Source organism: Malus domestica, chromosome 01, assembly GCF_042453785.1.
Source record: "Malus domestica chromosome 01, GDT2T_hap1".
In the NCBI taxonomy this organism is placed as follows: domain Eukaryota; kingdom Viridiplantae; phylum Streptophyta; class Magnoliopsida; order Rosales; family Rosaceae; genus Malus; species Malus domestica.
In genome coordinates, this window is record NC_091661.1 from 20756349 (window position 1) to 20826807 (window position 70459).

Here is a 70459-nt window from a genome sequence, read left to right on the forward strand (position 1 = left end):
ATTTCATACATTTAGATACGATTTCCGATTCGAATGATTTTTTGTAGAGTTGATTTTCAAATGAAAATTAGAAAATTGAACCGTTTCAATTATGAAAGTTATATGGTGAATATACATTATAAGTAAGTGGGTGAATGAGCTTATCCCCCTTAACAGAGGGAATACAAGCATTATCCTTAAATTATAAATGATCTATTAATCTTTTGTTTTAGGATCAAAATAAATGATCTATTAATCTAATAATTAAAAATAGGCTTTTTAGCCAAAATAGTCCCTGAAATTTGCATAACACATCACTTTGGTTCCTGAGATTTGAAATCAATAGAAGTGGTCCCTGAGATTGTCCACTACCAATCATTTTGGTCTTTCTGTGCAAAATTTTGTTAAATAAGGATTAAAATGACAAATATTGCCTTAATTTAATAAACAATAGGCCAAAATGATTTGACAAAAATTAAAGGTATTTTGGTCATTCTATTCTTATTTAATGGAGATTTTTCAAGGAAGCACCAAAATGAGTTGTAAACACGAAAATTCTGTATCAAATGAAACGAGAACATGTGTAGAAAGTAGATTTGTATTGATTTGAATTTGTAGGTTACAATCTCTATTTACAATTTCCTCTTATTTAGTCTTCAAATTTGATGTAGATGCGTGATTGTTGATTCAAGGATCGCGATGACTTGATCTCGGACGAACTGTTGAACGATTGCTTCAAGTTTTGAGCTTGAAAACAACGCGTGGATGATCTTCACCTCAAGGGTGCGGCAAGGGGTAGTGTTTGATGCGGATTTCGTTGCTTCAAGGGTCTTGGCGACTTGATCTTGAAACAAACGTTGCTACAAGTTTATAAGCTTGCAACAAAGTCTTGAAGGAATCGGTACGAGCGCTTGTTGATTCTTCAAAGAAGTGCTTCGGCTTTGGTTGAGAGAAAGCTTTGACTTTGGTTGAATGTTCTTCGAAGAGAGTTTTGCCAGAGGTTCTTATGTGTAGAGATTTTTCGACCCTATGCTTGTATGAGGACCTTGTATTTATAGGCTTTTCAAAGCTTGCCTTTGGATGGATTTGGCTTTGATTTATGTCCTAATTTATCCACGGGAGAATTTAGGCATGTTTTGTGTCTTAATTCCCTTGCTTGGCCGAATTTAAGAGCCCTTGTTGCCTATTTTGTGAGCAATCTTCAATTCTTACTAGTTTTATGAAGATGCTTTGACTTTCTTTCCGGTTTTAGGATCAATTTGGACCTTTTTGCAGAATTTAAGAGAGATTTCTCCCCTTTGCCCCATTTTGGGGAAGTTTTCTACTTCGTTTGCTTGACTTGTGCCACATGTCATTGATGACTTGTCCATTTGTGATGAGTTATGCAAATTTCAAAGACCATTTTGGCTAAAAAGCCTTAAAAATAGTATACTAGCTAGTTAGGCATTGCTTAAGGTCAAAACTTGTGCATAATTTGGAAGATATATCACAAATTCAACAGGCTTCACTAGTGCACTTTTATTTTCAAAAATGGAAATTCCAGACATGTGCACTATTTGGTTCACATATTAGTATGCAATATAATATAGTGAAAGTCCAATAAAACCAAGAATTTTAGGCCCATATTTCACACGGCACATTCTGAGTCGATTCCTGGCCCTGGTGAATCACATGATAAGGGCTAGGGGAGGCTGAAATGCCTTTGTGAGTTTTTCTGGCCACTGGAAGAATGGACTACCATGGCAAAGCTTCCAGCTAGTCCCATTCTTAAAGAGAAAAATAAATAAAACCAAGATTATCATATTAAGAATGTCCTCCATTCAAATTAACAACAAAATTGCTTGCAAAGAGAACCCATGTTTAACGTAATAAACTTCGTCAGGTAATATGGATGAATTTAAATAGCGTTTAAAATAAAATTATTTGTACAATATTTACTCATCACTTTATTTAATCATTACAGTCGACGGAGAGGGTCGGAATTGTGCGAGCAAGATGTGAACGACTCATGAAGCATTGGTCTAAGATTAAGGGGACTCCATCCGACCATGGTGAGAAGTTTGGTGTGTGGTGTGCCTGATCATCCCCTGGGCGCTTGGCTTGGCCATAGCTTTTGCCACTGGCTGGCAGGACCAGCAGCAAGCACTACACGTACAATCGATGACACCAAAAGTCAAAAACTCCAAACCTAACTATCTATCTGGCAATACAATACAAACGTGTCCTCTCTACGAAGACAAGTGGCCTCCAATTAACAATAATAGTTAAGTATTCTTTACTGGCAAATTCATCACACAGTAAATTGAGCTAGATCTTTCTCTCTGGTTCTGGTTCTTAATTACTTAGCACACGCAGAAATATACGCACATATACATCTATATACATATAGAGGGAGACAGAGAGAGAGAGAGAGATTGCACCCAAAAAATTATTGAAGAAAAGGACAACCTCACATGACCTAAACCCTCATCTTTCATGGGCCCCTACGTATAAAAATTTCTTCTCCTCCTTCTTCCGATCCCTCTCTCTCTCTCTCTCTCCCCGCTCAGACACAGTTTTTTTCTTCTAAACAAGAAAATTGGAAGACGGAATTTGATGTTTTGCTTCTCATTGTAAAGCTTCACAAAAGGTAATTAGCTACTCAATTAACCTGTAAATTTAAACATATATATGTGTATGTATGTATGTGTGTATCCATCTCTCTCTTTCTGTCTCTCTCTACCCCTCTAGTTTAGTAGCATAGTTTGGTCAACACTGATATGCCAAGAAGCTAGTTTACGACTTCCTGACCTTATGGTTGAGCTGTCCATGGCTAATTTTGTCACGTTTTATTAGGGTTTGCGTTTTTCGGCTTTGGTCAAGGAAGGCACCGACCCTCTTTTGTGGATGATGAGACTCTCAGACTTTGGGGCCTCAGAGATCTGATCAGAAGCACAAAAAGATAACAATTTTCATAAAGGTATAATTTGAGGTGAGCGTTCTTACATGCAAGCCAGTTTTTAATACATAAAATTTCTTATTATTATTATTTTATTCAATTATTCATTTCCTACACTAATCAGGTGATAGGGTTTTGGATAATATTGCAAATTATTGTGATAGAATATAACAAGATCATGGACTTTATGCAAAGAGATCAAAAGGGGTATTCTGACAAAGAAGATCAAGATCAAGAACAAGAAGATCAAGAGGAAGAGGAGGATATAATCACCACAAGTAACAGCAATTATGGGTCCTCACCAAAATACAAAGGCATCCTTCTTCCTCCTCCTCCTCCGCACTACCACCAGCAGTACGGCCGGCAAAAGCCGTGGCTTGATGTTCAGAATCACGGCTCTCCGGAAGCCATCAACTTCACGGACTTATCACTAAACAAAGATCAGGTTTCTGATGGTGGTACGGACCAGAATTACTGGCCTCCTAATTCTGAAAGAGAGCACATGTTTGACAAGGTTGTGACGCCAAGCGATGTTGGGAAGCTCAACCGCCTGGTCATTCCGAAGCAGCATGCGGAGCGGTACTTCCCACTTGACTCCTCATCGAACGACAAGGGCTTGCTTTTGAATTTCCAAGACCGGACGGGAAAGCCGTGGCGGTTTAGGTACTCTTATTGGAATAGCAGCCAGAGCTATGTCATGACAAAAGGGTGGAGCCGTTTTGTGAAGGAGAAGAAGCTGGATGCCGGTGACATTGTATCATTTGAGCGAGGGGTTGGGGAATCGGGGAAGGACAGATTGTACATTGACTGGAGGCGCCGTCCTCCCCCTCCTCTTCCGCCTCAACTACATCCTCATAACCATTATGGCGGAGGCAGGGTTTACTCGCTGCTGCAGCGGCCGCTGCCTTCGTCTGTGATGTCGTCTATGCCTCTTAGACACCACGAACATTTTCTTCACTCGAACAACAATGTTCATCATCCGTACCACCACCAGCATCACAACTATCAGCTCATGAATCAACAATATTTACCGCATCAGCTTCATCAATTGCAAGGTGGGGGGGATCAACATGTGATTCATCATCAATATCCAATGGTGATAGATTCGGTGCCTTTTTATCAACATGGTAATTATAAGAACAGTGCTACTAGTACCAGTAATAGTGCTAGTGCTAGTGTTGCTTCATCAGCTGGTAAGAAGCTTAGGCTTTTTGGTGTGAACATGGAATGCTCAAGTAGTCCAATTGAAGAGGATGATCATCACGAATGTCAGATATTGTCTTCAACAGCAATACCCTATCAACCTCATCTTCCATCGTCGACATCTTCACTGGCTTTTCCTCCGCTCGAATTCATTAGGCTGCCCAATACAAGTAGTAGTAGTACTCCACCAGATCATCTTTTCCTCTCCAACAAAGGGAAATCTACAACTTCGTTTTATTTGGATCCCTAGAGAGTTTGATCGTTTGCTGTGTCAATAACGACTTTTCGATCTTCACTAGTTCAATTTCCTCTTGAATTAAAGGTACCCCAATGGACAATGGTCCCCCCATCGACACAGGTCTAGCTGTAGATCAGCTGCCTTCCAAATAAAGGAACAATCTACTTCACTTGTCGATTTATTTGGACATATATGATGATCCCAAGCTCGCTAGAAAAGAGTTCATTTGCCGTGAATTAGCAGGAAAATAAATATATAAACAAAAGTGAACAAGCATTTTTCTTTACATCAATTTACACTAGTAGTCGAATTTACTTTTTCAAATTGATCAGAGTACTACTACTACCGCTGCTGCTGCATTTCTTTTTTCCTTATATATATATAACTGGTTCGTGCTTGAGCTCTCCAGTATACATATATATTTATATATAAGTATATATATGTATGTATTGTTAAAGCCCCACATCGGTGGTGGGAAAGAAAACCAAGGTGTTTAAATATGATTACCCCACTATAACTAATATCGAGGTTTTTTGGGGTAAAAACCTCACACCTGATGGATTGGACAGGTGGTCAAGGTGGGGACAGTATCGGTGTCGTTAGAGTGGGGTAGACCCCACGATCCAAAAAATCCAACATGATATCAGAGCCAAGGTTCGGGCCCGTGCAAGCTAACGAGTTTGTCGCCAAAGAAGGAAATAAGTCAGGACTCTTAACATAGAGTTGGCCGCTGAGTTCCATTGAAAACAAATCCGAACTCTTAACATAGAGCCGACCCCTGAGTTTCAAGGTTACACATGAGGGAGGGGGAGTGTTAAAGTCCCACATCGGTGGTGGGAAAGAAAACCAAGGGGTTTAAAGATGATTACTACTGCTGCACAATGCAACCTAATTTTCAATATTACACCACAATTTAAGGAAGAAAAGGCTGATCAACTTTGATGATACAGCTTGCCGGTTAAAGAATGTACTTTTTTTTTTGGTCTGAACAACAATTATTCTCTAGTAATTCGTAAGTACATTGATAATTAGAAGTTCAAACTTTCTTCTACTTACTAGTTTGAATTAATGACTGTTATATATATATATATATATATATAGCAATAGCCGCAACATCCTTGATATATATGAACAAAGGTCGTACCCAGTGCACAAGGCTCTCGCTTTACGCAAGGTTTGGGAGAGGTGAATGTCGGCTAGCCTTACCCCCATTTATGGAGAGGCTGCTCCCAAGTCTCGAATCCGAGACTTACCGCTCATGGGCGAAGGCACTTGCCATCGCACCAAGTGCGACCTCTTCCTTGATATATATGAACAATTAATTAAAATTAGTTTCTTTATTTTGTATTACTATTTGCTGCTGCAGCTGCAGCTAATCAGATTAGGCACCCTTTACAGGTAAGGCTAGGTGCAGAAAGCTCATTGATGTTAAAAAGGTACATGTATCATCTATGTTCTTAACTAGTCCAAATTAATTAACTTTATTCAAAGTTCTTCTGGTGTTATATATGGCCAAGGACATATTGTTGTTGCCCTACTTTTTATCACCTTAATTGGTAATTCATATGTTTAATTTCTCTTAATATGCATCCAGCCTGTTTGACTTTGTCTTGATACTGTAAAAACCTGCAGGTAGATAGAGTTTAATTAGGTGTAAATTAATATAACATACAGTCTGCCTCTATATATATATATATATATATATGAGTAATTCCTTTTGTAAGAAATTCTACTAGTCTAAATAATTTCTTCTGTAAATTAAACAGTGTATTTGTAATAACCTATGCTAAAAAGAATCAATTATATTTTGTGCAATTGTATATATATGAGAATGTATACATATAATATAATTATATAACTCTAACTTCCTAATTAGTAATTTGTAACTACTAATTAATCCCATCTCCTTTCGTTAATCACTTCATGCTCTAGCTATATATCTAATGCTAGTTTCCAAATTAATATAAACACTGCACTCTAACAGGTTTCCTTGGTCTCTTCACTGGTATGCGAACGTTTGCAGCTGGTAATGGCATGCCAAAATTGGATTATAAACTGGTATACGTACGTTTGTAGCTGAGACACAAACTCCTCATTTGTTTCCTTACTTTTATACCCAAAGGCCATTTTTCTTGTAGTGTTCATTTAACAGAATTTATTCTATATGTAAAGTAAATTAAATTGTTTGATGTCAGGACTGATTAATAGAAATGCTGTTTCTGAGTTATCAGTAACACTACTAACACTCTTTAACAGTTCTTCCCCTGGAAATGAGTTATTAGTTAACTGTTTGACACTCAAATTTTGTTCAAATAAATGGGGTTTTCAAACTTCGTAACTACTAATCAATAAGAAAATTAGAAAATAATACAACATATATATTTTCCAAAGGAATGGTACAAAGTGGCGGATTCAGGATTCAAATCTTAGGCAGTCCCAATGTTAGAGATCCAAGTTTTTTAGATAAAAATAGAGCACGAAGCACGCAAATTTTTTGTTCAGGTTTATCGAACACTTGATGAATGATATCAACAGAATTTGTGGAGTGTTGTCTATGCAACCTGTCAAGATATGCTTAGCAGGTATTACATCAAACGTTTGGTAGGTACGAAAGGACCCGTACAAAACATTCTAAGGGATCTCAGAAGACCATCACATGTATATTTTCTAAACTCCGAGTGGTCCTAGGACCTAGGTCCAAGTGTGCATCCGTCTTTGTGTACAAACTAGAACTGCATAAAGTAATAGTTTTTCTATTTATTTCGATTTATTTGCAGATTTCCATTGTTATAATATCAATCCCTCTCGTGTAACTAAACAAGATTGTGGTGCCGGCCACGAAAAATCTGGATTATGGTTGATTGTTTTCACAGCTGCAGTTACCCTCATTTGTTCGCAGCTGCTGTTAAGCTTCCTGATCAACTTCAACTTGGACAAGGGTCACTGGGCTGCTTATGAAAGCAAAAACCCTAAATTGTTGGTAATGTATTCAACTGGCAACCAACCCTAGCAATGTTGCTGGTTAATTTAACGATCATATACCATGCCAACTAGTAATCAAGTCTAGCAATGGTAGCAGACAAACCCTAATATAATGCACGCAAGCGCACAATTTTTCATACTTATTTCTCAACAGTCGATTGCTGTATATAGACAAATGTCACTGTGCACCGCTCAATTATGTTATGCAAGCATAGTAACTCTTTTTAACCAGGCACAAACTTGCATGGACCACATTAGGGTTCTAGCCTACTTTCTCCTTTAAGATTGTTATCAAAAGTGCAAGGATAGGAAGAGAGAGATGCATGTGGGACAATATCCTAGTGGATAGGGTGTTGGATTTCTACCCATGCATTCGGAGTTCAAACTTTCCTCCCCCTAAATTACTTAATAGTTTCCTACCCTCCTCCTTCCCCTCTTAATATACATTAATAATTTTCTTTTTTGAGAGAGAGAGGGAGACTATTAATGGCAAGGTCCTAAAAGACGTTAGAGACTAGTCGGGTGGTGGCTAAAGCCTACCACCTAGCTAGACGGTTGGTAGGCCTAGGCAGATTGAAGTAAATTTATTATATATCGTATAAATTGTGTCTATTTATACTTAAAAAATATAATTATATTAAGATATATCAATTGCCAAAAAAAAAAAAAACATAAAAATTATAAAGTATAGGAAATATTGAAAACATGGGGGACAAGCATATAATGAGAGTTCAACCAAGTATTCAACAAGTCTTTTACATTTTATTAAAAATATGTAAAATGCAAAATGAAGTTATCGATTTTTTGTATAAGTGAAAGTCGCGGATTAGACAGATGCCTAGACGGGCTAAGCGGGCGCCTATGCGGAGGTCTATGAGGGCTTTCTTAATTTTCAAACACCTAGGGATTAATCAGGGTGATGGTCAGCTGCCTAGCGCCTAGGTAGACCTAGATGGTTCTAGGTGGGAATTTCTAGAACAACGATTGGGGGTTATGGTAAGAATTGTATGGTAACTTAGTAAGGGCCAGTTTCGGATTGCTGTGCTTTTTTAATAAATTGCTTATGTTGTGATTTAAGAGTAATCATCTACAAAGTAAAGCAGTTGAGCGTTTGATACATTGTATTTTTAAAAGTGTTGTGAATATGAAAAGCAATTTAAAAACTGTTTCTAGAAGGATAAATAATGCCATTGTTTAAAATTAATGAGCTTATTACAGTTTGTTCAACAAAAAAAGAGCTTATTACAAGAATTAAAAATATTCTAAAGGCTTAAGTCTGCTTTTTATTAAAGTAACCTACATACTACTTTTAAAAGCAACCTACAAACTACTTTTAAAAGTTGCTGTTTGGAGGTCATTACTTTTAAAATAAGCCTTATATTTTATTTTTACCAAACATTTTTTTACTGCTTTACTTTAAAGTAAAACAATTTTTAATGAAAAAAAAAATACCAAACTGGGCCTACGTCTTAAAATGTTTATGGTAATTAATAAAAAAATAAAGGTGTTTATAGTGAATTCGATGATACATCATTAGATTTGTTAAAATCTTAAAAAGAGGATTTGCATTTCCTTTCTATAAATATCCTTAACCATATGCATGATTAAACTCACAAATCCAATCGAACAAAAATAAAACCTCAAAAATCCAACAAGAAACAAAAAACAGAAATGCTCAAACTAAACGCGACACCGTTTACGAGCAAAGTAAATATACGAAACGGGTTTAGGCCCATAACTGAATTCAACCCGAACACAACAGTCGTCAGCGAAGGCCCAAATTTTATTTCTTTTATCGAAGCCAAAGCCCAAACCCGGAAACAGGAAGAACCAGTGTTTCCAGAGTGCCCAGAGAGAGAGAGAGGAGCACAGAGCGCCATGGAGTACAGATGTGTAGAGTGCGGCGGTCGCATGACGACTCTGTTCGTCCAATACTCTCCCGGCAACATTCGTCTCATGAAATGCGTAAATCCCTTTTCCTTTCTTTTCTTTTCCTATTTTATTTAATTTTTTCTGTATTTTTTTTTGAGTTTTTCTGCTGCTAAATTGGTTAGGTTTTTCTGTGAATAGGGTAATTGCAAGGCAGTTGCAGACGAGTACATTGAATGCGAACCCATAGTAAAGCTCCTATCTTCTTTTTCTTTTCCCTTCAATTTTCTCCTTCGAAATTCAACAAATTTGATACGTTTTGATTTGTTTGCACTGCCAGATTATTCTAATTGATTTGATTCTGCACAAGACCAAAGCTTATACACATTTACTCTATAATGTCATCGACCCACAAGCTCCTTCTTTCCAGGTATTGAAAATTATGCTGCTTTTTGCTTCTGGGATTTTACAGTTTTATTGTTCCTTTGAAAACTTGGGTCACCAGAGTTGCTAATTTGATTTTCTGGATACCCTTTTCAGGGTTTATTGTGGAAGTCGACTTTCGGGTTTCTTCTGCTGGATGCTTGTATCCTTACCGTGCTTATCAGGATTGTGTTTTTGGAAATTTAAATTTTGATTCTTTTTACATAATATGTGTTTATATATGTATTGGGTGCCTTAGCAATGTGTGTAGATAGGAGTCTCTTTTTGGAAAGAAGCAAGGAAGAATGGGGCTTGTCCATGAGCTTCGCCTCTTTACTTTGGAGATTTCAAAAGGTTGGTGGGTACATTATCGAATTTCATGGGGTTTATACGCATGTAGGATGATTTATATTAAATTTTAGCAGATGGGTTGAGAATTTTGGCATTTCAGTTTCCTATTAATAAGAAAAAGATGTTCCGATTTCAGATGCTGATGGATATCGTCTTTGGAAATATCATGTTTCTTTCTACATTTTTACTTGCTATGAGGATTCTTTTCAGCACATTCCCTAGACCACTCAGGTAACATTTCCCGTGTGTACTCTCCAGGATGGCAGTGATTTCTATGAATATTTTAACCGAGGCATAGTTTTATTACCCATCTATATGTAAACATGTTCAGGAAGCATGCCTGGTTTGGTCAGTCGATAAAATGGTATAAACTGAACTAGAGAGTTCTATCTAGCATCTTTGATTTGCGACCCGCTCAGAAAGTTAAGATGGATAATGGTTACTCAAAATTATGTTGAGCTATGAACTAGTAGGAATTTGGTCAGGCTAAAGTTGGTACGGTTAGCACTGTTTAAAAGTTTAGGGAAAAAGATATAGAATACATAAGCAGAAGAACAAATTATGAACACCCGTGAGTCATGGCCTGAAAGATTCATAACTGGAGCAACCCGTAGTAGTGAGATAAGTTGTCTCGTGAGATAAGTTGTTGTCTCGTCTCAGTAGATACATATATATATATATATATATACACACACACACACAAACATGAACATATGAGTGTGTGATATTGTATATTCTGGTACAGGTATAAAGAGCTTCTGCTTGCAATATTTATTTCAAGTTACTTCAAGATGTTTCTTATTGCAATGATGGTATGGTTTGCAAATTAAATAAATCCGTTTTTTCTTTCCTCATATTTGAACTTTCCTCAAGAATACTTGGTTAGACTCAACGCATATCTAATTTGAGCATGTGTTCTACAGGTCTGGGAATGTCCTTCTGTGATTTTGATCGTTGATTTATTTGTTTTATCATCCAACACTGTGGCACTCAAAGGTCAGATGATAATGTATTTACGGTCCTTGTCATGTTTCTAAAGTTAGCATTTTCAATGCATATTTCATTAACTAAGCTTTATCAGCGAAGTATCATCTTGAATTTGTTACAGAAAATGCTACTGCTAGATGCTCATATATCTGATCACTTTAGTTTTAAGGACTACACAATGTTTTACGATATAAAATAGATGTTCTGCCTTGATTTGATATGGAGGTGTGCATTAGCTAACATTAGATCTGCTTAGTATTTCTCAAATTCTATGGTGTGGAGACTCTTACTCTGAGAACGACCGATTGCAGCTGAACATCCTTCTTCCTTTCTCCTTTTTTTGAAACAGTAATAACTCGGTCAGCTATGAGTAGATGTATAGCGGCGTGCTTCAGTGCTCATGTGGTAAAGTTTTTGGTCACACAAAGGTGCTGGAGTTGGGAACTTTTTAGATCTTAAATCATTGGTTGCCTTTCTTTCTCTGTATTGAAACGCATAATTTTTGTTTAGACTTTTGTATTCTCATTTATTATTCTTTTGAACAAATAGATCAATATTTTATGCGAAGACAGTGGTGGTGTTAGACTGGCTGCTGTAAGATGTGGTGTAAATATGTAAGATGTGTCACAGTTATGAAATAGAGGGCAGTTTTTTAGCATTCTACTATAAACTTTCAGCTTTCAGATTTTATTGTGGTTTAAGTTTTTACCTTTGATTGGAATTTGGAAATCGAAAGGAACTTACCTTTGATCGAAACGAAACTTACCTATAGCTAGAGTGCCATTGTGACGGTTATTCAAACCAATCAATCACTGCTAGAAAGTTAAACACATGGCAATGCTTGATTAGCTTGAGATAAAACGTCCAATTGTAGATGAGTTTCGGCCTTTGGGGAGGGTGGAAAAGAGCCTCGACATATCCAAATGCCCTAAGTCAGTGCTCTAGTGAATTTTCCTCCTGTTGCTCCCTAACTTAAGGAAAGCGGAGAAACAATTTTTCTTCTTGTGTGATTTCAAATACTAGTTAGATACCAATTTATTCCTCAAACCCTTATTAAAAAAATATAACGTTGCATAAAAAATAAAAAAAAGAGAATAGACTGCACAAAATTCCATTGAAATTGAAAGGTTCTAAATAAACAACGTTAACTGCAATACAACATGAAAGGAGTACAGGAAAAGCAGAAATGCTGCACAGGAACGCAGCAGCTGATACAGGGAAACTAATCAAAGCAATATTTACATAAGATGGGTGTTTAATTCTGAAGGTTATCAAAGGATTAAACCAATCATAATCATCCGATTTTGATAATGATCGTAATTACCACTCCATTACGGATGGAACCTCAAATTTCAATACCAACAACCAGTACATCAACATTAGTGTCTGGTTATTGTAACATACTTGAGACTCCAGAAGCCATGTCGCAGCAGATCCTGTATAACGCCATTTCCAGAATAAACGACTGTGGAAGGAAAGCCCGAGTACGAGGCTAGAACTAGAGCTTGGTGCGAAGTATTATACCATTCCCTGTCGGGGGACTTGATAAGTGGTGTTGAGGAGATGCTTCAATGAAAGAAACCTACAGTTGCCTGCTTCAAAGACTCGGTTTTTGCTTTCTTCTGGGGCAGATGAAGAGCAATGCGCTAGTAGAATTGACAGAAATCGAACTGAGTTGAGTGAAACCAGATAATAGCCTTCCCAAAGCATCAATACAAGAACTTTTATTAACTATTTCAGCTTTGATTGCTCACCTTGTCTTGTGATGCAGCTTTGCAGTCGGATTCTTCTCGAAGCAACTCCAAGTGGATAGACGCGAATGGACGATGGTTGAAGACAGTCTTGCTGAGGTACGTATGGCTTTTGATGAAGAGTACAGATAATTTGAAAACAATTTTGCTGAGGTTCGTCTGACTTTTGATGAAGAGAGTACACTATTGAAAGACAATTTTGCTGAGGAATATTTGTAGTTTGGTTGACAGGTGACACGCGGTCTACAAACAACCGCTGCTTCTGAGAAAAGACATCTTTGCTTAATCTGGACTTGTTGAAGGAGAGTAGACTTCCTGATGACATCTCAAACACTGGCTTCTACGGCTGTTCTTTGAACTAACATGTTCACCTAACAAGCTTTGAAGTTTCTAAAACTAAGGAATGCTTAAAAACGGCCAAAGAGAAGAGGAACAGGCTTAGCGAACCTACGTCGGTTGTCACGGACATGATCGTCCAAAACTGGCAGATGAAGTTTCTACTGCCTACAGTTCCTGAAAGGTAGACTAGGGTGATGCTTTACTCTTGCTAGAGCTCTTGGGGTTTACAAGTCCCCTATTTCTGTTTTCCAATAACTAAGATCTTGCTGTTCTTCGATAATTAAATCTTCTTGTTCACTGGCTATTCTTGAGTAACTAAGACCGACTAAACCTATGTTGCTGTTGATATCTTAAGACTCGTGCTTGTGACTCTGGTAGATTAGAGTCACTAAAAGTAGGGTACGTTGTTTCTTCCCAGGATACTAAATTACTAATCCTGGTCAACAATGATAAATCAAGAACTTTATGGGAAAAGAGTTTAAATCTCCATATCATCTGGAGATCGCAACTCATCATTGCATCCAATATAGTTATTGGGATGCACACCATCTCCCAGTTCCGTGTTCATTGGTGACAGCAGCAAGTAATCTTGTAACGGATCAAACGGTGGACCCATACATTCATTGGGATCACAGGTTGAAATATTATTCTTAAATTCAAGATAAGAAATATTATCTGGAATTAAAGATTGCCGCCTTGTGCAATCACCATGGACATGGGAAACACTTCCCGGCAAAGTGTGTAATGGTGACTGCAGTGTGGGTGGGCAGTAATCCTGTGGTTGATGTGGCTGTGAAGGCTGATGTGGATGCGGTGGCTGATGTGGCTGTGGTGTCTGCTGCAGCGGTTGAGAGGGTGAATTCAGAATTTCTCCCATCTCAGCACACAACTGGTGGATTACGAATCACAAACAAGCAGGTGTTAAATTTTGGCAGGTTTTGCAAGTTCAAAGAAAAGAACGCAGAAAAAGCATATGCTTATCTCACCTCTAGAAATATAGCTGGATCATCGAAATCCGAGAATTTCCAGAAACCAGTGTCATCATCACCATCATCAAGGCTCAAGCTAACTTGGCTAATCCCTAGCTCTTTTTCTCCCAGATGTTCCACTGGCTCTGCTATCACATCACTTACAACAGCTTGATCGTCTTCAGAATTCGCTCCCGAATCAGCTAATTCGCCCCGGATTGGATCACCCTTCGGCTTCTTATAACTAGCTGAATTGTTCTTCAGGCGGCAGAGGACAAAGTCCATCTGCTTGGTGGGTTTAGAACCCACCTGGGTTTCTGTGAGATAATACTCATGGACTATCCAATCGGTCTTCTTTGCTTTCGGCGCACGACCTTCGTAAAAGGTCAGAATCCTCTTCTTCCCAATCACAGCTTTGGATTCTTCAGCCCTGATCTCACGCTCCTTCCCTGTGATCTTGTAAAAGCCTTGCTCCGTGGCCCGGTTGCAGCGAGTGCTGTTGATGTACTTGTAGTCGGGCCGGCTGAAGAAGTACCACTCCTTCTCTTGATCTTCTGGGAAGAATGCTGAAATCCAACAACAAAACAAAATGTTCAAAATTTGATACCAGTCCACTCCAATTCTTGAGCGACGAGCGATATTACTACTCTTAAGTTCTACTAAGGGGAGGGGGGAGGGTTTGCCCGGGGCGCAATGGTTGGAACCCGGGCAATCCACCCTTGCACTCCAATTCTTAAGGTACAAAAACACAAAAACTGAAAAGATCATAAATATATGCATACAACAGCTTCATACAAAAGAAATAGAGCACTGGAATCACAACACAAAACAAAAAATGGAAACCCAATTCAATTCCGGATGAAAAAAAAAACAAAAAAAATCGAACAAGATAGTAAATTTACATAAACAACATCCGAATCCATCAGAAATAATAAAAGGGTAGTGAATAAAAAGTGAGACAGATTAGTGGGGTTACCAGGAAGATCGCAGGGCTCGTACTTGCAGACATCGATTTCAGGGATGAGGTGACGGAAATGGGAGTCTGTGCCCTGTACCTTGTTCTTCAAGTAGTAGCTGACCAGCAGCTCATCAGTTGGGTAGAATCTGAACCCAGGTAGTAGGATCAGATTCACATGCACTGCATCTCCTTCTTCAGTTGTCATGCTGCTGCTGATGCTGCTACTGCTCATCTCTCTCTCTCTTCCTCTCTCTCTCTCTCAACTTTGAACTGTGATTATTAATCGGTGTTTTTGGTTCTGTGAGGAAGCAGCATTTGAGCGGAGTCGTATTTATATACGCTCATCAAAGACCCCACTTATCCCTCAAGCACTGGACTTTTGAAAGTTGACTAGTATTTTTTCCGAGTCTTTGAGCTTATGGTGTAAGTTCATCTTTTGCTCCCTATACGTTTGGGGTTTCTTTCATTTTGGTCTTCCGATTATTTCTTATCACAATTTCTTTAATTCCAGTAATATTGTAATCTAAATTAAATTATGTTGTCATAAATTTTAACTTAGGTGAGAAGAGGTGAGCGAATTCCTTTCGCTAACTTGGCTAATCCCAAATTTATACAATTATGATCATAAACGATATTACTATCTTAACTCTAACTAAACTTACAAATGATAGTGCTAATCCAAATTCTGGCTAAACTAAACAACATGATTTTACAATAGAAGTGGTCGTTTTGTTAATTAGTTTGTGTTGTGGTTGTCTGAAAAGTTTTCTCGTTGGCATAAGCAACTCTAGATTTGTTACAACAAAAAACTATTTGAATCCTATCAAATTTTGTAAGAGTTGAAGTGTTGTCCTTATCTTACCATACAATATTAGAAGTTTAGGGGGGCAATTTGAAACAAAAAACGTTTAAAGATCCAAATAGAACAACTACCAAAATTGAAGGTGCAAATATATAATCAAGTCTTGAGCTTCCAATGCAAGTTTGAACTTAGTGTTGGACATGGCTGCGTCATATCAACGTACTCTAGAATTTACGAACTTTCTAGAATCTCATACGTGGAAAATAATTGTTTTTTGAAGGCAAAGCATTACGTCAGTACGTCTACTGTGCATGTCCATGTGGAGTGACAACAATGTTGCTACAGATTTCGAGTTTACATTCAGCTTAGCTGTAATAATACTACACAATGTTGTTGAAAAAAAAGAAAGAGTTTTGCATGTTTTTATAAGGAGCTGCAACAAGATCGGTCTTGAGATTTTGAGGGTCCTCGATTAGGGATGTCAATGGATTGGTCTGGGGATGGAACTGCTATATCCATCTTTATAATCACGAAAATTAATCATATCCATAACTGCAAATTAACCATCGGGTATTATCCATAACCATACCCACCGGATAACGGATTCCCTTAACGGTTATATCTATCTTCGTCAATACGAAAAATATATTTGCCCAATTGACACATGATAATTTAGTAAATATTAATTTCGTCATTAAATATTGGATCTATAAAATGATTTAATTAATGGATCTTGTGGAGCATAAAAATTAAAGTTAAACATTGATAATGTTGGTTGATCTTTGATATCTCCCATAAGTACCATTGAATTCTCATAGATTTTGATTCATATCAAAACTTTTGAACTTTGCCACAAAATGCAACTCAGACAATGCAATTTTTGTATTCTCAAGGTACGATTCGGTGAATAATGAATATACATACATACATATATATATACACACACACACACATATATTATATAATACTTTAATATTATATATAATTATATTACATATTATTGGTTCGGATTCGGGTACGGATATGGATTGGGGACCCTTATAACCATATCCAAAACCATAACCGAATAATATTTACGGGTTTCCCCCATACCCAAAATATACCCAAATTTTCATATTCAAACCCAATCAAATCGGACGGTTATCCATGGTTATCGGGTTTAACGATTAGAATTGTCATCCCTACCCTAGGGTAGCCTTCAAAGTGAGGCTCTAGAGTTTTTTAACTTCTCACACATTGTACATGATATGTATAAAAAAGAATTCGTTAAATACATAAAATTGATCAAATTTGCAAAATTCGGGAGAGATTTTGGTACGAAACGGTAGTACGAGCAGCCGGATCCACGTATTCGTGCATGGAGTCGTCGGTGCGGGTCAAATGGTGAGGTTCTGCAGCATAACCAAATGCCCTAAACCGGTACTCGGAATTTTCCTCCTGTTGCACCCTAACTAAAGGAAAGAGAGAAACATTTTTCTTATTTATGGATTCAAATACTAGTTCGACCAATTTATTCCTTATTTCCCTCGTATAAAAATATAAGGACGTATAAAAAACCACCAGGAGAATATAATACACGAAATTCCAAGAAAATGAAAGGTTCTAGATAAACAGTATTAACAACAATACAACATGAAAGGAGTACAGGAAAGGCAGAAATGCTGCACAGAAACGCAGCAGCTGATACAACAATAACAACAACAACAAAGTCTTTTCCCACTAAGTGGGGTCGGCTAAAACGCAGCAGCTGATACAGAGAAATTAATTAAAGCACTATTTACATAAGAAAGGGTGTTTAATTCTGAAGGTTATCAAAGGATTAAACCAATCATAATCATCCGATTTTGATAATGATTGTAATTGCTACTCCATTAGGGACGGAACCTCAAATTTCAATACCAACAACCGGTACATCACCATTGGTGTCTGGTTATTGTAATATATTTGAGACTCCAGCAGCCATGTCGCAGCAGATCCTGCATAACGCCATTTCCAGAATAGTCGAACGAAGCCTGAGTAGGAGGCCAGAACTAGAACTTGGTATCAAAGTATTATACCATTCCCCATCGGGGACCTGATTGATGGTTTTGAGGAGATGCTCCAGTGAAAGAACCCTACAGTTGCCTGCTTCAAAACCGTATGCTTCAAAGACTTGGTTTTTGTTTACTTCCCGGGCAGATGAAGAGCAATGCAATACTCTGCAGCTTCCCTGACCTGCAAATGGAGTTAACAGAAATCAAATTAGGTTGAGTGAAAACAGAAAATAGCCTTCCCAAAGCTTCAATACAAGAGCTTTTATTAACTATTTCAGCTTTGATTGCTCACCTTGTCTTGTGATACAGCCTTGCAGTCGGATTCTTCTCGGAGCAACTCCCAGTGGATAGACGCGAATGGATGATGGTTGAAGATAGTTTTGCTGAGGTACGTATTACTTTGAAGAAGAGGGTACATTAAATGACACATTTTTGCTGAGGTTCGTATGACTTTTTGATGAAGAAAGTACACAATCTGAACAACTTTGCTAAGGAATACTCGTAGTCTGGTTGGCATGAGATATGCGGTCTCCAAACAACTGCTGATTCTGAGAAAAGACATCTTTACTTCATCTGGACTCATCAGAGGAGAGTAGATTTCCTCATGACATCTCAAACACTGGCTTCTACTGGTGTTCTTTGAACTAACATGTTCACCTAACAAGCTTTCAAGTTTCTAAAACTAGGGAATTCTTAAAACGGCCAAAAGGAACAAGAATGGGCTTAGGTAACCTACATCGGTTATCATGGACATAATCCTACAGTTCCTGAATTGTAGATAAGGGTGATGCTTTACTCTTGCTAGAGCTCTTGGGGTTTACAAGTCCCCCAATTGCTCTTTTCTGATAACTAAGATCTTGCTGTTCTTCGATAGCTAAGATCCTGCTGTTCATTAGCTATGTTGATGTGTTTCTTGAATAGCTAATGCCGACTAAACCTATTTTTCTGTGTTTCTTACTCCACTGTTCCTGTCTTAGACTCATGCTTGTGACTCTGTTGGATTGGAGTCACTAAAAGTAGGGTCTATTGTTTCTTCCCAGGATACTAAGTTACCAATCCTGGTCAACAATGATAAATCAAGAACTATATGGGAGAAGAGTTGAAATCTCCATATAATCTAGAGATCCGCAACTCATCATTGCATCCAATATAGTTATAGTTATTGGTATGCACAACATCTCCCAGTTCCGTGTTCATTGGTGACAGCAACAAGTAATCTTGTAACGAAGATGGATCAAACAGAGGACCCATATATTCTTCTGGGCTAAAAGAAGCCTGGATTAAGAATCATAACGACAAAGGGTTATGTTTCGATGTAATTTTTGTGCTGCATATTAGAAGTTTATATAAAATGAAAGAAACAACTTCTCACCACTGAAATTCTTTCATCTGTAGCTTGAATTGGAACACCATTAGCCAGTTTGTTAACTTGCTCATTGGGATCATTGGTTGAAATATTATTCTTATATTCAGGATAAGAAATATTATCCGGGAATAAAGATTGCTGCAGTGTGGAGGGGCTGTATTCCTGCGGTTGATGTGGTTGCAGTGGCTGATGTGGCTGCAGCGGTTGAGAAGATGAATTCAGAATTTCTCCCATCTCAAGAAACAACTGGTGGATTAAGAATCACAAACAAGCAGGTGTTAAATTTAGGCAGGCTTTGCAAGTTCATACAAAAAAATGTAGAAAAAGCATACGATTATATCACCTCTTGAAACCTATCAGATGCAGCTTGATCATCGAAATCAGAGAATTTCCAGCCACCAGTTTCATCATTACCATCACCAAAGGTCAAAATGCCACTACCACGTTCACCAACATCGTGATTACCACCGGCAAACACATCACGTTCTAGCTGTTTGTATGCCAGTATTTCTTCTGTGTCGGAAATCATATGATTCATTGTTGCAGCTTGGTTATCAGTATTATAGGTAATGCAGCCACTAGTACCAGGATCAACTAATTCGCCACTACAGACATCAGGAGCATTTCCAAGCTGTGGTGGCTGATGAGGCTGAGGTGGCTCAGGAAGAGGAAAGAGTGAATTCAGATCTTCACCTGCTGGGGAACATAACTGCCACTGCACAATTAAGAATCACAAAACACGCAAGTATTAAGTTTCGATATACTTTTGTGCTCCATATTATCAGGTTTACATGAGAAAATATTCAAAAAGCTTGTATATTTTTCTTCTTAATGAAACAGAGGACTAGGCGAGATTAGCTCATGTCCGTTATGGGTGCGTTTGGTACGCGAACGGGACGGGACGGGACGGGACGGGACGGGACGGGACGGGACGGAACGGGACGGAACGGGACGGAACGGGACGGAACGGGACGGAACGGGACGAAGGTGTAATTTTTGAAAAATACATGGGGTATATTTGTCTTAAAATGGTAAAACAGTGTGTTCCACAGACGTGGAACAAACCCGTTCCAGGGGGAGGTGGAACGCAAAAACACCCAAAATCTGTCCCGTGGAACAGCCCGTTCCACCCATTTTTGGCGTACCAAACAAACGCGATACGGAACGCCTCGTCCCATTCCGTCCCGTCCCACGTACCAAACGCACCCTATGGGCACAAAGAGCTACTCTCAGTAATGACGGAGAGAGGACCAGCACATTTAGAAACCTCCCTCCAATCCCCTGTGTTTATTAAAACAATAAATAAATAAATACAGAATAATACATACCCAAACCTCTTGAATCATGTCGCGTAGAGATTGATTAATATCAGATGAGCTGCCACCAGCAGGTTCACCATCATCTTGATTTCCACTACCAAGCAGATCATGTTCTAGCTGTTTGTACGCCAGAACTTCTTCAGTGTCTGGAGACATATGATTCGTTGCAGCAGCAGTAGCAGCTTCATCAACTGGCTTATACTTGAGGACGCAGAGAACAAAGCCCCTTTGCTGATCCCTCGCCTGATGGGGACTAGAACCCCGTTCAGGTTTAATGCGAATGTACTCGTGCATTTTCCAGCTCGTCGTAACGGATTTAGACCTACGACCTTCCTGGAAGGTCTTTTTTTTGAAGGTTAATGTCCTCTTTTTGCAAGTGAAATATTTCGGGCCGACATCCCGTTGGCCGCCGTTCATCTTCCAGAAGCCTTTCTTTGTTTTCCTTTTGAAGCGAGGACTGTTGTTGGATTTGTAATCACACCAGCTGAAGGAGTACCACGCCTTAGCTTGATACGGAGATTCAGCGAACATGCGCCCTGCAACACAAAGTGAGATACTGAAAATTTAAAACCAACTCACTTCAAGGACTTGTTTGGTGACTAAAATTCAACTGTATTGGATAATTCATTAGAATCAGGGCTCGTTCGGTGCCTAAGATTGGATCGAATTGGATAATCACAACATTTAAGCTATGTTGACGGAAGATATGAAGAAATTTTGTCCAATTTGAAGGTAGAAGATGGATTACTCATAACGAAACTTCATGCTTCAAATCCCCACAAAGTGGGTACTTGGTAGGATTCGAAGGGATAAGTTTTCTTCATGTCTAATCCATCAAATCCCCTAAAAAGAAAATCCAACACTATCCCATCCTTGGAACCGAACGAGAAAAAGTGAGATAGAATAATGGGTTACCAGGCAATTCCCAAGGCTCGAACTTGCGGACATCGATGACAGGGAGGAAGAGGCAGGCTTGAGAATTGTGATTTTTCATCTTCTTCCTCAAGAAGTCGGCCTTTTCATCTTCAGTGGGATGGAATCTGATCGCAGCCACCATGTCCGGCACCGATTGGGCGGTGGTTGTGGTGATCATGGAAGTGCTGCTGCTGCTGCTGCTGAAGTTTTTCATCCCTCCTCCTCCTTCAGATGCTTTGGAAATTTGGAAACCAGATTATCAGATGTTTTTTGCTTTCAGAGAACAAAGCAGAAAAGCAGAGGAGGCGAAGTGAAGTTTGTACTTAAAAACAAAGTCACCCAATTAAGTCAGTGCAACTGTGCTCTTTTGACTTCCATAGACTCCCAGGTCTTCAGATGATCATGATGGTGCCAAACTACTGTCGTGTTTACACGTTGGGTAAGAATGTGCCAAATTAAATTTTCTTTATGGCGTTGAAATAGTAATGTTAGAGAGACTAAATTTATAGATAAAAAATTTAAATTAAATGATATGTTGCAGATAGAAAATGAGAACGTTTATCAACGCTTAAGCAGTAGCCCAATTGTCAATTTTCATATCATTTAATCTATAAAATTTTATTTATAAATTTAGTCTTTCTAATGTTATTCATGTGAAAATGACTTTAAGTGTGGATTTCACCCTTTTTCTATCATGTCTTTTACTTTGTAGTTTGTTTTTGTTCATTCGAAGAATTTCACCCAATTCTCAGTAGCCATCACTCATGATGCGTTTACTAATCCGTAATCAAATGGAGAGAAATTGAATTGAAGATGAATTAGATTGAGGATGAATTGAAACGAGACGGAATCAGAATCAGATTTCTGTTGAAATTGTTTACTAAAACTATCTGGAATCAGAATAGAATTCTATAAAGCTGTTTACTAATTCAGCAGAATTAAAATATAAACCAGTATGATTACTAAAATACTCTTGTCCCAAATCAAACATTTTATATACTTTTTTTTAATAAAATTTGATATAGTATATAATAGTAAGACAAATTAAATTGCTTTTTTATTTCATAGACACACTAAAATGATTTTGTTAATTTTTTTTATAAATTTAAGTATTTACTTTAATATCTAAATTTAATATAATTACTAAAACTGTCACATCCCGGCCCGGGGCAGACCACTTCCCAGGCCCGCTCCACTACCGTAGCACGATATTGTCCGCTTTAGACTTACCATTCCCTCACGGTTTTGTTTTTGAGAACTCATGAGCAACTTCCCAGTGGGTCACCCATCATGGGAGTGCGTTTTTGAGAATTCACGAGCAACTTCCCAGTGGGTCACCCATCCTGCGAGTGCTCTGGCCTCGGAACTCCGAAGCCAGTGAGCTCCCAAAAGGCCTCGTGCTAGGTAGGGATGGGAATATACATTTAAGGATCACTCCCCTGGGCGATGTGGGATGTTACAATCCACCCCCATTAGGGGTCTGACGTCCTCGTCGGCACACTTCAAGCCAGGGATTGGCTCTGATACCAATTGTCACATCCCGGCCCGGGACGGACCACTTCCCGGGCCGCTCCACTACCGTAGCACGATATTGTTTGCTTTAGGCTTACCATTCCCTCACGGTTTTGTTTTTGAGAACTCACGAGCAACTTCCCAGTGGGGGCCTCATTCTCGCTTAACTTCGGAGTTCCTACGGAACCCGAAGCCAGTGAGCTCCCAAAAGGCCTCGTGCTAGGTAGGGATGAAAATATACATTTAAGGATCACTCCCCTGGGCGATGTGAGATGTTACAATAACACACTTTTTCATAAAAAATTATTTATGGTCTATTTTTTTTCATTATTTTGTTACTACTTAAATTATTCGTAATATAATTAAACTTTAATTAGTATAATTCATTTTTACCTATGTATTTCGCATAAATTATTTATAATCTCTTTTTTATTAGTAAATAATTATTTTATAGTCTAATCAAGAGAAAACATTAATTAATTTTTATTAAGAGAAAAAAAAAATTAGCCAAACATATCTGTTACTGGACTTTGAAAGCGACTAGTGTTGTTTTTTCCAAGTCTTTGAGCTTATGGTGTAAGTTCATCTTTTGAAAGTGACTAGTTTTTTTTTTTTTTTCCAAGTCTTTGAGCTTACGGTGTAAGTTCATCCATCTTTTGAAAGTGACTAGTGTTTTTTCCAAGTCTTTGAGCTTATGGTGTAAGTTCATCTTTTGCGAACTTGCTAATCACAATTATAATCACAAACGATATTAATATTTTAAACCTTGACTAAACTAATGTGATTACAAATGATATTATTATTTAGGTTTACAAACATTGTATTTTGTTCTTTACAAGAATATTCCTCTAATTTGATCTCAAGTGTTGAGTTTTGATCCAAGGGTGGCAAGCACTTTGATCTTAAAGTGATGGACTTGCTTCGTTTCTTTGAAGTCCTCTTTCTTGAAAATGAGACTAATATTTATAGGCAAGCTATTGAGTCTTAGTTTAGAGCTCTAATTTGAATCCCGTAATTTGTGGGATTGATTTTCTAATTTATCTAATTCGAGCTAATTACTTAATTTAGCTCTTAATTACATCAGAAAATCTTTAATTTAGGAAATTTAACCATAATTAATATAATTTAATTAAATTAGAGTTAATTTTTCCCCTTTTGTATTTGATTTGATTTAATTTAGACTTATAGTTATTAATTAAATCAAAATCAGTAATTTGAAAAATTAAATCATAATTGAGTGGATCTGATCAATTAGGTTAACTTGCTCCTTTATTTACTTGATATGATTTGTTTGACGGAGGTCTCAGATGTTGATATACATCACTTCTGGTGACTCGTTCGACTTTGATGAGTCATATGCAATATATGCAATTTGGCGAGACATATGAACCTGGAAAGAGCCAATTGCCTTTTGGTGCGCCACATAGCCCCACCGAGTCAAAATTTAATTTGTAGGTGAACATTTACTCCACATAAATCTCGATGTCCAATATTTCAATATGAGTATTCGTTTTGTTTTTTTTGTTTTTTGTTTTTTAACAAACGATCTTATCTAACTAAAGAGGGTGGGGGAATGGGCTAAGTCTTGCAATAAGCTAGCAATAATGTGGTCCAAATTTGCCTTTAACAATTATTCGTTTTGTTAATTACATTTGTTTTGTGTTCGTCCGAAAAGCTTTCTTGTTTACATGGGCGACGGAAAATTTTTTACAACAAAAAAGGGTCTGAATTGAACATTTAATTTGTAGATGAACATTTCACATAAGTTTGGACGTCCAATATTTCAATATGAGTGTTTGTTTTGTTAATTACATTTGTTTTGTGTTCGTCCGAAAAGCTTTTTTGTTTACATAGGCGATGCTGGATTTATTACAACTAAAAACCGTTTGAATTGGATAGCACACATGTGTAAACTCTATCAAATTTGTAAAGGGATTAATGTTGTCCTCGTTTTACCATGCATTTTTAGAAGTTTAGAGGCCAATTTGGTACAAAAAAAAGATTTAAAGACCCAAACATAAGAGCTACTAAAATTGAAGGTGCAAATATATAATGAAGTCTTGGGCTTCCAATGCAAGTTTTACCCAAGTCACAAACATGGCTGCGTCATATCATTATTAGTGGACCCCATCATCGTCCTTTAACGCGTTAATTTTTATTTTATCTTTTTAGTCCTGGAGTGGGAATCTTACGATTCTTCTCGCCCGCCCCCACTCTCCCACTTTTTTATCGGAAGATGAACTGCCGTAATTTTTAAGAGAATTGAGATTCATTCCGAATTTTGGTGTTCGTAGTACGCAGATAATGAGATTCTGGCCTTTCAACTTCAATTTTAATGTCTTTATTAAACTTATTTTACGGATTCATTTTATAAAAGGAAACTTTAAAGAAAAGTTTCTGGTACTGTTCATTTTAATTAAAAATCATATTTTTATACTAAAAAGTCAATCATGAACTATTCATTTTAGCCTTTATTTTGTTATTTTCGTTAAAATTCAAAGTTTTTAAATTATTTTAACTAGTTTTCATTTTATAAAAACCCAAAATTTTAAAGGGCCCGAATCTCTATATTAGGTGGTCCAAATTGTGAAATTGTGGGGTTCTGGGCTTTGAGATCCATAGAGAATTCCAGCTCATTTTTGGAGTGAAACATATACATTCGAGAGATTTCAAGATCATTCTAGACTCTAAGGCCTCGTTTGGCATGCCGTATAAAGCATCGGATAGGATAAATAATACGGGAGCAGTTGTTTGGTGCACTCTCGTACTAAATAAGCACCCACTTAATTATCCGGCCCATCAAATTTTATACGGTTGACATCGTACTATTAAAACAACCCAAAAGCTCAGGATAATTAGTCGGGGCGCTGTCCTCTCCAACTTCACGAAGCCGCCGTTAACGACATCTCAAAGTGGGCCTTCGAGCAGTTCCTCGACGAGTTCTCCACCCCAGGCGCCACTCCTCTGCAGTCATTCGCTGACTAATTTCCCGTCTCGTCCGACGGAAAGCACACAGAGGAACAAAGAAGAGAGTGAGAGAGAGACAAAAGGAGACCAATAGCGAAACAACATATTCCACAGGGATATACAGAAAGGGGCGGATGGAAGCTGAGGAATTCGCCAACTGGAGGCATCACTCAGCTCTTCCCCTCCTCCAAATCGAATTTTGTCAATGCTTTTCCCCAACCTAATGCCCAAAATCAGTCAGCCCCATTTTTCTCTCCGATGAGTGTTCTTGGTTTGTTGAAAAAAAGGTGTCCTCCGTGAATTTCCTTCCAATTGTTTTTTAGGACAAATAGAAAACAAAGTCCTTTGTGTGAATTTTCTTGGTTTGTGGTGTGTTTTTTTGTTGGGTTGATTTGTAGCTAAAAAAAAGAGAAGGATTGGGAAAAAAACTATGAGAATTTGAAAGGTGGGTTTTGTTGGGTTTCTTGTTGCTGCCTTTGTGGTGGGGTTTAGTTCAGAGGAGCAGACGAGGAAGAAGAAGAAGGGATAGAAAGGGAGGGAGTTTGGGGGGGGGTGCGGCGGAGAGATCTGGAACAAGAGAGATGATTTCAGCTTTTTTTTTTTTAATTTTATTTTAAGTTTGATTTCTTCTATCCGGTATAATACCAAACACAGTATAAATACTACGGTCATTAGTCCGATACTGCACCAAACGCCCGACTAATTTAGTCAGTACTATCCGATGGCTATTTATCCTATCCGACAGAAATAGTCAGTACAGTCCGAGCTGCCAAACGAGGCCTAATACGTGGGAAAATAATTGCTTGTGAAGGCAGACCACTACGTCTACCGTGCAAGTCCATGTGGAGCAATGTTTTAAAAAATTAATGTTAAGATTAGTCTAGCAATTGCCACTTAATATTACGGTTTGATGATATTCTTCTTTACTTGGAAGTAAGGTCAAATCTCGTGGATGACGAATTCGATACCAAATTAAGTTGCATATTGTGTGATTTAGCCGAATTCTCTTCCCCTTAATGTAAAAATATTGATGAACTCAAAAAAAACAAAAAAAAAAAGGGAAGAAGAAGAAGAAGAAGACTAGTCTAGCAATTTTTTGGTGGGACTATCAAAAAAATGCCTCTGCCCAACATGAGTGGACTATAGACTAGCTTAGGCATTTGGGAGGGGCGATGCTAATTAGAGATATAATAATAGTTAAATATTTAATTGTTTGCTATGCTTGCTTGATTGTTTTACAAGGTATTATGTTATGTATATAAATAAGACTATCGCCTAGGCGAAGCTATCATCAGCTTCGTCTTTGCCTTTTAAAACATTTGTGTAGTGACAATAATGCATATGTCAAGTTTATATCTAGCTTAGCTGTAATAACTGTACACGTGGTTTTTATAGGTGATTTATTGTCACATGGAATGATCATCCTTGACTAGGATTATGATTGAGTGTATTAATCTTATATTGGAAAAAAGAGCCTTGTAGGTTCATATAAGGAATTAGACTACCTCACATGTCGCTAATTACTTTGTGTTAGAACCTCAATTTTCTATATAATTTGGAGTAAGAACCTCAGCTTTTCTTTGACAACAATTTGACAATGGTCTATACTTCATATCGGTTTGGTTCGACCCGTTCTCAAAATAGCCTGGAATCACTCGACATGGGGCAACAAAATAACTCCACTTTGCTAATCGTGAGTGTCACTCAACAACTTTGGAGAAATTGCAGAGAATATGCTGCTCTTTTGCTGTGGGAAAAAACTTCCCTCATTGAAACAATTGATGGGATTACAAAAGTTCCTAATAAGCTAATTTGCAACAAAATGTTGTCATCTCACCTATATATGCCACTAGCTAAAACCGTTATTCCCATGACTACACTACTAGTCTACTAGAAACCATCCTAGTTGATACCAAACTTAAAACTCAATTAACAAACAACTAAACACATTAACTCAAAATAATTATTCAGTAGCAACTGGCTATTCCAATTATATCCAAATGCCCCAAATGAGTACATCTCTTTCCAATAGTATAGAGATCATAAGTTCGATTCGAGTGTTCTCCACTTGTTTACAAAAAGAAAAAAAAGGTTGTAAATGTGCATTCAGTTGATGTGGACTTGTGCTACTTTCTCATGGATTGCTAAAACTATGGACGCCTGATTGCAGCTGGATATCCTTTTGATCCATTTCTCCTTATTTGGTTGTACCATAACATACAGAGTTATGTTACAAAATCACAAAGTTTTTTAGCATTATTTTGGTTTCAAGTTTTAACTCGATTGGAAGTCAAAAACAATTTCTTCTTCATATGGGCTAAAATATGAGAAGAGAATATAACCACAAAATTCCACTGAAATTGAAAGGTTCTAAATAAACAACCTTAACAACAATACAACATGAAAGGAGTACAGGAAAAGCAGAAATGCTGCACAGAAACGCAGCAGCTGATACAGGGAAATTAATTAAAGCAATATTTACATAAGATGGGTTTTTAATTCTGAAGGTTATCAAAGGATTAAACCAATCATAATCATCCGATTTTGATAATGATTGTAATTGCTACTCCATTAGGGACGGAACCTCAAATTTCAATACCAACAACCGGTACGTCACCATTGGTGTCTGGTTATTGTAATATATTTGAGACTCCAGCAGCCATGTCGCAGCCGATCTGGGACTTGATTGATGGTTTTGAGGAGATGCTTCGAGGAAAGAAATACTCTGCATTTTCCTTGACCTGCAAATAGAGTTAACAGAAATCAAATTAAGTTGAGATAAAACAGAAAACAGCTTTGCTCACCTTGTCTTGTGATACAGCTTTGCGGTTGGATTCTTCTCGGAGCAACTCCCAGTGACTAGACGCGAATGGATGATGGTTGAAGACAATCTTGCTGAGGTACGTATGACTTTTGACGTATAGAGCACATTATTTGAAGACAATTTTGTTGAGGTTCCTATGGCTTTTGATAAAGAGAGTACACTATTTAAAGACAATTTTGCTGAGGAATATTTGTAGTTTGGTTGACAGGAGACACGCGATCTACAAACAACTGCTGCTTCTGGGAAAAGACATCTTTGCTTCATCTGGACTCAGTTGGAGTAGAGTAGATTTCCTGATGACATCTCAAACACTGGTTTCTGCTGCTGTTCTTTGAACTAACATGTTCACCTAACAAGCTTTGAAGTTTCTAAAGCTAGGGAATGCTAAAAAAAGGCCAAAAAGAAGAAAAACAGGCTTAGCAAACCTACATCGGTTGTCCTGGAAATGATCGTCCAAAACTAGCAGAAAAAGTTTCTAATGCCTACAGTTCCTGAATGGTAGATTAGGGTGATGCTTTTACTCTTGCTGCAACTCTTGGGGTTTACACGTCCCCTATTGCTGTTTCCAATAATTCAGATCTTGTTGTTCTCTGATAACTAAGATCTTGCTGTTCACTAGCTATACTGATGTGCTTCTTGAATAGCTAATAGAAGACTATAAACCTGTTTTGCTATGTTTCTTGCTTCACTATTGCTATCTTAGACTCGTGCTTGCGACTCTGGTAGATTAGAGTCACTAAAAGTAGGGTATTTTGTTTCTTCCCAGAATACTAAATTACTAATCCTGGTCAACAATGATAAACGAAGGACTATGGGAAAACATTTGCAATCTCCATATTATCTAGAGACTGTAACTCATCATTGCATCCAATATAGTTATTGGTATGCACAACATCTCCCAGTTCCGTGTTTATTGATGGGCTGCAGAGGCTGCTGTGGTTGCGGCGGCAGATGTGGCTGTGGTGGCTGTAGTGTGGCGGGGCAGTAATCCTATGGTTGATGTGGCTGCAGAGGCTGATATGGTCGCGGCGGCTGATGTGGCTGTGGTATCTGCATTGGCTGCGGCGGTTGAGAAGGTGAATTCAGAATGTCTCGCATCTCAGCAAACAACTGGTGGATTAAGGATGACAAACAAGCAGGTGTTATTGGCAGGTTTTGCAAGTTCAATCAAAAGAAAGCAGAAAAAAGCATATGATTATCACACCTCTAGAAACCTAGTTGGATCATCGAAATCCGAGAATTTCCAGCCACCAGTTTCAACATCACCATCAGCTAAGGTCCAAATGTCATTGCAGTCCATAAGACAAGAACCATCTGGAGACTCATTGCTATTAACATCTCCTAGCTCTTTGTTTCCCAGATGTTCCACTGGCTCTACTATCACATCACTTACAACAGCTTGATCATCTTCGGAACTCGCTCCCGAATCAGCTAATTCGCCGCGGATTGGATCACCCTTCGGCTTCTTATTGTTAGATGAAGTCTGTTGTGAAGATTATTCTAATGGCTTTTTCTAATGTCTGTTGTGAAGATTATTCTAATGGCTTATTTTAATGGAAGCCATTCTCTTCTGTCGAAGATGCTCCACTCACAGGAATCGTGGACAGCAAAGGTCTTCACATGAACTGCAGTATGGTGGACAGCAGTCTTCACATGGACTGCAGCATTGTGGACAGCAAAGTATATTTCTTTATTGCATGCGTGTGTATTTTGATGTATATAAATATCTGCTGCTATTGCAGCAGATGTGTATGATAATATATTCAATCCATTTCTTTTATGGTATCTAGAGCTTTTTTTGTCTAACGACAACGATCCTCGTTTTCCTATCCTTCCCATCCTCGCTTCCATGGCTGAAACCAATGTTTCTGCTAGTTCATCCACCCTCCCAAACAACTCGTTTCATCCGTTTTCCACTGTTGTTAATATCAAACTGGATAGAACCAACTACCCACTGTGGTTGGCTCAAATACTTCCTATCCTAAAAAGTAGGGATCTGATGGGATATGTTGATGGCACGCTGGTGTGTCCTCCAAAGAATGTGACTGGTGCAACCACTCTGAACCCAGCGTATACTGCCTGGGTACAACAGGATCAAATGATCCTCAGTTGGATAAATGGTTCTCTAACTACCTCTGTCTTGTCTGTGGTGGCAAGCAAACGAACTGCTCGAGCAACCTGGGAAGCTCTTGAGCAAAGGTACGCCTCTACTTCTCAAAATAGAATTTTGTTTTTGAGAAATGAGTTGTTGCAGACCAAGAAAGGTGATCTATCTGTGGTGGATTACCTAGATCGCATGAATGCGATAGCTGATAACCTTGCCCTAGCTGGGCATCCTGTGAGTGATGATGAGCTCGTGCAGATTGTGTTGAACAATCTTGGACCGGCCTTTGAGATGACAGTAAGTGCTGCACAAGCTCGTGATAATCCTATCACGTATCCCACTCTTGAAGCACTCCTGCTCACAACCGAAAGAAGAATGGCGGACCAAACTGTCCCTTTGGTGGAAGGTGCTACTGTCAATGCCTTCATTGCGTCTAGAGGCCGTGGTGGAGGCCGCTCTCGTGGAAATGGACGAGGCACCTCTCCAACCACTCGTGGTGCTCAAAGAAGCTACAACCCACGTAATAATAATTATCAGCGCAATCCTTCAGGTAATATTGAAAGATCGGCTTCATATGGTGATCGCATTGTTTGCCAAATCTGCGGCAAACCTGGACATCCCGCTCTTGACTGCTACCACCGCATGAATACTGCTTTTGAAGGCCGAATTCCTGCCCAACGTCTCTCGGCAATGACGTCCTCCACCATCCCCATCAACAAGCAGCAAAATGGAAATTGGCTCCTGGACACAGGTGCCAACGCACATATTACTCCCGACTTTCAGAATTTGGTAAATCCTAAAGACTATACTGGTAAAGATGGTGTGGGAGGTATAGGTAATACTTCTGGAATTTCTATTGCACATTGTGGTTCAACTCAACTTAATACTACTGCTTGCTCATTTGCTTTACAAGATATCCTTCATTGCCCTACTGCTTCTACCAATATCATCTCCGCCCATAGGTTCACCTTAGACAATGACTGTTATTTACTAATCTTTCCACATTTTTTCCTTGTTAAGGACCTCAAGACACGGAAGACGCTTTTCCGAGGGAGATGTGAGAATGGGTTATACCCATTTCCAAATGGCAGTGGTCACCTCAAGTATCCAGTTTCTGCGTTTGTGGGCGTTAGGGTGTCTGTTCAAAAGTGGCATGCTCGTCTTGGTCACCCTGCCAAACCAATAATCAAGTTTTTAATTTCAAATAAATTTGTACCAATTCATGGTACATCTAATGTCATCTTTTGTGAGTCATGTCCTTTAGGAAAGAGTACTCGGTTACCTTTCAGTAAGTCTGAGTCTGTCTCTCAATTTCCTTTGCAACTTTTACATTCTGATGTGTGGTGTTCTCCAATTATTTCTAATGAAGGTTTTCGTTATTATCTGTTGTTTGTGGATGATTATTCCCGATATTCTTGGATCTTTCCCATGAAACAAAAATCTGAAGTTTTTGACATATTTGTAAAGTTTAAAGTTAAGGTTGAAAAGATGTTTAACTGTTCAATTAAAACCCTTCAATGTGATGAAGGTGGTGAATATAAAAGTCATGCCTTTCAAAACTTTCTTGGCGTCCATGGAATTTCTCAACGTTTTTCTTGTCCAAAACATCCTGAACAAAATGGATTGGCAGAACGGAAACACCGACACATTGTCGAAACCAGTATTGTTATGCTTTCTCAATCTCATATGCCTAATAAGTTTTGGTTTGATGCATGCTTAACTGCTACATACTTGATAAACCGTCTGCCAACTCGTGTACTATCAAACATATCTCCTTTTGAGAAATTGTTTCAAAGAAAACCAAATTATGCCATGTTAAAAGTTTTTGGTTGTCGTTGTTTTCCTTGGTTAACACCATATAATCAAAATAAATTACAACCAAAATCCAAGTCATGTGTCTTTCTTGGGTATTCTCTTGATCATCAAGGATACAAATGTTTGGATCTGTCCACAAGACGAGTTTACTTGTCTCGCCATGTCCTATTCGATGAGGATTTTTTCCCTTTTAAGGGACTCACATCTCCTCCTGAAAGCGTTGCAGCCCAAGGTAACAATCTTTTACCCCAATTATTATTTACTTTTCCCTTAACCACAACTGTTCCTGTGTGTCCTACTACACCAAATACCCATAGTGCCCAGTCCTCTCTTGATACTTCTATCACGCCACATATCTCTTCCTCTCCTGGTCTAACATCTCCACCCCCAATACCATTACCATCTAACCATTCCTTAGGATCCACACTACAATCACATGAGCAAGTGTTAGTCAATTCACATTCTTTGCCACCTAATGTGTCTAGTGATACTGGCCACTCTATGACTACACGTTCCAAGTCTGGAGTTGTCAAACCCAATCCAAAGTATGCTATGCATGTTACCATTAAAGATATTCCTGTTGAACCAACATGCTTCAGTCAGGCAGTCAAGCATCCTGAGTGGAGGGAAGCTATGGTGCAAGAATTTAATGCATTACAAAGGTGTGGCACGTGGAGTTTAGTTCCACATCAATCTGACATGAATGTACTGCCAAATAAATGGGTGTTCAAAATTAAGCGCAAAGCGGATGGCACTGTTGAGCGTCATAAAGCTCGGTTAGTGGCTAATGGTTTTCATCAGAAGGCTGGCGTGGATTACACTGAAACTTTCAGTCCTGTGGTTAAACACAGCACCATTCGTTTTGTCTTAAGTCTTGCTGTGTCAAAGAAATGGCCTGTCCGCCAACTGGATGTATCAAATGCGTTCTTGCATGGCTACTTAAATGAACATGTTTACATGCGGCAACCATCAGGCTTCATTGACAAACAGTTTCCAAATCATGTTTGTAAGCTGCAACGTTCTATTTATGGTTTAAAACAAGCACCTAGGGCTTGGTTCCAACGCTTCTCAGATTTCTTGCTTCAACTGGGCTTTGAGGAGTCCACATGTGATTACAGTTTGTTTGTGTTTAATCAACGGGGTGTATATCTCATTCTTTTAATCTATGTTGATGACATTCTTCTCACAGGGAATAGTCCTCGCCAGATGGATCATTTGATTAAGAAACTTGGTAGTTTGTTTTCAATGAAGGATTTGGGATCACTAAGTTATTTCCTGGGTATTGAGGTCACGTATAATGGTGATTTCATGCATCTCTGTCAGTCCAAATATGCTCGGGATCTACTGACTAGAACTACATTCACAGACGCAAAGCCCATTTCCACTCCAGTGCCGTCTGGTCAGAAGTTGAGTGCCTATGCTGGAGATCCTTTTGCCAATCCAGAGATGTATCGTAGTGTTGTTGGGGCACTACAGTATCTTACGATCACTCGGCCAGATTTATCATATGCTGTGAATCAAGTGTGCCAGTTCATGCACTCTCCAAAAACAACGCACTGGATGGCTGTAAAGCGAATCCTACGGTATCTGAAGGCTACGTATAATCATGGGCTATTGTATAAACCAGGAACTGTGGAGTTGACAGCATTTTCTGATGCAGATTATGCTGGCAACCCCGATACTCGTCACTCCACAGGTGGTTTCTGTGTTTATTTGGGTTCCAACCTTGTATCCTGGAGTTCAAAAAAACAAAAGACAGTATCGAGGTCGAGTGCAGAGGCAGAGTATAGGCAGTTAGCTTATACTGCAGCAGAGTTATCATGGTTAAGGTCTCTTTATAAAGACCTCCATCTCCATCTGGTTCAACCAACCATTTGGTGTGACAATGTTTCTTCAATTGCCCTTGCGTCCAATCCGGTTTTTCATTCGAGAACCAAGCATCTTGAGGTTGACTATCATTATGTTCGTGAGAAGGTTGTTCGTGGTCAGTTGTTGGTCAATTATGTGTGTTCCCAGGACCAACTTGCTGACATTTTCACTAAAGGATTGTCTTCGTCCAGATTTCAGTTCCTTATCTCCAAGCTCCCAGTTGTACCACCCCCTGTTAGCTTGCGGGGGGCTGTTAGATGAAGTCTGTTGTGAAGATTATTCTAATGGCTTTTTCTAATGTCTGTTGTGAAGATTATTCTAATGGCTTATTTTAATGGAAGCCATTCTCTTCTGTCGAAGATGCTCCACTCACAGGAATCGTGGACAGCAAAGGTCTTCACATGAACTGCAGTATGGTGGACAGCAGTCTTCACATGGACTGCAGCATTGTGGACAGCAAAGTATATTTCTTTATTGCATGCGTGTGTATTTTGATGTATATAAATATCTGCTGCTATTGCAGCAGATGTGTATGATAATATATTCAATCCATTTCTTTTACTTATAACTAGCTGACTTGTTCTTCAGGCGGCAGAGGACAAAGTCCTTCTGCTTGGTGGGTTTAGAACCCACCTCAGTTTCTGTGAGATAATACTCATGGACTATCCAATCGGTCTTCTTTGATTTCGGTACACGACCTTCGTAGAATGTCAGGGTCCTCTTCTTCCCAACCACAGCCTTGGATTCTTCAGCTCTGATCTCCCGCTCCTTTCCTGTGATCTTGTAAAAGCCTTGATCCGTGGCCCGGTTGCAGCGAGTGCCGTTGTTGTACTTGTAATCGAGCCGGGTAAAGAAGAACCACTCCTTCTCATGGACTTCTGGGAAGAATGCTAAAATCCAACAACAAAACCAAATGTTCAAAAGTTGAAACTAACCCACTTCAATTCTTGAGGTACAAACGATATTAATACTCTTAAGCTATGCATACAACAGAAAACTGAAAAGATCATAAATTTATGCATACAACAGTAAACAAAAAGTGGAAACCAACCCAAGTCAATTCTGGAAGAAAAAAACAGAAAAATCGAACAAGATTGTAAATTTACATAAACAACAGCAGAATCCATTAGAAATAAGATACGGGTAGTGAAGAAAAAGTGAGACAGATTAGTGGGGTTACCAGGAAGATCGCAGGGCTCGTACTTGCAGACATCCATTTCAGGGATGAGGTGGCAGAAATGAGAGTCGGTGCCCTGTATCTTGTTCCTCAAGTAGTAGCTGACCAGCAACTCATCAGTGGGGTAGAATCTGAACCCAGGTAGTAGGATCACATTCACATTCTCTGCATCGCCTTCTTCAGTTGTCATGCTGCTGCTGCTACTGCCACTGCTCATCTCTCTCTCAACTCTGAACTGTGATTATTGATCAGTGTTTTAGATTGTGTGGGGAAGCAACATTTCAGTTAAGTTGTATTTATATACGCCCATCAAGGGCCCATTTGTCACTCAAAGCACTGGTCTTTTGAAAGTTGGTTTTTTTTCCAAGTCTTTAAGCTTATGGTGTAAGTTCATCTTTTGCTCCCCACACTTTTGAGGCTTCTTTCATTTTGGTCTTTTAACTTTTTCTTATCGGATAAATTTCAATCTAATTTAAATTACACTGTGATAGATTTTAATTTACGATTTTTACTTCATAATTAATTACTTTAACTAATTTGGCTATTCACAATTATGATTAAAAACAATATTATTATTTTAAACCTTGACTAAACTAATGCGATTACAAACGATTTTATTATTTAAATTCTAATTAAACTAATAATATGACTAGCCGCGCTTGAGCCGTACAAAATGTATTTTTTGAATCACAGCATGCTACACGCAACTCACACATTTTAAATGTATATATATGAGTGAATTGCTTCAATATTTTTTTTATGGCAAAAAGAAATTCAAAATATTTGGACTAAATGAATAATATTAGTCTATGCTAGAAGAAACTCCTCACAAACCAATCAAAGCAACTAAATTCACATAATAAAATTAGTCTTTCAATCTCCATCTACATTTTATTGAATTTACATTAAAAATAGAGAAAATAATATTTAATAAACAATTGATTGAATCATATTATTGCTAGCCCATTGTGAGGCTAAGCCAACCTAGATAACGTCGTTTGTTAAAAAAAAAGGGGATCATTTGACAACTAATTGAATCACATTATTTTGCGTGTGTGAAAGACCTTATTTTTTTATTTTTTATTTTTTATAACTGGCACTACGTGCTTCTTAAGTGTTTAAAAATAGAGAAAATAAAATTTAATTATGACACGCCTCGATCCCGATGTCCGGGGGACAGCGGGATGACCACGTGCTGGCTGACACCCGATGGTGACGAAAGCCATTTAATGAATGCATATGCCGAGAACATGTGAAACATGCATATAAATTTCGCTTGAACTACAAAACATAATATTCAAATACAAACCTTACCAAAATAATATAATAATATTCAGTCGTCAATAAAATGATAGTGATAATGCATGACATGTTCATAGTATACATCTAATTCAGAAATACAAGCGGAATGTGCTGTTACAAGTGATGTCGAAGCAGAGAGGATGGCGCGATATCACTGGTAGGGGAATGCCTTGTAGCTCGGATCGTTTGCCTCGTTCCTATGTCATGAGGGTGTGCAAAACAAACATGAGTGGACCAAGTTGATGTATATAAGTAGTACAAACATAGTTATTCCACAACATACTAACCCCTAAAGTTTATGAAAACTACTAGTATAATGGGTGATAGGTTTTTCGAAAACCTAACATGCCATAAAACCTTTCATAAAACATATATCATATATAGTGTGCTAAATAGTGGTATCATAATAGCCCGAAGGCTCTCCTTCACGAGCCCGTAAGCAGGTCATACGCCCGTAGGCAGAACAATTGCCCGTAAGCAGGACATACACCAGTAGGCAGAACATACGCCCATAGGCAAAACAATGACCACTAGATAAGCACAAAACATTGTATATAATCTTTCCAACATAAGTACATATATCTCAAGGGAGCTCAATAGCTCAAACATCATATCTCAAAACATCTTCATAGTATATAGTCATCCATCATATATACTACAAAGAACATGAAATAGATAAAGTATGGTATTCCAAAATATTCTCAGTAAAGCATGATATCTTATAAATAGTAAAAAATAATTTAGTCATAAAACATTTCATAAAACGTAACCATTAAATCATGTTTTTCATGTATGCATTTCTAATAGCAAAATATGCATTTTAGAAGGGGTCCACTCACAGATACTCTGTCGTCGAAGAGCCATGTGAAAAAGGAGGGACGGAAATGCCGCGATTTAGGACGTCGAAAAACATAAGGTGGGACCTCGGGTACCCACGCGCCCTCACGCGCTGCTGCAAGGTTGCGGCCCCAGCAGCCACGCGCAGAGATAGGTCGTTGGAAAGTTGGTCGAAAAAAGGCGTCGGCGCAGCTGTGGACGGTGGAGCACAGCCCCTCCAGCGGAAGCACGTGGACTTTACACTCCAGCACAGGCTTGCCCTCACGTGCACCCACGCGTAGGCCTACGTACGGACCCACGCGTGGCCTGAAGTCTGGGAATCGACTAGGTTTGGGCCGAATCCGAGTCTTAGGTTAGGCTTGGTTACTGGGCTGGGTTCAGTGAGTTTGGGCCTAGGTTCATTGGGTTGAAGGCCCAAGTCAGCACGGCCTAAAAGCCTGGGTTTAAATGGATTTTAGGCTTGGGTTTTAATGGGCTTTGGGCTTGAAAGCCCGACCCAAAGCTCCGGGCTAGATGACCCGATTTAATGTCTCGGGTGGGGTATGACCTGGTTTTGCGAGGGAGAAGACCAGAGTTTCCCGACCTCCGATCGACTCCGTACCCAACTAGACTTGACGATCTACCCCTAGAATTGAAGCTAATAGAGAGAGGAAGAGGTTCGTACCTATAACACGTAGTGAGGTGGCTAGAGTCGGCTAGATTTTGGCTCGAAGGCCACGGGGTTCGCCGAAGCACTTCCTGGGTTCTTTGTGCTTCACAGAGGAGAAGGGAAATAGAGCATTGAGTGAGGTGATGGTGGAGGGTAGTGTCGTCGACTGTCATTGTCTCGATCTTGGGTGTGTGGGTGTGTGTAGGTTCGGAAAGAAGGAGAAAGAGTGTGGGAGAGAGAGTGTGTGTGTGACTCTGGGGAAAAGAGAGAAGAAGAAAGAGGGAGATAAGAGGTGGGGGTGGTGCCACATGGCAAGCATAGAGAGAGAATGAGTGTTATAAGAAAATCTAAAAAGGGAAGGGGGATCCGAATAGGGTGATGGATAAGGGCAAAATGGTAATCTCATAATTCCTGTTAATATGAAATTACAATTAATTTAGGGCGGGGTTTCACAAATAAACAATTGATTGAATCACATTATTGTGCACGTGCAAAAGGCTTTTTTTAAGATGTTTTGAACGTGTTTAAAAATAGAAAAAATAATATTTTATAAACAATTGATTGAATCACATTATTACTAGTCCATTGTGAGGCTAAGCCCCCATCCCCCTTAGTGTAGATAATATCGTTTGCTAAAAAAAAAAAAAAATCATTTGACAACTAATTGAATCACATTATGCGCGTGCGAGAGGTCTTTTTTATAACTAGCACTACACGCTTCTTAAGATGTATTGAACGTGTTTAAAAAACAAGAAAAAAAAAATTTAATAAATAACTGATTGAATCACATTATTGCTAGTCTATTGTGATGTACTAATTATATATATATATATATATATATATATATATATAAATCACTATACAATAAAAATTAATTATTAAAAAAATAATGTTTATATGACGAAAATACCCTTGCATTATTTGATACATTATATTGGGCTGCTTTTGAACATTTTTGTCTTGAAAGCATTTTTGTCCAAAATTGTTTGGTGAAGTCGTGGCCGCAAATTGGGGCACTGGCTTTATATATATACAGATTACACACAATCATCCCATTTCACAAAAAAAAAAAAAAAAAAAAAATTAAAAGAAGATGATTTTAACTTCTTTTATATACATATTGCAATATGAGTTGTTGTTTTGTTAATTCCACCAGTAAATTCTATCAAATTTTGTACGAGTTAGCGTTGTACTCATTTTACCACGCATTTTAAGAAGGTTAGGGGCCAATTTGGCACAAAAAAATGTTTAAAGACCCAAACAGAATAACTACTAAAATTGAAGGTGCAAATATATAATTGAGTCTTGAGCTTCCAATACGAGGACATTCACATTCTTCTTCTGCCCCCCTTGGAAGTTGAAAATATTAAATTATTTTGTCGTGTAGTGGGAATCTTTCGATTCATTTTTTGCCCCCCTTCTAAGTTCAGCTTTAGGTATTTTTTGAAGGGAAACATATACATTTGAGAGAATTCAAGAACTTTCTAGAAACTAATACGTGAGAAAATAATTGTTTGTGAAGGCACATGATTACGTCAGTATTTGACCAAAAATCATAAAGCCTTACATCAGTCCGTCTACTGTGCATGTCTTGTGGGGTGACAAGAATATCGTTCTAACATGTGTCGAGTTTACATTTAGCCTAGCCTTAATACTATTACACGTGGCATCTATATTTATTGTCATATGGAATAATTATTTTTAAACGAGTATGAATTTTATATTGGAAAAAAAAAATACTCTGTATATTCTTATAAGAATTGAATTACTTTACGTACTACTATATAATAGAATCTCAACTTTATTGTATTTTCGGATATGTATCACTTGCAACACAACAATGGTTTTATAATGAATTTCTCGAGAGGTGAGTTCGTCCAACAAAAACAGATATGTGTTGCAGTCCTATTGGATTAGGAATGTGATTATGTAAATTCTAGTATATTTAGGAGTATCTTGTATATTCTCTCTAGTAGTTTAATTCCTATTAGAGTTGTAATCCTAATAGGATAAAAATTTAACCTTCCCTACCACTATAAATAAAGACACAATTAGGTGATACAACACACACTTTAGAATTACATCTCTCTCTTCTCTCTCTGTTGCCGACAACCCTTCTCCCTCTTTGTCCTTTATACAGTTCAGTCAAATTGGCCTACAATATGTTATTAGCAAGCTCTTGCCAAAAGTTAAGAAACTGAAGGATCATGGAGGAAGCTTTCTTCTACAAAATCAAAGGCTTTCAATTATTTTCTCCCAATCAAGTTCTTATAAAATAAATTAAGAATTTGAAAAAACCTTGAAGCATGAAAACATTCTCCATGATGCATGAACCCCTTATATTTATATTTTCCTTCCAATTATATATATTGTATATATGTTCATATATTTTGTCAATATATATATATATACTTGTTCATGCAATATGCAATTAGGCTATGTGGAATTTGTGAGTCAAAGCATCAAAATTAATTTAGAAGCAATTAGGGTTTTTAACCCAAAAAATTTGAAAAAAAGAAAGAACAAGACTAGGATTTATGCGGCACCGCCGCCGCATCATCGTGGAAACACTATCGGACCGTTGCGCTGGTCTGCAGCCTAGCAGCGTGGAGACAACCTTGGGGCGGTGTTGTTTTCGACACCTTGGATCGATCGCAGCAGCTCTTTAGGCTTGCTGCCACTAAACCGCAACAAGACTTCGGCCTGGGTTGGATCACACGCACGAGCCCGAAGCCCCAACCCACACTCTAGCATGCCTGAAGCCTGCTGGGCTTGTCCCTTATCTTGGCCTTATTTGCCAACAAACCTTTGTGCTTGTTGGGCTTTGTCTTAACCCCGGCCTGCGATTACCATAAGCTAGCCTAGACGGCTGGGCTTGTCCCTACAACCCAAAAACTGAAACAAGCTTTGCTGGGCTCCGCGCACATGTCCCTGGGCCATCTTCCGTGCTGGGCCCGTGTCTGCCTACACCAGTTTTGACCCAAAACACTAGCAGCTTTGCTGCTGGGCCCGTCCTAGTTACATGGCCCGTGGCCTACAGCTATGTTTAGGCTGCTCTGCAACCACCCGAGGCCTAATATGCCTTTTAGGGCTTTGTCCTACTCACGGTACCCAAGCCCACCGTAATTGGGTATTTTTGAATCTAATGTTATTTTTGGTATTCTTTATAATTTTAACCCGAATATTATTATTATTTTTACTTCTACGATCAAACCTGAATGGTTACGATCTATTGAATTAATTAAAGTGATCAACATTCCATTAATCTGATAATTAATACAAAATTATTGGCCTGAAGCTCACTTTTTGGCAATTAACGATTCAATAAATTATTTCGTTTCTTTGAATCGTTGATTATTTTTCGTAGTCCGATGCACTTATACTTGGGTTCCTGAAGCAATCCACAAATTCACTACACTTTATTGTATTTTGTATTTTGTGTTCTTGCATGTACCTTTATATATGAACTGAACATTCATAACTAAATCAAACCTATAGTTTCGAATTTAGAGTCTTTGAAACCTGAAGTTTTCATTCAAAACTTACTACATGAAACCTGTAACTTTCATGCTTAAATTAAACCAATAATGTCTATAGAACCCGAATGTTCTACGATATATGCTTATGGCTTTTCATATGACTAACCACGTTTTGTTGTACCCTTTATTTAGGGACATGTCAAACTTGAACAAGCTTGATTTCACTGCTCCAGAAGTCTCTAGAAGAAACTACCTGAAATGGGTTCAAGATTTGAAGCTCCATCTTACTACAAAAAGTCTTAGAGTTACTATCGAGGAACCAATCGATGATGAACCCGTCAACGAAGCTTAGAAAGCTACTGCTATGATCTTCATCCTCAGACACATCCATGATGCACTGCAAACTGAGTACCTCGCATATGAGGATCCACGTACCTCTGGCTCGCTCTAGCCGATCGCTTCAATCACCATAAAGACATTTACTTGCCTGGAGCAAGACACGACTAGCAGCATTTATGCTTCCAAGACTTTAAGTCTGTGAATGAATACAACTCTGAATTTTGTAGAATTCGATCGCTATTTAAGTTTTGTAACAAGGACTTAACCGAATATGATCTCATGGATAAGACCTATTCGACCTTCAATACCACTAATATTGTCCTGCAGCAACAATATAAGGTACAGAAGTTCACCAAATTTTCTGATTTGATATTTTTTTTTACTTATCGCTAAAAAGCAGAACTAGCTTTTGATGAGAAATCATCAAGCTTGACTTACCAGCTTGAACGCTGAGCCTGAAGTGCATACGACCAATTCTAGCAGCTAAAACCGATAGAAACCCCATCTTGGCTGTAGAAAATGGCGGTAAGCCCCACCACAAGCCCTAGGTCAACAAAACAGAGGCCTACCCAAATGAGGACATTTGACCTAGAAACGCCAAATCCTTGCCCCTAAGGCCCCAGACTTCAAGAATATGGGAAAAACTACTGTTTAATCGGCTTCCACTGAACTGGACATATGCTATCATTGTGGATCAAGGGATCATTAGTCACGCGTATGTCGAGATACCCACGAGGCTATTGCCAAATATCATTCCCATCGTGAGTTTAACTTCGCGCTTGTAGAACTTCTCGGAGATACTACTACAACTCTGAAGGTTTTAGATTTTCAAAAGGTATGCCGAGATACCCCTAGTGGACGAACCCCCCCTAAATTTTATGTTTATGGTTTATTTTTCGGACAATTTTCTAAGTATTTGGAATTAATTGTTTGGTTTTGGTTTGTTTTGAACTATGAACAATTATTTTATGGATATTATTTCTCGAATTGATTAATTGAATGAATGGAATTATAGTTATGCATATGATCGATTCAATTAATTTATTTCAAGGTATGACTAATGGAGAAGTTAGTTGTCTGGCTACCGTGCCACCACGCACACTATATTGTGTGAGAAACACAGTTTCACTAACTTCGTACCTAAAAATGCACATTTGACAACCCTCTCAGGCCTATCCAACTTGATAGAAGGATACAAAAAGGCCCGTATAATGTTGTCCAATGATGCTGAATTAACCATTAAAGAGGTACTATATTCTCCACGTTTTGGAAGAACGTTGCTGAGTTTTAAAGATATTCAAGATAATTAATATCATGTTGAAACCACTAAAGAGAATGGTTTTGAATTTCTTTTTATCACTTCTTAAGAATATGGCCAGAAACGTATTCACGAGAAACTAGAACGTCTTCCGAGTGGATTGTACATAACAATCATTCGAGCCATTAAGACCCACCACATGGTCGACCCTATGGCCGAGTTCCAGACCACTTTCTTGCTTTGTCATGATCAAATGGGGCACCCTGGACGAGATATGATGCGCCGTATCCTTAAAGCATCACTTGGGCATCACTTGAAATCTTATCCCAGCCATTCGTTTTGCAAAGCACGCTCATTGGGGAAGTTGAATATTGTACCCTCACTTATAAAGATTATTCACGACCCCCCTAAGTTTCTTCAGAGGATTCAAGGGGATATTTGTGGACCTATCCAACCAACATGCGGACTATTTAGATGCTTTATGGTGTTGGTTGATGCATTGATGCGATGATCACATGTCTGCTTATTGTCCACATGAAATCCTGCATTTGTGAAACTCCTAGCACAAATTATTAAGCTTAGGGTTCACCACCCTGATTATCCGATTAAGTTGATTCGACTGGATAATGCTAGAGAGTTTACGTCACAAAGTTTAGACGATTATTGCATGTATGTTGGGATTAAAGTTAAACATCCTGCACCCCATGTTCACACCCAAAACGGCATGGCAGAAGCTTTCATAAAGCGCCTTCAAATGATAGCTCGAACTTTGGTTATGTAAACCAATTTACCTGTATTTGCCTGGGGCTATGCAATATTGCACGCAACTATGTTAGTCCGCTTAAGGCCCACCATTGCCTAACCTCATTCACTGTTACTGTTGGTAACTGGATACGAGCCTAACATCTCACATTTACATATGTTTGGGTACGCAATCTATGTGCTAATAGCGCCGCCACTACGTATCAAAATGGTTACTCAGAGAAAAATGGAAATTTATGTTGGTTATGATTTGTCATCCATTATTTGTTACTTAGAACCCTTGATAAGAGATCTCATTACTGCACGTTTTGCAGATTGTCATTTTGATAAGACAGTCTTCCCGTCATTAGGGGTAGATGAGATCACTAACGTTCCTGTAAAACACCGCGAATTGTCGTGGATTACTCCCACTATGTCTCATTTAGATCCCCGCACCCCTCAGTCTGAAACTGAAGTGCAACGTATTCTAGATATTCAGAACATCACTTAAAGCATGCTGGATGCTTTTACTGATCTAGCGAAATTGACGAGATCAAATATACTCGCTGCAAACACACATGTAAGGATTGACATATTGAACGTATGTGATAACACCACCGTCGAAGGCCGGACCGTCCCTAAGGGTGGGGCGGTTACACCTTCCACAAGGCACAACATGCTAGTGGCTAGCCAATCACCTGCTTATGCCCTGAAGCGTGGCAGGCCTCCTGGTTCAAAGGATTCACAACCTCAGAAGAGGAAAACAGCACAAACTAGTGACCCTAGTTTGAATCCAATCATTACTTACTTATCTGTTCCAATGCATGAAGTCATTCTAGATTATGGTGATGTCTTAGAAGAGACATACCGGCCTCCTGAGAGTCGTGAGATTTCGGTCCATTAAGCAATAATGGATGAGGTTTGGAATCGGAATGAGATGATTTTCGATGATGCATTCACATATATCGTTGCTTTCGGCATCATGCTTAGCGATGACATTGAACCACATTTTGTTGATGAATGTCAATGTAGAATAGATTGATCAAACTGGAAACAAGCAATATAGGTAGAACTTGATTCACTCGCAAAACGTAAGATGTTTGGGCCTGTAACTCATACTCTACTACATGTGAAACCTATGGGCTACAAGTGGATTTTCGTGAGGAAGCGTAATGAGAAGAATGAAATAGTGCGATTCAAAGCATGCCTCATAGCACAAGGCTTCTCTCAACGCTTTGGGATTGATTACAAGGATACATATTCCCTCGTAATAGACGTCATAACGTTCCATTACTTTATCAGTTTGGTAGTTTCTGAAAAAATTAAATATGCATCTTATGGACATGGTAAACATGTATCTCTATGGAGATCTAGATATGGAAATGTACATGAAAGTTCCAGAATGACGTCCATTGACTGGTTTAAATAGTTCTAGACCACGGAACGCTCTCTTGATTAGATTGAAGAGATCGCTCTATAGTTGAAACAAATATGGGCGGATGTGGTACAATCGTCTGAGTGAATATTTGACAAGTTAGGGTTATGTGAACAACAAACTATGCCCATACGTGTTCATTAAGAAATCACATTTCAGATTTGCAATGATTACAGTTTATGTCGACGACATGAACCTCATCGAAACTTCTGTAGAGCTTGATTAAATTGCCGTTCACTTAAAATCAGAATTTAAGATGAAAGATCTTAGGAAAACTTGATATTAAGGGTGGGCATGGTGCGGTTTCGAGTGAAACCGCAACCAAAACCGTAACATTTTACGGTGTGGTTTTGAAATCAAAATCGAAATGAAACCAAACCATTTGGTTCGGTTCGATGCGGTTTCATACGATTTTGGTTCGGTTTTTAAGATTTTTTTTTTCTCCTTGGATTTCTGGTTCTTCTGATTTTGGTTCAAGAAGGAAGGGAAAATGTTAAGTGCGTTTTTTGGGGGGTTTTGAAGAAACGAAGAATTGAGAAGTTTAATTATAAACATAGCTGGTAAGACTTGTATACTACAGGGGTCACCAACCAAACTGACGACTACCAATGCCAAGTCAGCATCTCAGAATCTGTACTGAAATAAGCAGAAGGTAAGGAACCGATAGAACTATGAAAGAGATGAAAGGCAACTAGGGTTGGAGGAAACCCTTTTAGGATTCAAAAGCCATCATTAGGTTTATGATAAATCTAATCACGGTACCAACCATATTCAAAAACTGGTAGTTAAAGAGGGGCTTGCTTTTACAAGTTTATGCTGGTTGTTTAGGATGAGCACAAGAATCAGCCATGAGAAGAAAGAGGAAAAGGACGACATTCTGTCGAATAGAGGTGGAAAATGGAAAGGGATGTCATTCTAGTGTAGTTGAGTCTATACAATAAATGTATGGACTCTAGTAAGGAATCAATTAAAATATGACATTTAATATATGGTGTGGTTTTGGTTTCAGTTCTGTTTTGAAAACCCAAAATCGAAACCAAACCATTATCCTAACCGTGGTTTGGTTTCGAAATCGCAACCATTTCAAAACCATAAAACCGAACTGTTTGGTTTGGTTTGATTCCATTCATGTTTTGGTTTCGATTTTCAGTTTCAAGTGCCCACCCCTACTTGATATTGTCTTGGCCTGGAGATCGAGTATTGTTCGGATGGAATTCTAGTACATCAATCGAACTACACTCAGAAGGTGTTGCGATGTTTTAATTAAGATGAAACGAAGCCTTCGAGTACTCCTATGGTCGTTCAGACTCTAGATGCCCAACGAGATCCCTTTCATCCCAAGGAGGATAAGGAAGAGATTTTGGAGCCTGAAGTTCCATACCTAAGTGCAATTGGTGCTTTATTGTACTTGGCTCAATGCACTACACCCGACATCTTCTTCGCTGTTAATCTTTTGGCTAGATATAGCAATGCGCCTACACACAGACACTGGAATGGTCTTAAAGACATTTTCTGCTACCTCAAGGGTACGACGGATTTGGACTTATTCTACACCCATGAATCCTTAAGAAGGGCCGCTGCCCTCTCAATCCTCGGGTTGATTCCCGCCTCGTTGGTTACGTATATACTAGTTTTATGTCTGACCTGCATATGACACGTTTTCAAATGGGTTATGTATTTACCGTTGGAGACGCCACTATATCTTGGATGTTTACCAAGCAAACATTAGTTGTGACATCTTCAAACCATGTTGAGATTCTCTCCCTAATGAAGCATCGCGTCAGTGCTTTTGGTTGAGAGCATTCATGGAACATATTCGAAGCACTATTGGTCTTTTTTCCATCGTTGACTTTCCTACAACGATCTTTGAAGACAACATAACATGTAACGAGCAGTTAAAGAATGGATACATCAAGGGAGACAACACCTAGCACATAGCGCCGAAGTTCTTTTATTCTCACCAGTAACAACAACATCAAAACATTAAAGTCAAGCAAATCTGTTCCCAAGACAACTTGGCTAATCTATTTACTAAGTCATTGCCCAAGTCTACTTTTCAGAAGCTCGTCTAATGAATCGGTATGCGTAAATTATCTTAGTTGAATTGCTTGTAGTTCTCTTATTTGGAAGTTATGTCTAACTCAAGGGAAGTATCCTGAAGCATACTCACTTGATCTTAATGTACTTTTTTTCCTACGATTAGGAGCATTTTTTCCATTGAGTTTTTGCTACCTAATGAGGTTTTGATGAGGCATCCATCTTGGGATGATCATACTACGTTGATTTCATTACTTTCATCATGTTTAACGTTTGTTTTAGACATTATGCATACTTCTCACTTTTTTCCTTAGTCTATGGGTTTTCACCTACTTTGGGTTTTACCATAGCAAGGTTTTGTGAGTTTTACTACCCATGCATACTTTCTTTTAAATTTGAGACTCGCATTCACCAATTGTGCTGACAACTTTATCAATTGTTCTACCTTATCTGCTGAAGATCTAATGCGATGTTTTGTTTAAGTACAAAGGGGAGTGTTGCAGTCATATTGGATTAGGAATGTGATTGTGTAAATCCTAGTGTATCTAGGAGTATCTTGTATGTTCCCTTTAGTAGTTTAATTCCCATTAGAGTTGTAATCCTAATAGGGTAATGGTTTAACCTTCCCTACTACTATATATAAAGGCGCAATATGGTAATACAACACACGCCTCATAATTATATCTCACACTTCTCTCTTTGTTGCCGCCGGCCCCTCTCCCTCTCCATCATTTATACAGTTCAATCAAATAGGCCTACAACAATATGAATATTATTAGACAATTTTTTGCTTTTACAACAATTTGAGAATGGTCTAGACTTCATATCAATTTGGTTCGACTTGTTCTTAGAGTTAAAATAAAATTTAATATATAACCTAGTGTATGTCAATGTAATTTTTATTTTTTTTTAAAGAAAGGGAGAAAGGGTAAATATATTACAAACAAAGAAACATTACACAAGAAGGGCCTAAATACACACTTTGAACAAAAGAAAGCTTTGGAACCTAGCACAAACACACCACACAACAGAAGAAACCCTAAACCACACCAGTTACTGTAGCAGTTCCTCTTGGTGCCGAAACTCCACACAACGAGTCGAAGCCATCTCCACCACAAGGACCTGCCATCACACCATCTCGAGTCCCAGAGTTGAGGAAGGACAAGGCCACTCCATCCTCCGTGAACCACCAAAACGATGGCCGCCATAGAACAAAGGAAGCCCGCGGGAAAAGATCCCACGAACGACATCACCAACAAGGGAGAACAGTGGGAAGAACCTACAAGGGCCAACAAAGGTGGTAGTGCGAACACCCGAGCCAAAGCTCTACACACCTTCCCATAGAAAAGCGACAAATTACGGTTAAAGCTGGCAGAATCGAAATTAGGATTGGTGGAAAGAAAATGGAGCCAAGTGATGAAGATGATACAGGGGAAATGACCAAATGAGATAGAGGAAATGGGTGAACAAGATTTGAGACTCAGGATGATGAAAACAGAGGCAAAAAAAGTACATGGAAGATGAGATCGTCAGAAGATCTGGATGGAAACGGGGCTGGAATTATTGCAAAAAAACAATAGGAGAAAGAAAAAGAAAATGACAAAGGGAAGTCAAGGGACTGCCATCGGCCTTACCATGGCAAGAGCCGACGGCGACATAGAAAAACGAAAACAAAGTCACTCACTTTACCGGTGAGAAAGGCTCTCACGGAGGGAGAGAAAAGCTTCCCAATGTATTTTTGGTAATGTTTCGTTAAACTATTATGAGTAAGCTAAAAAAATACAAATGTGTAGAAACAAAATTTGCACTTTTTATTTTGGGAATTGTTATTGGTACTCCAAAAATCTCATTTTGCACTCCAAACTTTCTATAATTAGGAAGAAAAATACACTTGTGATGAGTGTAAAATGAGATTTTAGGAGTGCTAACACTTTCCTTTATTTTTCATGTAAAAACAATGTGTCGAGAAGGGCTCATTAGAGCTTTGGACCACCAAAAACTCAAGAAAAGCGTTTATAGCTTAAACGATTAAAGAAAAGCTAAGTACCAAAATCTAAAATTAAGCTTTTACGTGACAACTAGCTCTTAGTCTAATTATTCTTCTCTTCTTAAAATTAAATCTCGAATTCTGAGTTCTCCTTTGCCTCATTCATTGCTTCATTTGGTCTACTACATTAGTAGCCATAACATTGAAATAGGATAAAACATTTACCACGGTTCAAAATAACGCCATGACTTTAATGCTACATAACATTTAGTGTTACATGTGTATACATAACATTTAGTGTCACATGTGTTTTAATTGATTTCCACAGCTGTTTATAATGATTCTTTTCAACCTTTTTATGCCGCTCAATGCCACTTACCGTTAACGAAGATTGTGAAAAAGTAAAACGAAAAAAACAAAACAAAACACTCCATTCAACATCCAAATGTTGGAAATAAACCACATTCACAAGAATATTTTCTTTTGATACAACATTCTCAATGACCTAATAATAAAAGCAACAATAACAACGATACAAGTTTTGGTGTTTCACATTTAAAAGTAGGTCATTGATAAGACCTTCTAATTAATCATACAACTTTTCTTTTGAAAAATAAATGTTACTACTACTCCATCAAGGATGGAACTCAAAGATTCTATTTACATAACCTACTACTCCATCAAGGATGGAACTCAAAGATTCTATTTACATAACCATGGCATCACATTAGTGTCTGGTTATGTTTATATATCAGTTGAGTATCCAGCAGCCATGTAGCAGCAGCTCCTGTAAAGTGAATGCGGAACAAAGCAAATCCGCTTTTGATCGAAAACCATAGAACTTGGTTGTAACTGAAATAGTGTTACCGTGGACTACTTGATTTATCGCTTAATGGAGATGCTTCCGGGAAATTGAAAGAACCCTTCAATTCGTTGCACATTCCATGCCTGCTTCGAACAGTATGAGCAGAAAGCAATACAATGCGCTAGCTGCAGCTTCACTGTCCTGCAAACACAAAATCAAATTAACTACTTCAGTGAACATATCAAATAGGTTCTCGGAGTGAAGTGATAAACATATGGGCCAGAAAGTATTCACTTCATGTTTTCAGCTTGATTTCCTCACCTTGTTTCGTGACACTGCTCTGCATTCGGATTCTTCTTGGAGCATCTCCATGTGGGCAGACAGGGATGGATGTTGGTGGATATTGCGGTTGTGTGTTGTTTGACTTGTAGGATAGAGAGCTACTCGTCTGAGGAATATCTGTAGTGGTGTTGAAAGAGGAAGTACCATCTTCGAATAACGCTTGTGAGAAAAGACATTACTACATTGTCTGGACTCATCATGTTCGGAGAAGGGTAGAATTCCGGTTGAAGAGCTACTCATCTGAGGAATATCTGTAGTGGTGTTGAAAGAGGAAGTACCATCTTCGAATAACGCTTGTGAGAAAAGACATTCCTACATTGTCTGGACTCATCGTGTTCCGAGAAGGGTAGAATTCCGGATAGCATTTCAACCATTTGCATTTCCTGGTGTTCCTTTGTACCAACAAAAGTTCACCTAACAAGGATGAAGTATACAAGACTTGGGGATTCTGTGACACACAACAATGATTTGGGACATATTTGTCCAAAATCAATACTGTGTCAAAGACTACATAACTTATGTTGCGGTTCCTGGACATAAATGTCCACACCTACGAATAAGTTCCCAGAAAATCTGGTTGCAGAAATGTTGATAACTGCGAATGTTTTTGAATTATTTGTAGGAGAATATAACGGTGTAACAATGTGAGTTGGAGGCACATTCTCACAAGGCACTCTTGATATTCTCCTACAGATAAGAAAATCGTTGTTCATTAACAATATTGGAGTGTTTCTCCAATAGCTAATGCAGAATAATCTTTTGCACGTCAGTGGAGTAACTCAGCGTTAGTATCACTGGGTTACTCCACTATGCCCATCATACACCCATCTCAATGACTCTTGTAGGTTGGAGCGTTGAAAAGAGTGTACGATGCCTCTGTTATTCAAGAACTTTGTGGGAAAAGAGTCGCAACCTCCATATCTAGAAATTGCGACTCGTTGCATCCAATATAGTTATTGGCATGCAGAAGCTCTCCCACTTCTGAGAACAACATTGGCGACTGCCATGTGTAATTTTGAGGCTGATCAAACGGTTGAAAGGGTAAACTCAGATTTTCTTCTGCCTGAGAATAAACCTGGATGAAGAATCATGACAAGCAAGTGTTAAGTTCTGATGTACTTCTGGTGCACCATATTAAAAAGTTCATAAATACAAAAAAAAATTCGTTCTCACCTCGGAAATCCTTTCATCTGTCGCTCGATTATAAGAATTAAAAGCGACGTTGATAACTGGTTCGTTTTCGCAATTGGTTGCAATATTATTCTTATTAGTAACATAAGAAGTATTAACCCCAATTGGAGATGGCCAGTTACTGAATTTGCCACTATGGACGCCCGGAACATTTTCCAGCTGGTGTGGTTGAGACAGCTCAGGAGGAGATAAGGGCAAATCCAAAAGTTTGTCTAGCTGATCAAACTGCCATATTAAGATTCACAAGACAAAGCGAGGTGTTAAATTTTGATATACTTCTAGTAATTCGTTTTACCAAGTTCACATAAAAAATATTTAAAAAGCGTCTTCATCTTTACCTCCTGCATATCATCTACTGCATGGTCATTAAAATCAGATGAAATACCGCTACAAGGTTCACCATCATCATGATTGCCACTGCCAAGCACAGCACTTCCTTCTAGCTGTTTGGATGCAAGAATTTCTTCTGTGTCGGGAATAATATGATTCGTTGCAGCAGCTTGGTTATCAGAACTATAGGTGATGCAGCCACCAGTACCAGGATCAAGCAATTCATGACTACAGATATCAAGAGAATGTCCAAGCTGTGGTTGTTCATGAAGAGGAAGGAATGAATTCAGACATTCTACTGCCGGAGCACATGACTGCCACTGCAAGAGTGAGAATCACAAACAAGCGAGTGTTAGTTTTGATACATTTCTCGTGCTCCATATTAACAAGGGAAAAAAAAATGTTCGAAGAGCATTTTTTTTTCCTTGTTAATAAAACAGAGGACTAGGCGAGATTAGCTCATGTCCGTCAAAGTCACAAAGTGCGACTCTCAGTCACGAAGGTGAGAGGAACAACACATCCAAAAACGTCCCTCTGATCCTCTGTGATTATTAAAAGACAAAACAATACAGATAAATACATACAAGGGGGGACATGAAACCAAACCTCTTGAATCATGTCGCATAGAGATTTATTAATAAAATCAGATGAGCTGCTGCCGCCACCAGGTTCACCATCATCTTGATTCATTGCAGCAGCAGTAGCAGCTTCATCATCTCCGGGACTAGATGCAATGTAGCCTCGATTACCAGTACTATCAGCAAAATCACCACGGATCGAAGTACCCGTATTAGACTTAGAATCAACTGGCTTATACTTCAGGACGCAGAGAACAAGGTCCCTTTGCTGATCCCTCTCCTGATGAGGACTAGAACCCCGTTTAGGTTTAATGCAAATGTACTCGTGCATTTTCCAGCCGGTCGGAACGGATTTAGACTTACTACCTTCCTGGAAGGTCTTTATTTGGAAGGTTAATGTCCTCTTTTTGCAAGTGAAATATTTCGAGCCCACATCCCGTTGCTTGCTGTTCATCTTCCAAGAGCCTTTCTTTGTTTCCCTATTGAAGCGACGACTATTGATGGATTTGTAACCACACGGGCTGAAGGAGTACCACGCCTTAGCATGATGAGGAGAATCAGGGAACATGTGCTCTGCAAAACAGAGTAAGATATCAAAAATTTGTAACCAATTCACTTCAAGGCCTTGTTTGGTGAAGAAAGATTAAATTATATTGGATGATTCAATAGACTCATGTCTCGTTCGGTGCCTAGGATTGGATCGAGTTGGACAGCTCACAATATTTAAGCTATGTTGATGGAAGAAATGAAGAAATTTTGTCCAATTTGAAGGTAGAAGATGAATTACTCGTAATGAAACTTAATGCTTCGAAGGGATAAGTTTTCTTCATGTCTAATCCATCTAATCCCCTAAAAAGAAAAATCGCTCATCTCTTGCTTCACGAATACCTTGAATTATAAGAGATATCCAACACTATCCAATCCTTGGGACCGAACGAGTAAAAGTGAGATAGAATAATGGGTTACCAGGCAATTCCCAAGGCTCGAACTTGCGGACATCGATGAAAGGGAGGAAGAGGCAGGCTTGAGAGTTGTGACTTTTCATCTTCTTGCTCAAGAAGTCGACCTTTTCATCTTCAGTGGGATGGAACCTGATCGCAGCCACCATGTCCGGCACCGATTGTGCGGTGGTTGTGGTGGTGTTGGTGCTGCTGCTGCTGCTGATGTTTCTCATCCCTCCTCCTCTCCTTCAAATGTTTTGGAAACGGATTATCAGATGTTTTTTTGCCTTCAGAGAACAGAGCGGAATAAGCAGAGCAAGTGAAGTATGTCTTTAAAAACAAAGTGACCCAATTCAGTGCCACTGTGCTCTTTCGGCTTGCAAGACTTCCTAGTCTTCAGATGAAGCTGCCAAACCAAGTTTAATTTCTTGATGGTGTGGAAATGGCATCGAGTGTGGATCCCACCCAGATTCCTATCATGTCTTTTAGTAATTTGTATTTGTGTGTTTCTGTTCTTTCGAGGAATCTCACCCCACTCCTCATCCATCACTCAAAGAAATAGTCTTTTGAAAGTGAATAGTGTTTATTCCAAGTCTTTGAGCTTATGGTGCAAGTTCCATCTTTTGCTTCCTACACTTTTAGGGTTTCTTTCATTTTGGTCTTTCAACCTTTTCTCATAGGATAAATTTTCAAGAGTGGTGCTATCTATCCCCACTCATTTTTATTTCTCACATACGTTTTTTAATTTTCGGCCGTCGGATCAAATGAGTTGAAGAAAATCAATAGCAAAAAATTAACAAGAGTGTGTGGAAGGTAAAAATTGGTGTATGACTAACACTTTACTATTTTCGTCTTGATCTAAATTCCAATATGACAGATTTTAAATTGCGGGTGATGAGGAGAGAGTTCATTGCTATAACTAACTTGGCTAGTTTCAAATCTACACAGTTATGACTACAAACAATATTACTATCCCAAATGAATGTATTATGAACGATATTACTACCTTAAACCTTGAGTAAACTAAATAATCTGATCTTAATTTTTTTTATATATGTGCGTAAATACGAAAATTCCATTAATGAATAGCAAAAGAACTTGTGTATAAAATAATATTTTTATTAAATGAATGTTTAGGGTACAATCTCTGTGGTTTATTTTTTTACAAGAATATTCCTCTTATTCAACCTCTAGTGTTGAGATTAGATCCAAGAGTGGCAACCACTTGATCTTGAACGAAACGGGACCACAAGCGGTTTCACGTGGTGGGTGTCGTCAGCTTCAACGTGGATGAACTGGCACGTATATTTGTTATGCTTGTTGATTCTTCACAAGCTTGATGAAGAATACAAGTGTTTGGGTTCTTGGTGTTTGTTTTGACCATAGAGCTTTCTGGATTTCTCCAAAGATTTGGACTTGCTTTATTTCTCTGGAGTCTTTTTTTCTTGAAAATAAGGCTGGTATTTATAGCAAGCGATTGAGTTTTAGTTTAGAATTGCCAATTTGAATCCCGTAATTTGCGGGATTAATTTTGTCATTTGTTCCCATTTGAGCTAATTATTTAATTTAGCTCTTTAGTTAAATCAATCTTTAATTTTGAAAATTAAACCCTAAATGATTTAACTTGATCATACTAGAGTTAATTTGTTCCCTTTTTGTATTTGATTTTATTTAATTTAGACTAATGGATTTAATTTATTCGTTATTCAAATCAGAATCAATAGGTTTAAGGAATTAAACCATAATTGAGGGATTTGATTGATTAGGGTTAATTTGTTTTTTTTTTTTTTTACTTGATTTGATTTGTTTGACAGAGGTCTCAGATATCGACATGTGTCACTCTTCATGACTCATCCAATTTTGATGAGTCACATGTAAATATGCAATGTGTGCAATTTGGCGAAACCCATGAAATGCGCCACATAAACCCTAGCAAGTCAAAATTTAATTTGTGGGTGGACATTTTTTTCATCAAAATTTTGAGGCCTACAACGTATTTCAATTAGTGTTCTTTTTGTTAATTACATTTGTGTTGTGCTCGTCCGAAAAGTCTTCTTGTTTACATAGGCGACACTAAGATTTGTTACAAAACCGTATTTATTGAACAACACACGAGTAAATTCCATCAAATTTTGTTAGGGATTTGTTGTCCTCATTCTACCATGCACTTTTAGAAGTTTAGGGGCCAATTTAGTACTCAAAAAACGTCTAAAGACCCAAATATAACATCTACTAAAATTCAAGGTGCAAATATATATAATATAATTCTTGAGCTTCCAATGCAAGTTTTACCCGAGTTACAAAGCAAGCTGCGACATATGACATATCACTATCAGTGGATCCCATCGTCCTTTAACGCGCTAATTTCTTTTAGTTACTTTAAGCTCCTTCAAACAAGGAGCATTTGGTGTTGCCTAGATCATCATAGAGACTCGGGTTGTCTCGGCTCGGGACCTCCGGAGTTCATGAGAAACGCCTGTGAGGATATTCGGGGACTCTCCGATTGTCTGGACAGGTTATGATAGTGGTGGGTTTTATTGGGTGCAGGCGGTTTGTTCAAAAGTTCTTTTCCAGAACAATTTTGAACCCAGTTGAAATTTTGGTAGGAAAAGTGTAGCAACGTCGTCGTTTCTTGATTTTACTAAATGTTAAATGAAACCAGCATTTTTGGACGTTAGGGTTTTTCAAATCATGTGTAATCATTTACTCTTTCAAATTTAAAAGGATTAATCTCACTAAGTGGACCTTTTTACTCTTTCTTTAAATAACCTAAACCTAATAAATAAAAAGGAAAATTAATGAAAATGACTTGAAAATTTTGAATTTTAACTATTAAGGACAAAATAAAAGATAAAATGAATAGTATCATAATTGATTTTTTAGTGTAAAAATATGGTTTTTACGTATTGATAGAGGTGCAGAGCTTGCACGAGCTTTTGTTAAGTAATTTTTTTTTTTGTCCTTGGCATTAAATGAAGTTAGTTGGTGGTTTTTTTATTAAAACTCAAAGTTTTGAAACCTTTTTTATTAGTTTTTTTTTTTTAAGTATCCACGTGGAGCCAGAGTGACACATTGGATGCTCAGTAATCGTTTACATGGGAGCCATGTCACACTTTAACGTAATAATGGTCAACCTAACAAAATATGAATCTGGGATAAAAACGTAACTTTATGTATGAGACTTGGATGAAAAAATTTGATGCATGAAAATTTAAAAATCACGATACTTTAGGTAGAAAGTTAGAATTACCTTAAAAACAAATTCACCCAATTAAATCAGCGCCACTGTGCTCTTTGACTTCCCAAAGACTCCTCAGTCTTGAGATGATAGATTTCGAACAAGGATCCTCTTCGGATTCTTTTTGTGGAGATCCAGAGGATCAACCAATTTTATCTGTTCATCGTATATTGTACGGTTAGCTTTCGTTATTTATTATTTATATTCAATTTTAAATTTTAAATCTTAAATTTAAAATGATTTCTAACCACACGATGCATGATGAACGAACACGATTGATTGATCATTCGTATCCCCACAAAGAGAATATGGAGAGGATCCTTGTCCATAGATTTCAAGCAAACGAAGGCAATGGCGAGCACCTTTAAATTATATGATCTTTTCTTGAATTTGGACGGCAAACACACATGCTAAAAGAATATCTATTTTTATTCACACACCTTAAATTATTTCTTCCGTACTTTTTTAATTTTTTAATATTTTTCTATCAAGTATTAGTGGTGTGTCAAAAAATATTAAAAAAATAAAAAGGTGTGCGAGAAGTAATTTGGAGTGTGTGAATATATTTTTTTATTTTTTACTTATTCTTTTCTGCATGATTATTTTCTTTCCTTTTTTATCGAAAGAAATTTTATCGCCAAACAATAGGAAAAATTTTGAGTAGAGATCTTCACAATGTGGTATATAACATCTGTAACAAAAAGAATAGAATCTATAACATTAATTTTATTTTGAATTATTAAAAAAATTATAAATTAATGCAACTATGCAAAAAGAGAAAATGAACGTGCAGAAGTTATTTACAAAATAAGTGTGAAGATCGATAGTTAAAAAAAGAAAAAAAAGAAAAAACTATCTAACCCAATCTCTAAATTCCTTATTTATATGCTCCTCTTCCCTTTGCTTTACCATACACCATGCATATGAAGCAAAGCAAGAGACATCCTAGCTAGAATCTAAGATGTGAATCAAAGACATGTTTTATCTCCAATTAAGAGAATATAATTTACCTTAAAATACTTTGGTTCAATTTTTCTATGGAAATATTTCAGATAGAAGTTACAATAGCAAAGGAAGGAACATAGATCAATCACCTTACTGTGTGTACATCATTGGCTTCTAATTCAAGTGGCCTATTTTCTAAATCTTAAAATTCTTACAAGTTTTGAAGTTTTATTACTAAACTCTTAATAGTTCCCTTTGATTTCTAAGAGACCATATGGTTTTAGAAACTTAGTACTGGGTCTAGTGGTATTCATCTTCATTTGTAAATGAGAGATTTGAGGTTCGGATTTCGTGGATGCCGAGTTCACAATCTATTAGTCCCCCATCTTTAGTGCAAATATATCGTTGTATAAAAAAAAACCATATAAAGTTGAAGTTAAAGCTAGCCAAACTAAGAAGCGAATCCGAATTTGAAAGAACAAAAGTAAGGTGGACAAGTAAATATGATGAAGGCTCAAAGTCGTAGAACCAAATGAAAATAGGTGAAAATGAGGAGATCAAACAAATAGCCTGAAATTACTCGACCAAGGGCAACAAAATAACTCCACGATGCTAATCGTAAGTGTCACTCAACAACGTTGGAGAAATTGCAGAGAATATGCTTCTCTTTTGCTATGGGAAAAACTTCCCTCCTTGAAACAATTGATGGGATTCCAAAAGTTCCTAATAAGCTTTGCAACAAAATGTTGTCATCTCACCTAAATATACCACTAGCTAAAACTGTTCTTCCCAAGACTACACTACTAGTCTACTAGAAATCATCCTAGCTGATAGAAAACTTAAAACTCAATTAACAAACAACTAAACACATTAACTCAAAATAATTATTCAGTAGCAACTAGCTATTCCAATTATATCCAAATGCCCCAAATGAGCACATCTCTTTCCAATAGTGATAGAGATCATAAGTTCGATTAAGAGTGATAGAGATCATAAGTTCAATTCGAGTGTTCACTTATTTACAAAAAGAAAAAAAAAGGGTTGTAAATGTGCATTCAGTTGATGTGGACTTGTGCTACTTTCCTGATTGCAGCTGGATATCCTTTTGATACTTTTCTCCTTATTTGGGTGTAGCATAACATACACAGTTACGTTACAAAATCACAAAGTTTTTTAGCATTATTTTGGTTTCAAGTTTTAACTCGATTCGCTAACTCCGCCTATGTAAGTTTATCTTACATTGCCGGTCCCAAGCCCGGATAAAGGAGGAGGGGGAGGGCGTCAGGTAGTCGACAGCCGGCACTCCATGATCACGTCGAATCCTTATGAAAATGAATCCAGAACAAAAGCGCGTTAAAGCTAGGGCGTCACCCGTAAGTGGCGCGCTGTGTGGCCCGAGCACAGTGATAAGTGAGCAAGGGTCGCTGTATCTCCATCGGCACCCGGATGCAGTGTTAAATGAGCAAGGGGGCCATAGAAACTTCTTTTCGAACGACTCCACTCAAAGTTGTTTGGGAGCATGTGCTCCTATCAACTTTACACGGGACACACAAAAGAAGTACTTTGATCCTATTAGACGGGGGAGGGTGAAAAAGCTAGGACATAAGGGTAGAGTTCAAGAGAGCAAAATGCGTTTAGGAACGTGGAATATAGGAACCTTAACGGGAAAATCTATGGAAGTAGTGGAAGTTATGGTGAGGAGAAGGATAAATATTATGTGCCTACAAGAAACTAAGTGGGTTGGTCGTAAGGCAAAGGATCTAGAAAACTCAGGGTTTAAACTTTGGTATTCGGGCACAAATAGAACGAGAAACGGTGTTGGCATCATTGTGGACAAGACCTTGACACAAGATGTTGTAGATGTCAAAAGGGTAGGAGATAGAATCATGGCAATCAAGATTGTAATAGGACAAGAACTTATCAATGTGATTAGTGAGTACGCACCTCAAGTAGGGTTGGATACGAGTTCGAAGGAGAAATTTTGGGAAGACCTTGGAGACTTGGTGCAAGGAATTGCTCAGACGGAGAAGTTATTTATAGGAGGAGATTTAAATGGACACGTGGGCAGGGAGACAGGCAACTATGGAGGTTTTCATGGTGGCCATGGTTTTGGGGAGAGAAACGAGGATGGGGAAGCTATCTTGGATTTTGCAATGGCATATGATCTCTTCTTAACCAACACCTTCTTTAAGAAGAGAGAAGAACATGTGATCACCTACAAGAGTGGGTCGTCAAAAACACAAATAGATTTTCTTCTAATGAGGAAAGGGGATCGTATAACTTGTAAGGATTGCAAAGTTATACCAGGAGAAAGCGTGGCTAATCAACATCGCTTGTTGGTGATGGATGTACATATCAAAAGAGTGAGACAAAAGAACAAGACTTGGAAGTGCCCAAGGACTAGATGGTGGAATCTAAAAGAAGAAGAACAAGTCATTTTCAAAGAGAAAGTAATCACCCAGTGTGTGTGGGATAGAGAGGGGGAAGCTAGCCAAATGTGGGATTCCATGGCTAGTTGTATCCGAAAAGTAGCAAAAGAGGTATTATGAGAGTCCAAGGGCTTTGCCCCACACCAAAAGGATAGGACAGATGAAAATGGTGAAAGGTATAGAAAAGCGAAGCAAGAGGCGAAGAAAGCTGTAAGAGAAGCTAAGTTAGTGGCTTACGACGATATGTATAAACGACTAGATACCAAAGAAGGAGAGTTGGATATCTATAAACTAGCTAGAGCAAGGGAAAAGAAGACAAGGGACCTAAACCAAGTGAGGTGCATCAAGGATGAGGATGGAAAAGTCCTTGCTACAGAGAACGCGGTTAAAGACAGATGGAGAGGTTATTTTCATAATCTTTTCAATGAAGGACATGAAAGGAGTGCTTCTTTAGGGGAGTTGAGTAACTCAGAAGAGTGTAGAAACTACTCTTTTTATCGTCGAATCCGGAAGGAAGAAGTGGTTGTAGCTTTGAAAAAGATGAAGCATAGAAAAGCAATAGGCCCAGACGATATACCAATCGAAGTGTGGAAAGTTTTGGGAGAGACATGTATAACATGGCTCATTGACCTTTTCAATAGGATTTTGAAAACGAAAAAGATGCCAAATGAGTGGCGAACGAGCACTTTGGTGCCTATCTACAAGAATAAGGGCGACATACAAAATTGCATGAACTATAGGGGTATTAAGCTAATGAGTCATACAATGAAGCTCTGGGAGAGAGTCATTGAGCATAGATTGAGGCAAGAGACACGGGTTTCGGACAACCAATTCGGGTTCATGCCAGGGCGCTCAACCATGGAGGCAATCTATCTCTTACGAAGATTGATGGAAAGATATAGAGATGGGAAAAAAGATTTACACATGGTCTTTATAGATTTGGAAAAAGCGTATGATAGGGTCCCAAGAGACATTCTTTGGAGAATTTAGAGAAGAAAGGAGTATGAGTAGCATATATCCAAGCTATAAAGGATATGTATGAAGGAGCAAAGACTGCCGTAAGAACTCATGAAGGACAAACCGAAAGCTTTCCCATAACTGTAGGATTACATCAAGGCTCATCCTTAAGTCCTTACCTTTTTGCGTTGGTAATGGATGAGTTAACAGGACATATTCAAGATGATATTCCTTGGTGTATGCTTTTCGCAGACGATATAGTGTTGATAGATGAAACTCAGGAAGGGGTAAATGCAAAGCTTAACCTTTGGAGAGAAGTGTTGGAATCTAAAGGTCTTCGCCTAAGCCGATCAAAGACAGAATATATGGAGTGCAAGTTCAGTGCAAATGGAGGCCAAAACGAGTTAGGGGTGAGGATCGGAGATCAAGAAATACCAAAGAGCGACCATTTTTGTTACCTAGGATCTATCTTGCAAAAGAACGGAGAATTAGATGGAGATCTTAACCATAGAATACAAGCTGGATGGATGAAGTGGAATAGTGCATCCGGCGTGTTGTGTGACCGCCGTATGCCACTGAAGCTCAAGGGAAAATTTTATAGGATGGCAATAAGGCCGGCGATGCTGTATGGCACAGAATGTTGGGCGGTGAAACATCAACACGTACACAAAATGGGTGTAGCGGAGATGAGGATGCTTCGTTGGATGTGTGGGCACACGAGAAAGGATAAGACTAGGACTGAGGATATCCGGGGTAAAGTAGGAGTAGCCGAAATTGAAGGAAAGATGAGAGAAAATCGGTGACGGTGGTTTGGACATGTGCAAAGAAGGCCTACTGACGCTTCGATTAGAAGATGCGACTATGGGACAGAGGTTCAGGTCCGAAGGGGTAGAGGAAGAACTAGGAAAACTTTGGAAGAGACTCTAAGAAAAGACTTAGAGTACTTTGATCTAACGAAGGACATGACACAGGACCGAGCACAATGGCGTTCTAAGATTCATATAGCCGATCCCACTCAGTGACTTGGATTTTCCAAGTCTCCAACCGAAAAGTTTTCCTCACTCAGGAAATTAAGGGAACACTACCTCAACCTACATGCTCCACTCACAAAGCTTCAACAAAAGAAAATTCAAAGAACTTAGCGAATAAGGCTTTGGTGTATTTAACACAATACGTTGAAATGAAGGAAAGCTTATTTATTGATATCCCCGATAAGCTACAAATATGTACATATACATGAGTCAAAATAAACAAACAAGAGGGAGCCTTCACAAAGGTTGCTTAGGAGAAGTCTCAGCAGTCGGTAGAGCCCCAGAAAGAGAAGGCACTGGAGGGGGATCATTCGGAGCCTCAGTACTGGACAGAACCCTAGAAGGAGGAGGCATCAGAGGTTGATCATTTGGAGCTTCATTACGCGGTACAGCCCCAGAAGACGAAGGCAATAAATGCCTTTGGAACAAACCCACAAATCTCTGATGATCAAGTAAAACCTGACCATCAGATTCCTTCATCTGGTCAAACTTCATCTTCATGTTTGTAGCATAGTCATGTGCGAGCCGGTGCAACTGTTTATTCTCATACTTGAGCCCTCTAATCTCCTGTTTGAGACTCATCACTTCAGCTGCCAATGATTCAACTTGGCGGGTTCGAGTAAATAGGCGTTGGGCCATATTAGACACAGAACTTGCACACTAAACACTAAGAGCCAGATAATCCTTAACAGCTAACTCATCAGACCGTTTGGAAAGTAGTCTGTTATCTTTGGGAGTGAGAAGATTCCTGGCCACCACCGCAGCGGTCATATCATTCTTCATCACGGAATCCCCAACGGTAAGAGGACCAGTAGGGGAAACGAAGGATGGGTGCCATATGTTGTCTGGAGAAGGCGGGGCTGCCTCTTCAACAAGGTTCAAGTCAAAACGACGGTCGGAGGGGCCAGACATTTTCAAAGGTGTTGAAAAGAGAAGAGGTCGGACAAATCAAGATCTTAGAAGTGCAAGAATGGAGCTTCTGCTGGTGGAGATTCAAGTGTGCTTTTGGAACTTAATGTCAGCACCTATAAAAATCTGCACTCGACGGAGCTTCAGAAATCGAAGAGGCGCCTGCTCAGAAATCGAAGAGGCATTTGCTTTCTCAAAAGCTGGGTTGCTCAGAGACCACGAGGGTCGATCTCAGAAATCGAAGAGGCGTTTGCTTTCTCAAAAGCTGGGCTGCTCAAAAACCACGAAGGCCGATCTCAGAAATCGAAGAGGCGCTTGCTTTCTTAAAAGCTGGGCTGCTCAGAGACCACGAAGGCCGATCTCAGAAATCGAAGAGGCACCTACTTTTCCAGCCTTATCAGCACCTGTCACACGCACACTCAGCTTTGCGGAAATTATGGGCATTTTGTCGAAGACTTCTGGTGAAGTAGAAAGCATATGAGTCTTACTGTTCAATCACCCACTTCTCACACGCAACAGTAGCTCATGGGTACCACAGATAACTTTGCCAAAGTTCTCTGCCAAAGTTGAGCACGTGAAGCTTGCAGCTCCCACTACATCGCTCTGACCAAGAAGGGTAAAAGAATAGCAAAGAAACAGCACTAACAAAGTTTAGACACATAAATTTTGAAGGTCTAGCTACCATATTATTACCCACAAGGGTAAAGGAACAGTACCACTGCTGGATAATTGGAAATTCCCTGTGTGTCAACCTCTGTGCTTCGTGGCAAGGTAGACTAGCAAACATGCCCAACCTTTACTCACATTCGAGAAAACACTTCCAACAAGATTGCTTGCTCCAAAATCGAATAGGCACCGTCCTCCAAATCTCGAGAGCCAGACTCCCAACATGACTACTTTCTCAAAAATCGAAGAGAGGGTAAAGGAACAGTACAATTGCTGGATAATTGGAAAGTCCTTGTGTGTCAACATCTGTACTTCGTGGCAAGGTAGACTAGCAAACATGCCCAACCTTTACTCACATTCGAGAAAACACTCCCAACAAGATTGCTTGCTCCAAAATCGAAGAGGCACCGCCCTCCGAATCTCGAGAACCAGACTCCCAACATGATTACTTTCTCAAAAATCAAAGAGACACCGCTCTCCGAATCTCGAGAGCCAGACCCCAGCATGATTGCTTTCTCAAAAATCGAAGAGGCATCGTTCTCCGAATCTCGAGAGCCAGATCCCCGATAGGATTGCTTGTTCGAAAACCGAAGAGGCAACACTTTCCCAACTTCAAGAGCCGGATCTCCTTGGATAAAGCTGTCTGTAATCTTCACACACAACATCAGCTTTCCAGATACCACAGACCACTTTTTCAAAGTGCTCTGACAGAGTTAAAACATGTGAAGCTGGCAGCTCCCACTACCGTGCTATGACCAAGCAGGGTAAAGGAATATCATTACTACTTATTGTTAGGGAGATTCCTATATATGTCGACCTCCATCCCCAACGGACAGGCAGACCTGCAAAAATGCTCAACCCTTCCTCATATCTGAGAGGGCACTCCCAACGAAGCCTCTCGAAATATTCAGCTTTCTTTCCCCCCGATAATACCTCTGCAAACAAGCTATACTAGAGCAAGAATATCTCATATCATCAGGGTTAAAAGCAAGAGTATCCCATATCATGCTTTTTCCCTGTCTTTTCCTTTGGCCTTGTTCTTACCTGCAAGACAAGGAGAAAGAGAGCAATCAGTCAGCACTTGGAATCAAGCTTCCAGCCATGAACTGACTGCCTGGAACCCCTTACCTGATTACTTACCTGGCATTGCTCTCGAGTACTCATCTTCAACATCTTATGCTTCCAGGGAAGATACCGCATCTGCCTGAGAAACAGATAGGGCAAGTGAGAATGATACAAGGAAGCATGTGGAGACAAGCGTAACAGCACACGTGCCGATACATCCATTACTCTGTCAAAGCAAAAGTATCCCATATCAGCAGGGTCGAACGTACTCTAGATTTGATGGACTTGTTTTGACCCTCAAATTCTTCAGTCGGCCTTATACTCTGGAGGAAACCAGAAAACCCTCCAGCTCAGTTTAAGAATTAGTCTGTGGAAAGTTACTTCTTCAAAAACAAAAGTATCTCATATCATCTCTTCTCATTTTTCTTCTCTTTATCCTTCATGCTGCCTGCAAGATAGGGAGAATGTGAACAATCAGCCGGAGCTCTGATTGCTTACCTTGTCTGTCACCTCTTTCAGCAGATCCCCTAGCTCGGCGACTTGGGGAACTCCTACTACATGGTTTGTATCGCGCTTGACCAAGCCTGAAACTACAAGTAAGCTTCAAGTGAAATTGATATATTACCTTGTGCATCTCCCCTAGTTAAAGATACCACCCCTGGATAGAGGAAGAGTACTTCCAGAGAAGATGCCACATCTACCTATGAGACAGATAAGGCAAGTCAGGACGATACCACACTCCGATACTTAGAAGTTTCGTGATTACGAGATCATTCTCCCATAATATTTCCTAATGTCATTTGTACTAAATCATTCACTTGTACTCACTAAAGGAGAGCTTGAACCTATGTACTTGTGTAAACCCTTCACAATTAATGAGAACTCCTCTATTCCGTGGACGTAGTCAATCTGGGTGAACCATGTACATCTTGTGTTTGCTTTCCTATCTCTATCCATTTATATACTTATCCACACTAATAACCGGAGCAATCTAGCGAAGATCACAAAAAGCGACCGTTTTCGCTACCTAGGATCTATCTTGCAAGAGAACGGAGAATTAGATGGAGATCTCAACCATAGAATACAAGCTGGATGGATGAAGTGTAAGAGTGCATCCGGCGTGTTGTGTGACCGTCGTAGGCCACTGAAGCTCAAAGGAAAATTTTATATGACGGCAATAAGGCCAACGATGTATGGCACAGAATGTTGGGCGGAGAAACATCAACACGTACACAAAATGGGTGTAGCGGAGATGAGGATGCTTCGTGGGATGTGTGGGCACACGAGAAAGGATAAGATTGGGAATGAGGATATCCGAGGTAAAGTAGGAGTAGCCGAAATTGAAGGAAAGATGAGAGAAAATCGGTTCCAGTGATTTGGACATGTGCAAAGAATGCCTACTGACGTTCCGGTTCGAAGATGTGACTACGGGACAGAGGTTCAGGGCCGAATGGGTAGAGGAAGACCTAGGAAAACTTTAGAAGAGACTCTAAGAAAAGACTTAGAGTACTTGGATCTAACGGAGGACATGATACAAAACCGAGCGCAATGACGTTCTAGGATTCATATGACCGACCCCACTTAGTGGGAAAAGGCTTTTTTGTTGTTGTTGTTGTTGTTGTTGTTGCAAGTTTTAACTCGATTGGAAGTCAAACAAACTTTTCTTCTTATGGGCTAAAAAATGACAAGAGAATATAACCACAAAATTCCACTGAAATTGAAGGGTTCTAAATAAACAACATTAACAACAATACAACATGAAAGGAGTACAGGAAAAGCAGAAATGCTGCACAGGAACGCAGCAGCTGATACAGGGAAAATAATTAAAGCAATATTTACATAAGATGGGTGTTTAATTCTGAAGGTTATCAACGGATTATACCAATCATAATCATCAGATTTTGATAATGATTGTAATTGCTACTCCATTAGGGATGGAAGCTCAAATTTCAATACCAACAACCAGTACATCACCATTTAGTGTCTGGTTATTGTAATATATTTGGGACTCCAGCAGCCATGTTGCGGCAGATCCTGTATAACGCCATTTCCAGAATAAACGACTGTGGAACGAAAGCCTGAGCATGAGGCTAGAACTAGAACTTGGTATCGAAGTAACAATACCATTCCCCATCGGGGAGACTTTATAAGTGGTTTTAAGGAGATGCTTCAATGAAAGAACCCTATAGATGCCTGCTTCAAAACTGTATGCTTCAAAGACTCGGTTTTTGTTTTCTTCCGGGGCAGATGAAGAGCAATGCAATACTCTGCAGCTTCCCTGACCTGGAAATAAAGTTGACAGAAATCAAATTAAGTTCATTGAAAACAGAAAATAGCCTTCCCAAAGTATCAATACATGAGCTTTTATTAACAATTTTAGCTTTGATTGCTTACCTTGTCGTGTGATACAGCTTTGCAGTCGGATTCTTCTCGGAGCAACTCCCAGTGGATAGACACGAATGAACGATGATTGAAGACGATCTTGTTGAGGTACATGACTTTTGATGAAGACAGCACAATACTAAACGACAATTTTGCTGAGGATTATTTGTAGTTCTAGGAGAGTCGCGGTCTCCAAACAACTGCTTCTGAGAAGAGACATCTTTGCTTCATCTGGACACCTCGTTGGAGAGAGATTTCCAGTTGAAATCTCAAATACTGGTTTTGCTGCTGTTAATTTGAACTAACAGGCTCACCTAACAAGCTTTGCAGTTTCTAAAACTAGGGAATGCTTAAAAACGGCCAAAAAGGACAAGAATAGGCTTAGGTAACCTACATCGGTTGTCATGGACATAATCGACCAGAACTAGGAAAAGAAGTTTCTAATGCCTAAAGTTCCTGAAATGCAGATAAGGGTGATGTTTTACTTTTGCTAGAGTTCTTGGGGTTTACAAGTCCCATATTGCTGTTTTCGATAATTAAGATCTTGCTATTTTTCGATAATTAAATCTTGTTGTTCACTAGCTATTCTAGAGTAACTAATACCAACTAAACCTATGTTACTGTTGCTATCTTAGACTCGTGCTTGTGACTCTTGGTAGATTAGAGTCACTAAAAGTAGGGTACGTTGTTTCTTACCAGGATACTAATTACTAATCCTGGTCAACAATGATAAATCAAGAACCTAATGGGAAAAGAGTTTAAATCTCCATATCATCTAGAGATCGCAACTCATCAGTGCATCCAATACAGTAATTGGGATGCACACCATCTCCCGGCTCCATGTTCATTGGTGACAGCGGCAAGTAATCTTGTAACGGATCAAACAGCAGACCCATAAATTCATCTGGAAGAAAACAATCCTGGATCAAGAATCATAACGAGACAATGTTAAGTTTTGATGTAATTTTTGTGCTCCATATTGGAAAGTTCATATAAAACGAAGGATACAACATTCAGAGACTGGTTCTTACCTCTGGAATCATTTCATCTGTAGCAAGATCTTGAACACCATTAGGTTTGCTAACTGGTTCATTGGGATCATTAGTTGAAATAATATACTCAGGTGGCTGATGTGTGGAGGGGTAGTAATCGTGTGGTTGATGTGGATGCGGTGGCTGATGTGGTTGTGGTGTCTGCGGCGGCTGAGAGGTTGAATTCGGAATCTCTCCCAACGCAGAACACAACTGGTGGATTAAGAAACACAAACAAGCAGGTGTTAAATTTTAGCAGGCTTTGCAAGTTCATAACAAAAAATACGTAGAAAAAGCATATGATTATCTCACCTCTTGAAACATATCAGATGCAGCTGGATCATCATCACCATAAACATAGGTCAAAATGTCATTCCAGTTTATAGGACAAGAACCGTCTGGAGACTCAGAGCTATTAACATCTCCTAGCTCTTCGTATCCCAGATGTTCCACTGGCCCTGCAATCACATCACTTGCAGCAGCTTGATCATCTTCCGGGTTTGCAGCTGAATCGGCTAATTCGCCGCGGGTTGGATCAACCTTCGGCTTCTTATAACTAGCTGACTTGTTCTTCAGGCGGCAGAGGACAAAGTCCATCTGCTTGGTTGGTTTAGAACCCACCTCAGTGTTTGTACAATAATACTCATGGATTACCCAATCGGACTTCTTTGCTTTTGGTCCACGACCTTCGTGGAAGGTCAGAATAATCTTCTTCCCAATCACAGCTTTGGATTCTTCGGCCCTGATCTCCCGCTCATCTCCTGTGATCTTGTAATAGCCTTGATGCGTGAGCCGGTCGCGGCGAGTGCTGTTGGTGTCCTTGTATTTGGGGTGGGTGAAGAAGACCCACTCCTTCTCATTAACTTCTGGGACGAATGCTGAAATCCAACAACAAAACAAAATGTTCAAAATTTGAAACAAACCCATCCAACTCTTGAAGAACAAAAATCACAAACACTGAAACAAGATCATAAATTTTTGGGTGCCACAATATTATACCATAGGAAAGAGATCCGGGTTGGCTCTTCAAAAGGGAAAGTAAATCGAAATACAACACAAAACAAATTTTTTTTTATTTTTTATGGCTAGTGAAGAAAAAGTGAGATAGAATAAAGGGTTTACCAGGAATATCGCAGGGCTCGTACTTGCTGAGATCGATTTCAGGGAAGACGTGGCGGAAATGGGAGTCCGTCCCCTCTATCTTGTTCTTCAGATAGTAGCTGACCAGCAACTCATCAGTTGGGGAAAATCCGAACCCAGGCAGTCGGCTCACATTCACACGCACTGCATCTCCTTCTTCAGGTGCGATGCTGCTGCTGCTGCTGCTGCTACTACCCATCTCTCTCTCTCTCGATCAGTGTTTTGGATTGTGTGGGGAAGCAGAATTTTAGTGAAGTTGTATTTATTACACTCATCAAAGACCCACTCATCACTTAAGGCACTAGACCTTGGAAAGTTGACTAGTGTGTTTTCCAAGTCTTTGAGCTTATGGTGCAAGTTCATCTTTTGCTACCTACACTTATGGGGTTTCTTTCATTTTGGTCTTCCAACTATTCCTTATCACAGTAATATTGTAATTTAATTTAAACTAAAGTGTGATAAGCTTTAATTTGGGTGACGAGAGGAGAGTATACCACTCTAGCTAATTTAGTTACAGTTAATTTTACACGATTTTATTACAAGTCATATTACTATATGCAACAACATTAAAAGGTATAAGCAAGTTTATACGTCGGACGTAATGGCTTAAAGAATAAGGTCCTATAAAAACAAGACAATCTTCCACTTGTTTTTCATCACAACTAGAAAGCTGTCTAAATTGAATTGCACACACCATTTATTCGAGGTTTTATTTATCAACCAACA

At 38.8% G+C, this 70459-nt stretch overlaps 6 protein-coding genes, 1 long non-coding RNA gene and 1 pseudogene across 14 annotated transcripts; 3 read left to right on the top strand and 5 right to left on the bottom strand.

Annotated features, from left to right (window-relative positions):
- The first annotated feature begins 2287 nt into the window (after positions 1-2287).
- On the top strand, positions 2288-4682 carry LOC103422769 (B3 domain-containing transcription factor NGA1). Of its 5 annotated transcripts, none has more exons than XM_008360863.4 (3): positions 2288-2608; positions 2815-2950; positions 3042-4682. In XM_008360863.4, the coding sequence occupies exon 3, from the start codon at positions 3096-3098 to the stop codon at positions 4368-4370; it is 1275 nt and encodes a 424-aa protein (XP_008359085.2). In that variant the 5' UTR covers positions 2288-2608; positions 2815-2950; positions 3042-3095; the 3' UTR covers positions 4371-4682. The 5 variants fall into 5 exon arrangements, with proteins under 5 accessions (XP_008359085.2, XP_017187959.2, XP_008359143.2 ...); XM_017332470.3 differs by having other exon boundaries at positions 3049-4682; XM_008360921.4 differs by having other exon boundaries at positions 3082-4682.
- A 4470-nt stretch (positions 4683-9152) lies between these two features.
- On the top strand, positions 9153-11628 carry LOC103422669 (protein ARV 2-like). Its single transcript, XM_008360764.4, has 9 exons — positions 9153-9305; positions 9411-9458; positions 9550-9639; positions 9750-9795; positions 9904-9986; positions 10120-10214; positions 10729-10795; positions 10907-10979; positions 11320-11628. The coding sequence occupies exons 1-9, from the start codon at positions 9219-9221 to the stop codon at positions 11427-11429; spliced, it is 699 nt and encodes a 232-aa protein (XP_008358986.3). The 5' UTR covers positions 9153-9218; the 3' UTR covers positions 11430-11628.
- Positions 11629-12065: 437 nt separating this feature from the next.
- Positions 12066-15299, bottom strand: LOC103423195 (NAC domain-containing protein 55-like). 2 transcript variants are annotated; one of them, XR_003772096.2, is made up of 4 exons: positions 15005-15299; positions 14047-14594; positions 12725-13949; positions 12066-12616 (listed from the first exon to the last, which is right to left on the bottom strand). XR_003772096.2 is itself a non-coding variant. In XM_029099905.2 (3 exons), the coding sequence occupies exons 1-3, from the start codon at positions 15216-15218 to the stop codon at positions 13539-13541; spliced, it is 1173 nt and encodes a 390-aa protein (XP_028955738.1). In that variant the 5' UTR covers positions 15219-15299; the 3' UTR covers positions 12066-13538. The 2 variants fall into 2 exon arrangements, 1 of the variants encoding a protein (XP_028955738.1); XM_029099905.2 differs by having other exon boundaries at positions 12066-13949.
- Positions 15300-18199: 2900 nt separating this feature from the next.
- LOC103423344 (NAC domain-containing protein 74-like) lies at positions 18200-21752 on the bottom strand. Its single transcript, XM_008361448.4, has 5 exons — positions 21422-21752; positions 20516-21042; positions 19531-19902; positions 19194-19433; positions 18200-19096 (listed from the first exon to the last, which is right to left on the bottom strand). The coding sequence occupies exons 1-5, from the start codon at positions 21633-21635 to the stop codon at positions 18905-18907; spliced, it is 1545 nt and encodes a 514-aa protein (XP_008359670.2). The 5' UTR covers positions 21636-21752; the 3' UTR covers positions 18200-18904.
- Positions 21753-28286: 6534 nt separating this feature from the next.
- LOC139197337 (uncharacterized) lies at positions 28287-29149 on the top strand. Its single transcript, XR_011582634.1, has 2 exons — positions 28287-28800; positions 28921-29149. It is a non-coding gene; the product is annotated as an uncharacterized lncRNA (long non-coding RNA).
- A 363-nt stretch (positions 29150-29512) lies between these two features.
- LOC108171582 (NAC domain-containing protein 22-like) lies at positions 29513-35961 on the bottom strand (annotated as a pseudogene). Its single transcript, XR_011582632.1, has 5 exons — positions 35693-35961; positions 35075-35402; position 34183; positions 29929-30189; positions 29513-29834 (listed from the first exon to the last, which is right to left on the bottom strand). The product of XR_011582632.1 is annotated as an NAC domain-containing protein 22-like (transcript).
- A 14225-nt stretch (positions 35962-50186) lies between these two features.
- On the bottom strand, positions 50187-54353 carry LOC103423046 (uncharacterized). Of its 2 annotated transcripts, XM_070824534.1 has the most exons (7): positions 53966-54353; positions 53028-53572; positions 52430-52741; positions 52074-52316; positions 50880-51975; positions 50423-50759; positions 50187-50376 (listed from the first exon to the last, which is right to left on the bottom strand). In XM_070824534.1, exons 1-5 carry the CDS (start codon positions 54171-54173, stop codon positions 51784-51786), a joined length of 1500 nt encoding a protein of 499 aa, XP_070680635.1. In that variant the 5' UTR covers positions 54174-54353; the 3' UTR covers positions 50187-50376; positions 50423-50759; positions 50880-51783. The 2 variants fall into 2 exon arrangements, with proteins under 2 accessions (XP_070680635.1, XP_028955761.1); XM_029099928.2 differs by having other exon boundaries at positions 50187-50759; positions 53966-54342.
- Positions 54354-66875: 12522 nt separating this feature from the next.
- Positions 66876-70000, bottom strand: LOC103423708 (NAC domain-containing protein 22-like). The gene is made up of 5 exons (XM_008361824.4): positions 69716-70000; positions 68906-69471; positions 68594-68806; positions 67575-68482; positions 66876-67463 (listed from the first exon to the last, which is right to left on the bottom strand). The coding sequence occupies exons 1-4, from the start codon at positions 69930-69932 to the stop codon at positions 68321-68323; spliced, it is 1158 nt and encodes a 385-aa protein (XP_008360046.2). The 5' UTR covers positions 69933-70000; the 3' UTR covers positions 66876-67463; positions 67575-68320.
- Between the last annotated feature and the right edge of the window lie 459 nt (positions 70001-70459).

Bases quoted from the DNA above. Each gene is read 5' to 3' on its own strand.
- LOC103423195 (XM_029099905.2), bottom strand. From the start codon at position 15,218: ATGAGCAGTAGCAGCATCAGCAGCAGCATGACAACTGAAGAAGGAGAT. The intron at 14,595-15,004 runs GTAACCCCACTA...GTTGGATTTCAG, and splicing joins CGAGCCCTGCGATCTTCCTG to CATTCTTCCCAGAAGATCAA. The intron at 13,950-14,046 runs GTGAGATAAGCA...GTAATCCACCAG, and splicing joins ATCCAGCTATATTTCTAGAG to TTGTGTGCTGAGATGGGAGA.
- LOC103423344 (XM_008361448.4), bottom strand. From the start codon at position 21,635: ATGAAAAACTTCAGCAGCAGCAGCAGCAGCACTTCCATGATCACCACA. The intron at 21,043-21,421 runs GTAACCCATTAT...TTTGTGTTGCAG, and splicing joins CGAGCCTTGGGAATTGCCTG to GGCGCATGTTCGCTGAATCT. The intron at 19,434-19,530 runs GTGATATAATCG...TTAATCCACCAG, and splicing joins CATCTGATAGGTTTCAAGAG to TTGTTTCTTGAGATGGGAGA.
- LOC103423046 (XM_070824534.1), bottom strand. From the start codon at position 54,173: ATGAGAAACATCAGCAGCAGCAGCAGCACCAACACCACCACAACCACC. The intron at 53,573-53,965 runs GTAACCCATTAT...TCTGTTTTGCAG, and splicing joins CGAGCCTTGGGAATTGCCTG to AGCACATGTTCCCTGATTCT. The intron at 52,742-53,027 runs GTTTGGTTTCAT...TCACTCTTGCAG, and splicing joins TATGCGACATGATTCAAGAG to TGGCAGTCATGTGCTCCGGC.
- LOC103422669 (XM_008360764.4), top strand. From the start codon at position 9,219: ATGGAGTACAGATGTGTAGAGTGCGGCGGTCGCATGACGACTCTGTTC. The intron at 10,215-10,728 runs GTAACATTTCCC...ATTCTGGTACAG, and splicing joins ACATTCCCTAGACCACTCAG to GTATAAAGAGCTTCTGCTTG. The intron at 10,980-11,319 runs GTCAGATGATAA...TTTTTGAAACAG, and splicing joins CAACACTGTGGCACTCAAAG to TAATAACTCGGTCAGCTATG.
- LOC103422769 (XM_008360863.4), top strand. From the start codon at position 3,096: ATGGACTTTATGCAAAGAGATCAAAAGGGGTATTCTGACAAAGAAGAT.
- LOC103423708 (XM_008361824.4), bottom strand. From the start codon at position 69,932: ATGGGTAGTAGCAGCAGCAGCAGCAGCAGCATCGCACCTGAAGAAGGA. The intron at 69,472-69,715 runs GTAAACCCTTTA...GTTGGATTTCAG, and splicing joins CGAGCCCTGCGATATTCCTG to CATTCGTCCCAGAAGTTAAT. The intron at 68,807-68,905 runs GTGAGATAATCA...TTAATCCACCAG, and splicing joins CATCTGATATGTTTCAAGAG to TTGTGTTCTGCGTTGGGAGA.